The 72,089-nt window shown below is 34.9% G+C and overlaps 2 protein-coding genes across 2 annotated transcripts; one reads left to right on the top strand and one right to left on the bottom strand.

The window, feature by feature from the left end:
* Positions 1-13,487: 13,487 nt before the first annotated feature.
* LOC121423778 lies at positions 13,488-66,795 on the bottom strand. Its single transcript, XM_041619265.1, has 6 exons — positions 66,446-66,795; positions 36,499-36,565; positions 16,953-17,003; positions 15,918-15,950; positions 15,082-15,129; positions 13,488-14,701 (listed from the first exon to the last, which is right to left on the bottom strand). Exons 2-6 carry the CDS (start codon positions 36,563-36,565, stop codon positions 14,529-14,531), a joined length of 372 nt encoding a protein of 123 aa, XP_041475199.1. The 5' UTR covers positions 66,446-66,795; the 3' UTR covers positions 13,488-14,528.
* Positions 29,732-33,411, top strand: LOC121423777. The gene is made up of 2 exons (XM_041619264.1): positions 29,732-31,282; positions 31,679-33,411. Exons 1-2 carry the CDS (start codon positions 30,077-30,079, stop codon positions 33,044-33,046), a joined length of 2,574 nt encoding a protein of 857 aa, XP_041475198.1. The 5' UTR covers positions 29,732-30,076; the 3' UTR covers positions 33,047-33,411.
* Positions 66,796-72,089: the final 5,294 nt, after the last annotated feature.

The raw sequence follows: 72,089 nt of genomic DNA, 5'->3' as shown, positions 1-72,089 counted from the left end.
AACCCAACTTCACCCGACAAAGGAAATTATAATTGGTATGGTGTCGAAAATCTGTCTATCTGACGGTCAATTGGATCAGGGTCGCCTAGCCACTAACCCGTCTCTGTGGTCTAGTGGTTAAGGCACCGGCGTTCAAAGCTGGGGGCCCGGGTTCGATTCCCGGCAGAGACATTTTTTCGGCATCACCAATTTTTCCAAAGGGTAGATAGCTCTGGGAACCTTGATTTAAGCTACGCCTACCATTGTTCTCTTCATCCATTTCTTTACACAATATTTAAAATAAAAGAGTTGCCAAAGCTGTTGTACATGTATAGCTTCACACACACACACACACACATATATATATATATAAATCAAGACATACAGAGTGAGGGGGTGATATCATTGATTAGTTCATAAAAAATCGCCAAAGATAAAGCAAGATACAACATTTTCATAATAGTCCATTCGTCAATATTTCGGCAATAACTCGGATGCGCGTCGGCAGTCACTTTCCGAACCACCATACGCCTTCAAAGTATCGAAATATTGTTCAATTTAATTTTTAAAAATCCAACATTTGCTCTTTTTGGGCGTTCATATGAAGAAAGTGCTAAGGAGATCAAGAGATGGGAATCGCTAGGGAACCCATATCCTATCTCTCCCTATATCTCGCTCTTTTCAAATAACTAAAAGGTATTATTTGTGTTTTCATCTGTAAGAAACAACTAATTTTCCCTTAACTTTAATATCATGTTTTTTTTTTCATTACAAACCACAATGCATTAAATAATTCACCATTCAGGGGAAAACAATGTGATAAATTCCCAGGGTATAGTATGTCCCATTTCCATAAGAAAATCATTCCTTTTATGTCTTAAATATCACAATTTTATTAAAGGAAATAGTGTTTGTTTAAAGTTCAATGCCCGGTTCTAGAAAAGCGGAGAGACTTTAAATGAGTATCAGAGGCAATTAAAAATCTTACTAAGTTCATTCGAGGAGGTAAGGTTTCCGTCCCTAATAATTAAAATTAAAGTAACACTCCGACTTTGGTGACATATTAGATTTTAGATTTCAACAGGATCTCTAGAATATATTGCTCGTCGATTCATGTCATTGCTAAAATTATTTCTGCATTTTTTACAAGTCTGATCATGTTTATATAAAGTGTTACCTGCAATATAAACTTTTAACGAGATTTATTTATTGAAATTATTCAATTCAGTAGGAATACGTAGGAATGCACATGATCTATTTAACAACTATGTTATAAATTAGAATGAATAAAATGAACATAAGCCTATGCTCTTAAAAACATTGTTTGAAGTAACACATTTCGATTTTAAATAGTCTAGTATTTAATCCCACATATGCACATGCCCCCCAACCATTCTACTTGCCCAAATAGAGATGCAATACAAGTGCGAAAGAGTGATTTAAATTAGGCATTCTAACTCAGATCTGATTGCATCGCATTGACCAGGCACACGTCAAGTGAACAACGAGGTGTGCTACATCTATTAAACCCCTAAGGCTTCGTTTTACTTCATAATTGTTGCATACGAAATGACGAGAAAGCAGCTCGGTAAGGTGTTTGAAGAAAACAGTTTTACGTATTTAGAACTATAAAACGCTATATCATGAAAACAAAAACCAAACTAAGGGCACTGCCCCCCTCCCCCCTTCCCCAAAGAAGAGAAACATTGCAGGGAAATATTAGAAATATATTTCCTTCCATTTGCTTTCAGTATATTGTATATTTCATACCACAGTGTAACAATGTATATCCATTTTTCAATAACGTATACCAAGAACACCAAGTTCTTAGCGAGATGAATGGGTGCGATAGTTTATGATCACGTGGTCTCAAAAAGGGTGGGAAAAGTTGCCTTGAAAACGAAGCACGTATGACTTCTACAAAATTGTGTGACGTGCTTTGGAAACAAATGTAGCCTCGTACTGTAATAAATTTCGACATTGAATGATCGATGAGGTGACTGAGGTGCCAGATATTTCTAAAAATAAGTGGGGGTGTGAAAAAATGAGAGGTATATAAAGATGGAATTGATGAGAGGTAATTCAGTGATGCTGTTTGATATACCTAACGAGATAGGATATGGATTAAAAGATTGGAACATGTTCCGCTTAAAATATTTTATTTGCATAAATATCCATATGAATTGCGAAGAGTGGAAAGAGGTCAGATACTATACAAATTTTAATGTCTTTAACAAAGAGAGGTCATCCGTATAATGAAAAGCTTCTACATGCGCAAGGGATGGTCCGGGTTAAAAATATTTGTATCTAAATAAAAAGAGTAAAATTTACACAGCAAAATGCTCAAAATTCTTAAAAATCGGATAACAAATAACAGAGTTATCAAATTTAAAATTTTATCAATATTTTGTGAAAACGTGCACATCGTCATAAGTATTCGTTAGATGGGCTAATGATGTCACACCCCCCACTTTCCTTTTTCTTATGTTATTTATACATAAACTCATAATTTTGTCATACTATATGTAAATGATGTGTCTCCATTATTATGAGATAAGTTGCGGCACTAAATACCTAATGCACTTAATCAGTTGTCAATCCCATTGTTTAAGTTCTTGGGTCAACAAAAAATCATATAATGAAATACAAAAGAACAAGTGGGGATATGACATCATCAGCCCACCTAATGAATATTCATGAAGATATGCCTATAAATGTTTCCCGGGAATAATGCAAATCTTTGAAATTCAATAACTGTGTTATCTCTTATCCGACTTTGATCAAACGTTCAGCATTTTGCTTTGTGCATTTTGCTCTATTTATTTATGAACATCTCCAGCCAATACCATATATATATATATATAGATATATATATATATATATATAGATATATATATATATATATGCAGTTTTTGCAATGCCGACAATTAAGTTATTTTATTCACTCTCCAAATTTTCGGTAGACCTCTACATTCTATGTATGTATATTGTATGTATGTATGTATGTATGTATGTATGTATGTATGTATGTATGTATGTATGTATGTATGTATGTATGTATGTATGTATGTATGTATGTATGTATGTATGTATGTATGTATGTATGTATGTATGTATGTATGTGTGTATGTATGTATGTATGTATGTATGTTTGTATGTATGTATATTGGATATGACTGTAACAACCTTCAAAGCGATCGATGTCAATGTCTGCTGTAGAAGAGAGACCATATATAAATGAGAAGCCTTACAAATCAGTGGCGTCATGAGTCAAATATTTTGAGGGGGCATGAATGAAAACAATATTTGTGTCAGATTCTAACCAGAGTTTTTCCCCTTCATTGTATTTCTTTTTATCCTTCTTGTATTTCTTGTTGGTGAATATCTTAGCAGGCATCCCCTAGCACCCCCCCCCCCTCCATCTACGTGCAATTTTACGCAGGGAATGAAAAGTCTTTAATGAGCTACAATAGTACGACTAAATATTGAACTTAAAATATGGATATGAAAAGAAACCATTTCTGTTCTGTTGATCAGAGTAAGTAAAATAGAATTTGATTCTTTTTATAAGTAGTACAGTAAGTGTTATCCCAATTTTGTAGAATAATTGCATTTATGCATTTTTCTTAAGCTTTTGTTGACATTAAAATCAGGATACCTTTTCAAAGCAACAAAGAATTGCAAACAAATTGTGTTTAGTATGAATTATAAAAGGTTTCAAAAGCAATTAGGTATTGTATGCAAATTTTGTGTCCATAAATAGCTGGGAAATATAATGCCAAGGGGATTTGATACTCAGGAACCTAGATCATTTTATAAAAAGCAAAAAAAAAAAATATGACTCTCCGTAATCACACATCAAAAGTTGATTTGCATCATTGTTTGTTTCGTGAATTCTGGTTTGTTCCATTAATAAAATAATGCATATCCTAGTAATATTTTTTCCCCTTATTTCAGCTCCCATATAAGTTTAACCAATTTCACATAATTATCCCCATGTGTCAGAATTCCCCCTCCTCCCTCGTTCTCTCTCTCTCTTTGCCTCTTTTCTATCACTATATATTTCTTATCTTTACATTTTCTCTCTCTCCTTCTTTCTTTCCCATTTTTTCCTTTTCATTCCCCCCCCCTTCTGTTTTTTCTGAATATTTTATCTTTTCTAGTATATTTTTCTCTGTTTCTCTCCCTTACACCTGTTAACTTTCTCTTTTGTCTTCTTTGTTACTCTTTTCCTTAATATTTTCTTTGATTCTTTCTTTTTTATTGCATTATGATTCCTTCCATTCTGTCTTGTTTGAACTCCTACCCTGAATACTTATTTGAAACATGCTCACTACTTGCGATCAGGGATATGTAACTGTCGCATAATTGATACTCTTCGTGTTTGTTTCATGCATTTTCCCCCGAACAAGAAATATGAGGAGGGAATGAATTATAGTTGTGATGTTGCCATTTGTGAAAAAAAAGAACTTCTGCCTCTAAGATCCTCAACATATATCACCGCTAGATGGCGCTAGACCATATTATGAGCAAACTTCGTCTCATGTCCCCGATGCAATCTGATTTAAGATGATGGTTAGGGGAGGGGTTATTTTATTTATTTATTCCGAGAAAACAAAATTATAGTAAGTGACAAATTATGACATTTCAATAACTATCGTGATGATTAAAAGTGTGTAACCCAAGCTTTTATAGATAAAATCAACATTTCAAGAGCGATAACGATTTTATTATTTGTTTTTCCTGTTTTTTATGATGATATTTTTATCACTATCGTCACCATCATTATAATGATTGTACCATAGGATGAATCAACTTTAGTGAGACCAATGGAATTATTTCGTCAACAGAGGGCAGGTGACATAAAAAAATAAAATCTATGTTAATTTACGTGAATATAGATAATGAAAGAGGATATAACACCCCCCCCCCCCTAAAATTTGATATTATGATCTTCTAGTTATACATGATTGGATCATGGTTCTTTCGTTTTGACAGTAGAACAAATTGATAATTGTTAAATCAATTGCTACCTACTTAACAGACAACAATACGTGTTTGTTAAAGATCATAACTCCAATATGAAATATGTTAACTGTGTAGTCCCCCAGGGTAGCTTATTGGGCCCACTTCTTTTCACAATTTATATGAATGATTTCTGTAGATCATCCAAAATATTATCCCTTATCTTGTTTGCAGATGATTCGACCTTATTTTTTTCTCATCAGAATCCACAAACTTTAGTTGATGTTATTAATTCTGAACTTATTAATGTTACTGAGTGGATAAGAGCAAATCGATTATCTTTGAACCTTAACAAAACAAAATACAAGTTATTTAGTAATTCCATAGACAAGTTACCGATGAACATTATACATGTATTTGATAATACCCCATTAGAAATGGTACCTTACACCAAATTTCTTGGAATAACAGTTGACAGTAAACTTTCTTGGAAAAATCATATTGAAAATATATCCAAAATAATTTCACGAAATATTGGTATTATTAATAGGCTAAAATTTTGCATTCCCTCCACATCATTAATCATGCTCTACTCATCCTTAATCTTGCCTTATTTGAACTATGGGATTCTTATTTGGGGTGATACCCATCAATATTTATTAGATAAATTGTTGCTTTTGCAAAAGAAAGCACTTCGTATTATTCATAGTACATGTTTCCGTTCTCATACGGACCCACTTTTTCTAGAAAGTAAACTGTTGAAAGTCAAAGACCTGTATTTACTACAGTTAGGGCACTTCATGTATAGTTATAATAATAATGCACTTCCCCATATTTTTGATGCCATGTTCCCTAAAAATCAATTTTATCATAACTACCCCACGAGACACTCTGACGAACTTCACATCCCACTTTACAGAACTTTACTGGCCAAAAATACATTCCTATTCAACGGTCCTAAATTCTGGAACTCACTCGCTAATAATGTTAAAGACAGTGTCTCCTTGAATTCATTCAAACGTAAACTCAAACGTATCCTGCTTAATTCCTATAATTCTTCTCAACGGAACTAACACTTCATTATCTTGATTATAATCCTTACATTTTTCACTTTTATTTTATCTTTTTTCATCTATATTGTCCAGTCATATCCTTTGTTATTTCACCAGATCAAGCTGGTTCATGGTCAGCCCTTTCCCATTCTTAGATTTACTCCTTTTTAAAAACTAGTTGTCTTGTACTGTCCTGTCTCTTGTTTTGTCTTGTCTTCTATGTCTTGTCATCCCCTCTCTCTGTTTTTTTTTCCTGTCTTGCGCAACATATCCTTTACAACGAAGACCTCTTTGTGTGAAAAGCTTTGCATTTGTTCAGTTTTTATGTTTCCGTCAATATGATTTCTTTTTCTCTTTTTCTTTCCTGTAATACATGCATGTACGCATATAGTAAGTCGACTATAATTTCTTCTTTTCCAAGTGGGATCCACAATTTTACAAGCTTTGCTTTTTAGTGGATCCCCCTCATTTCCATATCCATTTATGCTCTATATTATACTGTTTTTTTACGAAGTAAGAATGCCCTTCTGTAAAATTGTATTTGATTTGTATTGTTTTATATTACTTTGTATTATGTTTTGAATGGAAATGAAATAAAAGAATTGAATTGAATTGAAATCATTTTTCAAAGACTGACTTTTTTGACTAATTTGAATTTGAGAGTTAATCATAAATCGCGCCCTTTGTCAATATGTTTTGTTTTTATCCCTTTTTCTGCGTTATCTGACATGCGTAATCGAATAGCCTTTTACAAAATATACATTTATCGTCTCATTCCGTCTATTGGGGCGTTGCAAGAAACTTGCGATCAATTGTAAGTGTATTTTCGTTCTCGAAATCAAGCATATACCGTGAAATCATTTGCAAATTTGCGATTGATTGCTAATCTGATCCATGAAACAAGGAGTGTAATCTGATTTTCTGAAGTTAAAAGTGATCAATCAATAAAATTGTAAAAGAATATTTGCAATTGATTGCAAATATTTTCTTGCAACACCCCCTATCTGACGTGGTTTATCAATGGAGAATAATGGAGACCCAAATTATAATCAGATCGCATGATGATTATTATTTAGATAATTGTAATACAATCTTAAACGTACAACGTGAGAGCGAGGGATGACGGATATCTCCCATATTGTTTGTATATAAAAAAGGGGAGGTTCTCTCGAAATCTACCCCATATCTGAAACTATATCATATCATTAGATGGTCTCTGCAGTTTAGTAGTATCAAATTTTAATTCTCTTGACAATACACTGACCGTATAAACAAAGAATAGGTAATTTTTTGTTGTGTGTGTGGCTTTTTATTACCCGACACAGAATCCCAGTTTACCATACCACCCCCCCCCTCCTCCTCCGAATCTCACGACATTTGAAACTCTTTCGCCACTCGTAGCTAGCTCCACATCTATCTATACCATGCCCCAGGCATTATATAATGATGGCTATTTTGACAGCGTGTGTCAATGTGTTGTCCCCGTATTCTTGCATAAGAACGAAGGAGGAGAGAGTCGCTGGAAAGCAGCGGAAATACAAAGGGCACCCTTCTGCATCATTGACATGCGCAGTGGATTACCCCGAGGCTATAGCCGTCACTGTACACGATAGAAAGAGACGTCAAATACCTTGTCTCACCGTCACCATGGCAACATAGCATCTTCTTTTTCTTCATCATCATGAGACTGTTTGGCGGGAAACGCTTGTCAAGCGTGTGTATTATGCGCGGAACGCCTGATTTTTATTCTAACGATGTTTTAACTCAATTTTCTTTAAGGACTCGTATTCATTTAAAGATCACGCAGATTTTGTGAAGTATAAACCAGTCACAGTGTTGCAAATTTGACTCACTTAAGCTATAGAAAAACAAAAATGTCAAAATGGTGTTTGTGCTTGAAATTACTGTCTTTATATGGCTTCCTAAGTACATGTATCTAATTTAATTCTTTTGTCTCGGGAAACCCTATGAATATTTATATATACATCTGTAATTATAATGCCATGTAACTGAATTTGTATAACTTCCAGTCAGAGTGTAAGACTATATAATGTAGAAATATCATGAAATGGAAATCATAAAAACTGATATCAAATACAGAAATTTTGGTAAATCGCTGATGTACTTCACAAAACTACTTTTATATAGATATATTTTTCGTCGTTTTTTCAAGTATTGATTTTTATCTCTATTAATTGTCTAATATTTAAAACTATTAAAATGGATTTTGAAAGAATCGATTTACTTTAACATTAGGGTGAGGACAAATTATAATGAAAATTGAACCTGGTGATTCTGACCTGATTTTTTTTGGGGGGGTGAGAAATGATTCGATAAAATGCTATCCATTAGTAATAACTGTCACATTCATGAAAAATAATTAGTCGTATTGATAAATCATTAATAAGAGATTGAGTTTATCTCTTGATGATATTTAATAGCATGTGGCCGTAGAGTATATAATAAAATACATGCGATTTATAAAAAGGGAGTTATTATTATTGTTATTAATATAATTATCATTATTATTAATGTTGTTGTTATTGTGTTGTAATTTTTCATTTTTCTAAATTTCTGGAGATGATCAAACATGCCTGTGAAAGAAACTCACGTGTATATTACGATTGGATACATTGAATTGGCACATACACACACACATACCCACACACACACACACACACACACATATTTACGGATTATATGTATGATGATTGTTCAAATGCTTTTCATCTTTAAACGTTTTTATTTCTTATTTCCCCCTCAAACAGGCTTCATCACTCTTTTTTGTCTTTTGTCGATTATCTTTTGAAAATTTAATACAAAATGTGTTTTTTATGTCAGTAGATATCGTTGGAAAATCTGATTTGCGACCAAAGAATTAAAGAACCACATGGGTTACTAACGTCTCATTAAAAGCTATATATTCATTTTATACTTTCAAATATTGTGAAAAGGCATAATCAAGCGTTATTCAAACTCGAGAGGGCGGTATTTGATTTCCGTTGAAGATCCACGATGACCCTCCTGTATATGTTTCATTTTTTACATTCAGAAATTAAAAAAAATCGTATTATTATTTTGTGTTGAAGGACAATCCTTGAAATTATTGATTAAAATAATTTTGTATTCCTTGTAATTTAAACTTTATCACTTTCGTTTCACCATGAAATCTTTGTTTATCTTTGCCGTTTCTGTTCCTAATTATGCAAATCGCAGACTTTTAGTTTTGTAAAAATCTGAATTTCGAAGATCAAGTCTCTCCTTTTGTGTCAAGTTGGCTTGGAAAGACCACCAAGGAAGTAGGTTTGATCATTTTCAAGATAATATATTTTTACAGGTTCTAAGATATAATTTATATTCTTCGAACAGTAATGAAAAAAAGTACATTTAAGATACTTTATATATTCTTGAACTTTAATAAACACCTGCGGCTTGTAATGAACGCTCAAGGTATGTGTAATGTACAGAAAGCGGATGCGAAATGAACATGAATAGCGATGCACACTCCATTAGGCAGTATGCACTTTATGAGTCGAAGTATGAGGTTTTAATAGAATATTTGAATGCGACAAAGACATGCGCTTGATATATTTATGATTATTTCAATAAAATTTTAGAGTCATATAATTGTGAATAATGGAATTTTAACAAAACTTGAATTTAGTAGATTAATGACGTCACAGCCGATAATCGCTTGGATATTGGCCTAACTTCATGATATTAGTGACGTTTGTTTAGAGTTTAAAAAATATATTTTTTATAAAGTACATAAAAGTTTTGTGATGGTACATTGAGTACTTTTGACCCGGTTCTAGAATGTTTTGATAAGTTCGGTAGTACTATGATGCAGGCGATGATTTAATTATGAAAGGTCAGCTCAGGTTCGTATGTTAGTTTGATGATATGGTGCAACCACTCTAGGCGACATTGGGATTCGCATAGGATTTTTTTTTTAGTATAGACCGTTCAGTATATTTGGGCGTAAAAGTACGTTGGTGACAACACCTACGTCCTCCCATACCCTGGTTGTGACGTGACGCGGCGATATCGTTAAGGAACTTGGTCTGTACTCAAGGCGTTCTTTTCGTTGTATTGAAGCTTGGGTCAGGTAGATTGTAATTAAAGAGTGTATGTAGGTTACATTGGTACTCGGAGTGGGTGCAACCGTTAACTAGGAAGATCTCTATTTAGTTTCAAATAAAGATTACAAGATTTGATAAGTCTTCCTTATTAATTAAGTGGGACTTGTTATGTTCCTATTGTAAGAGAAATTACATGTATAATCATTCATTTAGTTATTTGTTTCTCTTAGAAAATTCATTGCATAATAAAAATATTCCAGAATGTCTCATTTAAGGTTTGTTAGGCAGGCATGTTAAACGAGGCAATGCAATGTCCGGTATTTTTGGTAATTTGCAATGGACAATATACAGTAGAGACAGCTAGACAATAAATATTGCTAGCAGGGAAAAAGTACAATAGGATTAGCTATGGTGTTTAATTTGTTAATTTCACTAAGGTCATTCAAGTTTCTTCTATAATTAGGATTGTTCTAAAAAAAGAGTATTTTATTTTCAAAGACAATATTAGAAGCTTCTAGAATAGGGAAATTAATATATGCAGGCAGTTTATTCAAGGACACCACCATATCATATCAGAACATAGTTTTCCAACTAGAATGCAACATTTATCTTATGTGTAATTATTTGCACACCATCAATTAACGGGTTGCAGTTTTGAGAAAGGAATTCTCATTTATCATCGAGATAATTAACCTGTTCTAAAGAACATGTTTCAACCCATGGATTGCTGAAATCAACTGTTTATCATCATAAACTTCATCTTCACGGACATTTCATCTCATTACCGTGACTCTTATCGTGTTCGAACATCAATTTCATCATCGCCAGCATTGTTGACTTTAATTTCAGGAACAAATACCAGCCAACTTGGATATATCATTTGGAATAACTCAAAACTGAATCTTCAAGATATGCAAGATAATTCATTTATTTTGTTTTTAATACTTTGCTACCTGTTTTATGTAAATTAATAAGAAAGAAAAATATACATGTACTTTAATAAATGAAATTCTTTTGATCATTGATTTAATTATTTGTTTCAGTATCTTAACAGAATTAACTCTTAATCTACTTTATGAAGCTTTAGTTGACACGTACTTCTCTAGGACATAACATGCCTAATGCTTATACGTATTCAAAATGCGATTTATTTTTAGTTTCTCTTAAAGATGTGGATAAACCGTCCGATTTTTATAAATTAGGTCTTAAGTATTAATTTTGTTTACATAATCGACTCTTTACTGATAAAAAATTACATTTGTATTTCAAGAAGATTATTTCTGATGTTAACTATAGATAACTGATAAATTGTCTGGGTCAAACCATTGTACATAATTATGTTGCTTTTCTGGTTTCTATCTTTAAAGGTTGAATAAATAAGGAATTGGAGCTTTAAGCAACTTTTTGGCATCAGTCATGATGTCCCATTTTCAACGATCCAACGATTTGGTACCTAAGAATAGATTCATGTGTCCCATGAACTTCATTAAAAGGTTTTAATTTCACACTTTCAAATGTTATGAAAAGCTATAGTCATACGTTATTAAGATTGCAGTATCTATTTTTCATGGAAGATCCATAATGACCCCCCTGTATATTCATATATATATATATTATATCTGTTTAACGTCTGCAACCGGCGGTAGCACACTGATAAAAACCAGTAATGATAATAATAATAACTATGATTATAATACTATTATTATTTTTCCAAAAAAAGATAATATACAAGAGGGAGTAATATTTGAAATATATTAACATTGAAAGATGGAATAGAAATTATGATGCATGAATAAGATGTACGTCCTAACCACCCCCCCCCCCCCTCTCTCTCTCTCCCTTTACCTCTATCTCAAACCCTCTTCCTTTCGATTACTTCACAATAAACATAGTCATAGAACCACCGAAGTAAACTTCAATCTTTTAATCAACTATCATAATCTGCAAAAAACAATTTCCAAAGTAATATAAATATTTACCCCAAATTAGGAAAACTCCCGATATATCTCAAATGTATTGGTCGGATGCTATATCTTTATAAACATACATCCATATCATTATTACTAATGACAAAATGATTAAAGTTTGGAAATGCCGTTTCTTCTTTAATAGATATCCAGCACATTATTTCAATCACCACATCTGAAAACCAGAAACATTTTAAGTGACAGATATTGAAAATAATTATTCCTAAAGTAGTTGTGGTCATATATGCAAGTGAGACATTTGGCTTTTCCAAATCACCTTTTAGTACTGTGTAATGTTTTGGTTACATTTTTCATGTCCTTTTCCCCTCTTATCTCTCCTTTCCCAAATACCAAAACTGTACCCGAACATGAAGCAATCAATTATGGAAAATAGACAATCCTGATTCCTGAACAATTTCACAGTAAGTATGCTTTTAAAACAGAGACCTTGTCATTGTCGTAACCGTTACTATCGGAGTGGTTATTGTTATCATTTTATTACGCATTGATACAAACAATATCTATGTTGTTCCAATCGTGGTTGCAATAAAAAATGTCTTCCTGATCAAAGACTCTCGTTACTTCAACATTCAATTGCAGTAAACAAGAGGAAGGTAAATTAGTATTAACCACTTTTATACTATTATTCCACATTATGTTCCTGACATTAAGAAAAAGCACAGACAAGGGTAATCATTTAACACCTTTCGATTCTTGATATTGTAGTAATTTATTGCAAACAATTTTACTTTGTTCTCTCGTGGCAAATAAAACTTTGATTTCAACGTATTTACATAAATCAGCATTGCTATTTTAATACACAAGGATGTTCTCTTAGCTTAAGTGCAATAATGTACAGTACCAAACTTCAATTTCCCAAATGGAACAAGACAGACATCGTATTGTAATTGCATGGAACTTCAAGTATCATGCCAATACTATGCAGTTATGTTGGCCGATGTCAACATGGCTTCCTATCTATACCATCCATATCCCGGGATCCATATTTACTATTTTTTCGAACGCCCTACTCACGCTGACACGCCTACGTGCGTTACTCGTGCACGTCGTGCAGCTCTTCTCGTTCAGCCAAACAGTTTCCCGAAGAAGACGTAGATGGCGTTATAACTATAATAATCACCTTCCCTTTAAATGTTACCATCACCAGTAGATCTCAACTTATTATGAGAAAACTTTCGAATTGGATTACCAACATTTTTCGAATATATTACTTGTTAATGTAGAGCACTGCAGAGTCCTTACTTACAAAGACAGTGGTTTAAAAAAACAGTTGGGAAATCGTCGTTCAATGAAAGATTAAGAAGGGAAAATATAACATCCAAAATTTGTATATTTATATCTTTAAAAATATCGTGTTGGGAGTTCATTTATTATTCGAAATTTTGAATTGTCTTATGTATTTCCCGGTTTTCGATGCGACAGATATGATGGGAAGAAAAACATAAACGAATAATTAATATCAGAAAAAATAAGTTTTCAGGCCTTTCTCAAATCTATTTCAACGATAACTACAGCTCAAATAATCCAAATCTAAATATACAATCGTTCATGTATCTCATTGTAAAATTATCAATATAATATATTTACACATTTTACTTTGACGGATTAAAATAAAAAAATCGGATTAAAGCGTTTAATATTGCCAAAGTACTTTGAATTGGGGGATTGTACCATTCCTTATTTGAGATCTATTTTAACTGTTTTTTGTATTTCATCGGCAAGGATCTGGTACAATGTTTACTGATAACAAATGAATCAACTTTTTTCTGTAATCAAAACTTTCTTATAATTTTGCTTTACTAGGGATGTAAAAAATCGTACCCGTAGCTACGCAAATAATATGTCTTAAGAATTGAAATAAATTACCGGTTTGGACGGAGAATCTTTGAATTTTTATGATCGATGCTAAAATATTTCACACTTTTTGGAAACGTAATATTTTACCAGATAATTTTTGTTATTAAAACAGAGAATAAAATTCGGAATTCAACATGTTCAAAGATCATAATTTAATAAAATTTGCTGAAGAATCTAAAATTACATCTCCTATGTATCTTCTAGGTATATAGTAATTTTTGTTCAAATTTTTTTGTTCCCTCCAGGAACTTACAAATTGCAAAGAGAAACCGGCATACTGCTGTTTAAATAGGGGAATTGATTTACACAGAAGTAAAAGAAAGAAAAAAAACTTTTCTCCACATTCTTAGAAAGGAAGAATGGAGAAGTTACACTATTAATTAACGTGGATTTGATTTTAAAAAAAAAAACGTGTTTTTTTTTTTACTTTGAGTTATATCTTATATCATGGTTATTACTGTCGGGGTCAAGATACGTTCTCTTTATGGAAACTACGCATACTATCTTTCAAAACAAAATAAATCAACTTTTATTCGTTTCATTAAAGATGGGTCGGTTGCAAATTTTCATTTTATTTTTTCTCAAGGGATTGTTTTATTTTTTTCTCAGTGGACTGATGGGATATCACTGACTTCTACGTCATATCTCTTAAAGCATTGGACACTACAGATTGATCTGGTATGACGACATGATGGCAAGCATGAACTTCCGTTTTCATAGAACAAGCACTTCTTTGCACAGTTGATGAAATCCGCTATGCACACTTCCACAAAGCAATCTACAGTATAAAGAAGAAGAAGAAGAACATGAAATAAACAAATCAAAGAAACTTGTTTTACTTGTTTTCCTTATCCCATAGAATATAATTTCTTTATTTGGTTTGGATATAATCATTAGCGTTTTAAAAATAAAGTCTTATGCAGATAATAATCGGCAACATTTATAAATGAATAAGTAAATATTTATTGTTATACAAAATAATCTGTATCTCTTTCTCATATTTTTGACTTGGGTTCTTTTTGCTTTTCCTCTAGCGATGAAAGATTAAAAAAAATCACTGTTATGTGAAAACACAATTTCCTGAACTATTTATTTTGGCATCTGCTATAGGAATCGCACAAATGAAATTTATCATTACGTATTTTTTACAGTACCTACCAAGAATCTCTTCGGCATCGTTGGCCCTTACTGTGAAAAAGTCTGTATCTGTGAGGAAAAGGGAGAAAAAATACATTTTTCATAATTGTGTACAATCATTCAATCGTATTCACCCTTTTCGAAAAACACTGTATCCTTTAATTTGAATTTAGATTATGAACAATTGATCCATTATGTGTGCTAGAGGGAACCTCTTTCACAGGCTTTGCTTTCACTAGGTTGCCTCCACATTACAGCTTGTAAGTTACATGTTAATTAGTTGACTGGTTTCATTGTATTTACTTTGTTTTTATCGTCGAAATAAATGAAATTAAATCAAATCAAATTACATTACATTAAATGAAAATTAATGACCAAAATAATTGCAAATGCAAGTTCAAATGAATTTTTCCGAAGTCGAGGTGTATAAAGACCGTAAAGGCAAAATGGCTTGAAATGGTTGCACCATTTTACACAAAGATATTGTAAATTCAACTGAAAGAAGCACAAGTGCAATTGAGGAATGAGTGAAAGAAGGAAAGTAAATTGATTGAAATATGAAGGAGATTCAAAGAATGTTGCAAAGAAATTTGACAGGATGAGGATAGGGAATAGGCTGTGCGTTTGTAAGTATATGGTCTCACAGTAAGAAATTGTGTTTCGTTTTTCATGATTAGTTCATGAACATCATGTCTGTTACGATGTGAATTCAGTAATATCTAGTAAACCCACAAATCATTGAGATAATTGGGAACGAATATGATTTAATCTATTTCGCTCTTCAAAACATTGCACAATATAACATGAAGAAACACTCGCAGTACTCGGAGTATATTAAGTGAATATTTCTGACTTACCTACGGGATGGTCTTTCTTGTCTACCCAAAACACTGTATGATGAGTAATGATATAAAGTAATCACAATACAATGATGATGAACAAAGAATATGGGACATTACGATAAGGGAAGAGGATTAAAGAAGAAGGTAAATTGAATGAAAAGGACCAGCAATCAAAAGAAGATGTGAATGTATTAGATCATTTGAAATTCAAATTCACTTCCCTTTTAAGTTTTTAACGTGAGTGTTTAAATTAGTTAAACACCAATTCAGTTAGCCTCAGCAGGTAAAGGGTCTACAGTTTATACGATTTTTTTTCTTTTATGGAGTTAGTGTTTTGTTAAGCATCTAAGTCCGAAAAATGCAAGGATGATCTTTACAAAAAACATAGCAAAATATCAAAGTGATGTATATAGCAATTGAAGTCGCTAATTTGCCCATATTTTTCTCCATCCATTGTTTTGTGATTCAAACATAAAAAAAAACTCCTTTAAAATCGGTTGAATAGCAGGAATCGTTTTGATCTTAAACTTTTATTTTTTTCAGCATTATCTAAGCTAAACACAGGATCGATTAACTATCCAATCTATCAAAACTTAAATGGCGCCCTCATACAAATAACATGACCACGGTGATTTGTATACTATCACACCAATGAAACCGATCGAGACCGATCAAATTTATCACGTTATTTCGAATGTCATATTAACCTTTTTGGAGTCGGTCTTTTTAATATTACTATGGCATGGGGTATAATGTGAATTTCTTTCTTACCTCCTTTCATATTTCATTACATAAAGGCCCAATCAGCTTAACCTATTGGCATTTGTGACAAATATGTCACATTTCTAATGTCAAGTCCTCTATGTCAAATAACTTGTCATTTTTATGTTCCCCTTTAGCATACCTGTTTCAGTTCTAGGTTGTTAAATGAATAGCGACTGATGCGCCTTTGCCGGTGATTAATAATACATGGTTTATGATTAATAAACCAGAGCCAACTACTTAATGTTCTCTCTTAAAATGCATACATGATCTGGTCATTTTACTTACGTCTTTTTGCTGGCACTCTATCTTGTGTTGTTTCAAACTGTAGACTGCAAACTGTAAATCAATTTAAGAAAGACAGAAGACGATATTTTACAAAATATCCCCATATGCGTTTTCTTCTCATATCAATTGACTTCTTTTAACAGATTAAAGAATTAAAAATATATACGTATTATTTAAACATATTACTAAATATTTGGCAAAAACCCATTGAATTTACATCATGACGTTTTATGCAAGCGGTATTCCCATGTCATCTTAAGAATGCACAAAGAGAGTAATGTCCACTGAAAATTAAAAAGCTATATTTTGCCAGTGCTTTAACATTATGATCAGACGATTTATTTCTTACACGCTTTTAAATATTTTGGGGTCATCATAAAGCATTCAGAATTAGGTTTTTGTGGATTCTTGTGAATGGCATACATGACTTATCAGAGGGCTCTTCGCAAAATAATGACAATTTTAACATTCATTTTTATGGACGAATTTTCGCCTAAGATTCAATAGTCTCTTTCTCGCATTGTTCTGCTTTTATCATGTTTATTCAATCCAAATCTACATCAGGCTAATCCTATACAAGAGACCTCTTATGCCTGTTATGACTATAACATTTTCCAAGCGAATGCAAATGGGTAATTTTGAAATTGCTCAAATCAAACATGGTTAAAAGAAATAAGAGAATAATAGTTGTCACAACTGCATACACATATAATCAACAGGTGCCTGGTACCGGGGCAACTCTTCGGTAAGAACGACCTACTTTAAGATGGGTTGGGTTTTTTTAAATGATGAATACCTCTTTGTTCCATTTCCTTCGCAGAACTCATTGACAAACTGCACTGCGACTTCCGTAAAATCAGCCGTTATTCCAGATATCATTGCTTAATCATCATCCATATCATCACATCAAAACAACACAACTTTGACTCGAAGACTATATCAATAGACTAGATTCCCTTTCGGCCATAATCTCAACCGAATCTAGGACAACACGCTCTTGCATTTTTCACAATTCCATCTCGCTTCGTTGAACTGAGATGAAATTTTAGTTCGTTCTTTTCTGAAATTCTATCCCAAAGGTAAGAAATGGTATTGATCGTGCGTTGAAAACATTGAGGACATCTTTTCTTCTGACGGTTTTTCTCAGTTTATAGTTTTCAATTTGGACTTCTTTGTCCGCTGTTCGTTTTTAGGGAAGGAGGTTAGATTGAAGAGTGATTTTGTATGCTGGTAGGGCAGTTCGGATTAATTTGATTTATATCGTAATATTGTTAGACCAATCCCAGCCATGCCAGTATACAGCCAAACGACTGACAAATTCTTTATCACACATGAAATGCACGTCTCGTATCCCGTTACGCAAGGGTATTTCGAAAGTCGCATTGTGAATTCATGAATATAGAGTCAGATAGTGGTCTAAAGATAAAGAATCGCACATTATTAATAGGTAACCGGAGTCTTTATTACCATCAACACGTTACGCGCATCCTCAGTATGCTTCTCATTTAAAAGAGGAATATCCTGCAATAAACGGAGGAGGGTGTTGATGATCATGACCTAATGAAAACTTCAATTTTAATATCGCAATGGTGGTGAAAAGAAATTATTGTAAAGAGAAATAATATGATCTGATCGAGGGTTGCAAGAAACTTTCGTTCAAACCGAAATAAAGCACGATTCCCAAATTCAAACGCCCGTCTTTTGACGTGTAGCTGGTTTACGTGCAGTTACAAACCAAAGTTCTCGAAACGCACATAATTACGCTTAAATTATTTGTGATCGCATGTATGTATCTTGTAATGCCATACGATATATTCAAATAATGAACAATCGTGAACATCAAATTAAAGTATATATGACGTTGATAGCAAAAATGAGAACACATCCATAATCACAATTATCTTTTTTTGTATTGAGCCTGTCAATGTATGATTGGAAAACTACTGGCACGGTTCAATATCTTGTAGAATTTCCATAGAAAAAAAGGTTACGATATGGCGTATAATGATTTGGGAGGACATTAAAAAAAAAGGAAAATTGTGGGTTTTTTTTAGTAAGTATGTTGTATTACAGAAGTCGACCCAAAAGGGTTCAAAACAAAGTTTTCACAAAGATTTGAGCATGACTATAAAGCCAGCCTGACACTTGCACGATTTTGTGTCACGCATTGGCATGACTCAAGTCGTGCCAGTGCGCAAACTAGTCGTAAACTGGCGTGAAGTGTGCGTAAACACGTCGTGACTGCGTGCCATGTCGGGACGAGAATTTTGAAATGTTCAAAATTTTGGTCACGACAAAATTTAGCGACCGAGTCGTGAACTATTCTTCCAGAATCCTTTGGAAATCAAACAGACACTTTGGTGATCAAACAGACACTTTGGTGGTCATTTCATTGGATTCTGTACGAACTCATTTTGAAATCGTTACTAAAACTGGCATTTACCTTTAATTAATAACATTGCCCGTTGCATATAATACACTAGTACGCGTCGTTATCAAAGTGTGACTCTTATTCATATTTAAATATTTGTGAAACTTCCCCATGTCTACAGAAATTTACTAAAATCACAGTCACTATCAATACATTGTTAAGTTTGCGGCGACTACTTTTTGAGGGAAAGCGTTCTATTATCATGTTATGCCAAGATGTATAATACACATTTGAAATAAGAATGCACCGTTTATTGTCATTTCAAAGATCATTTCAAAATTTCAAGATTGAGCTTTCAAACTGTGCGTCATGCAACTAGATGAGATTAGATTAGCAAAATTATTAAAGTAAATATTAGAAATAAAACAAATAATATCTTTTTCGCCATTTATATTTCTAGTATACACAGGGTTCATATTTCGGTTCATTTACTCATTACTAAGAGATTGCGAACTTTACTTAACATGCAATGGTTGAGAGTAAACAGAAATTCAATCCCCAATTTACATATAGATCCAGTAAAGAATGAATTAATTCCCAATTTATCTTTTCCTGAGCAATAATAATGATAATGAAAGGCGTTTATGACTGCTCTGTTATTTCGCACGATCTGTCAAATCGTAATTTGCAAGTAAACTATGATTAAAAAGCAAAGCCATTGGTAATCGTTATCATTGCAACTTTTATCACAGCGCTTCCGGAATCTTTAGACTGATTCAGACAGGCTTGAATTACCAGCACATCACGTTTGAGTGTGTTTTTTTTCTTCTGTGTTTTGTTATCATGTAAAGCTGGACGAAATTATGTACAGTTCTTCTAATTCTGTAAATATTATCATGCTTTCATACATTTTTCGAGACTTTAAATACTCATAGCATCATCTTTTAAAAATATCCAATGTATTAAACGAGTACAAGAGTGTTGCAAAACTTATTATTACAATTTCTTGTGTTGGTTTTTTTTACCACCCCACCCAAATATGAAAGAAACAATCATTAAAATTATCAGCCAAGAATGAAATTCAATCTCTTTTTTTTCTTCAAGTGCATGAAGGAGAGGCTCTGGAGGTGTCAAACGAAATTCTAATAACACTTTAGCGTTTAAAAGTATATGAGTATTGCTCCTATTACTCTTTACACATAGGCTAGCACACCCGCACTCACTTCCAAAAAACCCCCACCCCGACACGGCCGACACACATCCCCATACACACCCTCAAACATGCTATACGCAAACACGCAAACATACTATTCCCAAACACGCAAAAAGTTACTTTTCTAGTAATAAGAGATGAGGTGTCTTTATTCATGATAAGATTTGATCAATATTAGAGGGCATTTACATAGAACATATTCTTGCTGAAGAGAAAAGATTATGAATGCTAAAAAAATTAATTTTTCTGATTTTCAGGACAAACATAGAAAAAAAACGGTTTTTCATCATAACATTCCTACTCCAATGAGATTTTGATCGATTACGTATTCAAAATTGAAAGTTTTCATATAATTGTGTGTCTGTCTTTCCCCCTTTTAAATGAAATTATATAATCTTTCACCATTCATCCATCTGTTTTGTATTCTTTATTGGCCATCTCTATTCTATTTATAGAAAACGATAGATGTTTATTGGTTTTGGAGGTGTTCAACATTTTCGTTTATTTTACTGTGATAAATGAGTTAGATGGAAAGATGGAAATTATCATATGCAATAATAACGAGGTATGAAGTCAATGTAGCTGTTTTGTTGTGGTTTGTTTTGTTTGCTTTGTTTTTTTTAGATTTTCCATAAGGAAACTAATGGTTTATAAAATAGTTGGCGAAACAAATGAATTGACGGTTAAGTGTAATCATAAGCTATTATAATTCATTTCATTGATCACAATACTGAAAATATTCTTAAACGGAATTGGATTAAACGTTCTCTGACCCTCTCCTACGGGTATTTTTTTTGTATTTGCTTTTATGAAAAGAAAAACAAATAATGAGGCTTAGTTTTCCTTTAAAACCAAATTCAAGAAAGCACGATAAATTATGTATCTTGTTTGTAACGATAAGTCGTGTAGTAAGTCGCGTGATTGGGACTAGATGGCACCTGTCGAATCGATTTTTGTTTTATAGTAACCGTCTAAATACCATCTAAAATTTGTACTCTTTATTTTATTCTCTACATCTGCTATCCATCTTTCAAAGATCATTGATTTTCCCTTTTTTTCTGAGTCACTAAGGCCCTGTACCCATGAGACGTGGTCGTGTATTTGACGTGTTACCGTACATATTTTAGGAAAGAATTGATTATTATGACGCCGGGGATAATTGCCATTCGTTTTGAATGCAATTATGGCAAGGAATTTCGGTCATTGGATTTTAGAAGGAGGGAGGGAGGACAAGAAATGAGGGTTAAGTCTGAAGGAGAGTGATGAGAGCTATCGAAAGATGAGTTGTCTTTTGAGAAGGCAATCCATCTCACCATAAGACCAAGAAGGATAACCTACTAACTTGAAGTATCCTCCCTCTTGCACCTTTATTTTATGACTGATCGGTGATACTGATTTCGACTTTTAATCAATATTTCCTCATTCCACCGAAACCTCCAGCACACATGATCTTGTCAAATATCCCCGCATTTCTTTGATCGATGGTTTTCATGTATTTGAAGTCTATGATTCTTTTTGCTGGTTTTCTAGAAGTGGTACGATAGTGTTCACGAGGATGATGAAGAACGATCAATGGTTTCCGTTAAAAGTCATTCGATACTCAGACACTTGTCACCATTGCCGTAACCTTGTATCTCGGAAAATACGACCTTGGAAGATGGCAAGGAATATCCTCTTATCCTATAACTCCTGATATCAATATTGATACTCATTTCCATTTTCAATATATGAAAAACTGTTACATGTAGGTCATTGTCATGAAAGAATTCTTCGGGCGTCTTCTTTCTTTTTTCAGGACAAAGCAATCTGTTAACTTTCCCGATAAATATTAGTAACTAAATGTTGATTCTTTTAATAGCTACTCTGAATTTGTTAACCCCGGATTTTGTACTAATGTATGAAAACGATATACTTCAAGCACTACGACAACGATAAAACTAAGTTATAAAAGCGTTAATTACAGAATGCAGGTAATCATTGTAATAGAAAAAATGTAAGGCCCTCATATTTTGTAACGTCTTGAGGTTATTAAAAAGAGACAGACGATTAAAACTGATTTTTAACGTGCATGCCTATGAAACCCATCCAATATTGAAAATATGGGACGAAATGAATATTTTGCCCCGCCCTATCATTGGTTAATAAATGATTGTGCGCATGAAGCTATTGTTACGTCACAATGAAATTGCAATGCGTTTTAGTTGCCAGGAGGTGTGGTAAAGGAGCGTCAATTTATTGAATTCAATTGCGCTTACACTATATGCTAGCGCATCTTTACAGAAATTCCCTTTTTTATGAAAATACTCAGGCGCCATGCCCATGATCCCACGCCATGTCCCACAGGACTGCCATAAATGATAGTTACTAAATACATTTTTCTTTTTTGCTTCTTCTCATTACATTATGTTTAGCTTTGTGGGAGTATCTAAATAATAATGATAATATTGGATGAACAATTTTCGTGGGATGCGTAGAAATATTGTTAGCCGCAAATCCTTATCCAATCCCTAGTATTGAATGTCGATACGATATGACATCCCAATCCTGCCAATGGAGACATAAACTGACATGTCGTTATAACATACTTAGTATGGACTCAAATTGGTCTACCTTGTGGTCTTTAATGAACATCCTTACTATAATTTGGCTAATCTTGTGTGTCCTTCCGTTTGTTTGAAGCAGCTTTTCTCCGTGGTTTTCCACTCAATAGAGCTGGAATTTTTTCTAAACATGGTTAAATTGTTCACAGATTGTCATGAGGGGGGTTGTTTGTGGTATTTTGGTCGCATTATTTAAAGTTTTTTTTACAATTCGTAACTTTTTGGCATTCCTTTTCGCAGCCCTGAGTATAGCTTCGAAGTTCCCAGTCCCTTTTACCTCTCTCGGGTCAGCGAAATACATCATGCCGACAGTCGACCGGGTATGGTACAGTCAAATTACTCATGCGCTGGCCTGGCTGCATCATATGCATGTGTGTGCGGCGCTGCTGAAACGTAAACAACATACCGTAATCGGCCGATGTCCTCAGTGGTTAGGGTTACCGTACCGGTGAGTACGACTTTCTGACACACCTATTTATTTATTTTATTAATGATAAATTTGTTACTTAAAAGGCTCAAGATCTAGAAATCTAGGCATTATCGTGATATTGGGAACCACCGTTCACTTCATTATTTCATACAGCAGTGCTTTATTCAGTCACACGCACGGTTCCCCATTTCCACCTCCATTCACTTCGTACACAAGTGCGCGTACACAAATCTACGAGTGGTTCCCAAAAAACACGATTTGGCCGAAATCTATAGCATAGCCCTAGCCTAGGCCTAGGCTACTATCAAATGCTGGTCATAAGTGGTAAGAAAGTTTTTATGTCATAGGCAGTGTATACAGCCACATACATTTGCCATACGCGTGTGGTTATATCCAATACTAGGCCGGTAAGCACTAAATAGGTACCAATCCTCCAGACGCAAGCTCATAAATATTCTTAAATATTCATAGGATTAGGATGACGATTAGGATTAGGGTTAGGATTAGGATATTAGGGTTTCAACTTTTAAAAGACACAATAATTCCATAAGATATACATTAACAGTGTACTTTCTAAGATTTGTATCAATTATTTCAATGCATAACTATTTGATCCACCAGTAAAAAAAAGATATCTAAAACATCAAAAAAAAACATTTAAAAAGCCCATGTAAGCCATACAAATCTTATCTTTTTATCACAATTAACATATAAAACCTTTTCTCTCTCCCCCTCTCTCTCTCGCTCTTTTGTATTCTCTAATTTCTCTATCTCTCTCTTCATCTCTCTGATTTTCCCACTGTCTCTCACATTCATTTTCCCAACTGTCTCTCTCATTTTCCCCACTCTCTGTCTCTCTCATTCATTTTTCCCACTGTCTGTCTATCTCTCTCTCATTCATTTTCCCCGTGTGGGTCTCTTTCATTTTCCCCTCTGTCTCTCTGTCATTCATTTTCCCCTCTGTCTCTCATTTTTCCCATTCTCTGTCTTTCATTTTCCTCACTGTCTGTCTGACTAATTTTTCCCACCGACTGTTTCTGTCTCACTCACTTTATCACCCCCCCCCCCTTTCTCTCACTCTCACTTCTTTTCGACATCCTGCCATACTTATATATGATTGAGCAACCTTTAATTTAAAAAGTACTAACAACCGCAGTCTAATGTACATTGTAAGGTACATGTGCAATGTACTTACATATTTATTTCTGACCCAATACATGTAATCATAACATTTCTATATCACAATAATTGCCTCTTGACTGCTTACTGAATACACCGTGTTCTAATAGATTTTCCATTTAATTGGATTTCACTCTGTAATGATTATTAAAGTTCTTCCTCCAGTTCAACCCAAGATGGTTAACTTAATTGAACCTCCTATCTATATTGAAAGACAAGTCTGCTATGAATCAGTTGTCTAAATATATTTCATCGATAAACTGATTGGCTTTCAGTGTGAATAGGCAGTCTAGCTGTACATACAAGAATGTCACCCCCTCCCCTCCCCCCCCCCCACACACACTTTGATAAGGAAAAATGACTACTACCCCCTGTGCTGCGACGGGTAATTGCTGCTAGTCTTTTATAATAAGTTCACAAGTATTTACTCTGTTAATGACGCGATCGGCCATCCCCGTTCGTAAATAGAAAAAATATGCCCTCTATAAGGGTAGCGTGTCACACCTCAACTTTTTTGGAAGGCGGGCAATGGGGGCTTAATACCGCCCATTTCTCCTTTGTCATAATCACTTACTGAGTCTACTATACAGTGACCGATTGAAATGATTGATTTTTTGCATGGTCGTGATAAATTACTTCTTATGCAAATAGATCGATATCTGTATATAATTCATCGGGGTACTCAACTTTTACGAATCGTGTGATAAGGGATAATTTGCCAAATTGTTGACTGCCAAACAAAAATTTAAAATCATCTTGGTCTATATCTTCATGTTTATGTCTAAAGCGATTCACCCCGTCCACGAATTAGTCATTTATAAATAGGCATTATAAACTAGTAACGATTTCATTACGGACAATAACGTTTTCGACACTCTAATATATCTTGGACTTTGATTATAATTCTTAATTCAATATCATCCCCCTTCTTTCATTAGAGTAGAAATGTTTTCATGCAGTGTTTGTGATGCAATGTTTATTCAATTGCATTTTTTGTCTGTTTTTACACACATTTCATCAATGAAGTTTGAACCAAAACATGAATCAAATAAACGTATTACAAATACGATACCAAATTATTTGTCGTTCTTTCGTTAAAACATATTTTTGTACTGCCCGAGTACAATTTTTACGAATTTGCTGGTACATTTTTCAAATCAGAGTAATTATTGTAGCAAACCTTCTGAAAAACTATATACCGTATAAAAGAACTACATCGATTAATAAATATTTCAATCTTGTTCATACTTCTTTCAATGGTAAATTGACGCTATGGCAGCGTTAAAATGGGCAGTGGTGACGTTTCTACTCACCGGTGATTTTCAAGAAGTGAAAAAAAAGATAAAGTCTCTAAAAATAAGTTATTATGGTGATGTAACTGTTACCCCTGTAAATATATTAAGAGCACCTATCACCTCCACGTGTTTAGTTTTTGAAAAAAAGAGTATAGACCTTTTTAATAAAGGAAGGCTATGTACAGCATCCTGTCGTCAGCATGAAAGCGTTGCCATGTCCTAGTTTCCAGCAGTTACATTTTTATTTGATAATATCCCATATTTATCTGTTGTTCATCTTCAAGCGTTCTGAACGTTATGATTAATAGGTTCTTGGGCGTAATTTGGAGTAGTCTCTTGGGTCATAATCATTAAAACAAACACTCATTATTTTCCCGAACGATTAGACCTTCGCTTCCATAACGAGCTAATGTCAAAGAGTGACAGGTCTAATAATGGCAAGATAGAGAAGCTGTGATTTGAAACTCTCATTAACAAAGGAATACTATTCTTAGAAATAGATGAAGAAAAGTAACGTCTGTTTGTAAACAGCCAATGGGTAAATACACAAAGTACTTAACGAGCAATCGTTATTTCCATAGGTCTATATGGTTGGTGTCATAAGTTATCTTCTGAAATCTTCGGAGTCTCTTTATTTGAAAGAGACTCTAAAAGTAACTAAAATCAATTTTAAAATCACTTTGCTGAGATCACTTTTTTATTTCTTGTGTTACTACTTTTCTATCTTTTTTTACATAGAATCAAAGGCAACCATCGTCAATGCCCCTCCCCCGGTACACACACCCAGACAATTTGTAGCACCTTTCCTATTTCCCGTTGGAAAAAAAAACAGAGACTATTTCTTGCTACCGAAGGTAAAATCAGAGATCATTCTCATAAATACGTATTGACAAACCGACTGTCGCGATGCATTCTGGGAAAATTCGAGAAGGAGTCAATCGACGGTATCAGATATCGTCTTTTAATTCAATTCTTGAGTCAGTTGCCTCAGTTTGTTTACGCCAGCTCTGTAAATGTAACAAGAATTACCGCGTCGTGTATGTCAAACAGACTGTGTACACATCTATCTTGTAGGAAGTATTTATGGCAGTGTTTCGCTGTTTTCAGACTTAATGGCCAAATTCTATCAGACCGCAAAAATATGGAAACTGAAAGCAAGTATAAGCCGATGATTTCCTTTTATGGAAGATTCCTATGTGAAGTTCATTAAATAGACCTTTCTACGATCCAGACAATCGTATATATATATTTACATAGCGCTTAGAATGTTGTTTTTAAGTGTTGCAAGACATTACTCCAACTTTTGGGAGGCCTCATTAAACAATGCTAATATTTGTCCCGAACTGTTTTTTTTTCCATTTTGCTGAAGTAATGACGATTTGAGTATCATTATTTTTCTTTTTTAATTAAAAATGTTATAGTTATGTTAATTCTTGCGACTGACTTTAGTATATTTTTTATTTCCTGCGGGGGTGTCTGCATCGCTTCTAGGGAACGCAATTAGTAAAGAAAAATCAATCGAGTGTACAAAGCTCCAGATATAATGTAAATATTTCCAAGATACAATCAATTTGAAGCATACACCATGAATACATAATCATAATAGAATGACTTATGTAGACAACTAAAAAACAGTGTTCATTCCGCTGAAGTAGATATTCGACTCTACTTCTTGTCCATGCTGTGTTTTATAAGCTGAACTTGACGTAAGAGGTTGAAGTTTTGCATCACAACCGAGTGACCATCGTGATAGACAAGAGATTGATCAGATCTTTTTATTAAACATGAAATCAATATCATGACTCATATTACATAGTGAAGATTTACTGGACACCCAGCTAGGGAATGGGGATTAGCATTGCGATGGTACAAGCGTCTGATATTCTATTTTCATCGATGATTATATTTACCTATGGGACATCAGCGCGTGGAAATCATATATGAGTGATGATTCACATATACTCCATTACATTTAGAGAAACAGAGCAAATAGATTACTGGTATTTCATGTAGTGTACGTACATTCTATATTCCTTTCTATTATTGCAATCGATTGCGTATAATATTTTTTTTCATTACGTCAATGAGATGAACCTTGTTACATAAGACTTCTCAGGACCAGCACGTAAAAGAAAACGTTCTACGCGAGAGACGTCGTTGGTATTTTCTTCTCGCAGTGCAAAGTTCTTTTTTCCGTCTATTACCTTTTACTTAATTCCATTTTGTTTTTATCGCTCTGTGACCCCCCCCCCCTCTTTGTGGGTTATTAACGGATTAAAGTAACTTAAACATCGGGAACTCGTTTTGATTCTTGCTTGCAAAAGAGAGGGTTGTTGATTCCAATCCTAGCATGGTCGAAATTTCTTTCAGTAAAAATAGTCTCGACAACGCCAAGGGAATAATATATCGTTTTCCATGCCACATTTCTTTAAGGATCGGGGAATAGCACGGAATAGCATCCCTTTAAATAAGTCATGGTTAAAGTGGGGGCTTATATGTTTAATTATTATCTAAAACAATGATTTTTCACTAACCCATCCATTTTTGCATTTATATATATATTTTCATCTGACTTATTATATAGGCCTATATGTACATTTCATCCATCATTGCATGGCATATTGGTGTCTAGAAATAGTTTAACCATCACCTTTTTTTTCTTTTCGAGTGGCTAGCTATATGAGTAATCATTGAAATGATTTGGAAAAAATCCATTTTGGTCATATTTTGTCATAACAATCTCACACCAAGAGGCCGATTCAAACTGAACAAGAGTTTCATATCACAACTTTACAAAGAATTTAGTTTGAAGAAAAAAACAATCTTCTACCCGAAACAAAATATTGTATTAGAATAAATGGTTCCACGAGGAAATGTTTGTAACTAGAGTTTTCTTATTTTCCCTTCGTCTCATTTTTAGTTTATATGGCTTTGGTAGTTTCGTGTTCATTTGATCACGGTAGAACAGTTGCTCACGGCAACCCCAAAGGTTGTGATATCAACATAACTAGAGATTTGTTGTTGCCGTTATCGTCACTGTTATGTTTTTGGTATTTAATTGCTTCTTACAGTGTATGTATCGAATTTGTCCTGCATCCGTTCTTCCGCATTAGTTTATTGTAAGGAATAGGTGAATGAAAATTGTGCCGACATTATACACCGATGATTTCAATATATTTGTTGTTTGTTGTTTGTCAAAAAATGAGAAAAAAACCAGCAGTGAGATTATGCATTGTCCATACTGATTGGCGCTCAAATTTGTACCTACATTAACACGGATGAAGAAGATTCGTAATTCATTTCAGAACGGGGCTATTTTTCTCAAAGGTCAAAGAAATCAATTTCTAGATGGTCATCGTCCATTTTCTATGAATACTTTCAAAAATGAATTATTAAGAAATGCGTGATCTTGCCCACTTTAACATCAAATTTCTGTGGATTATTAGTATGCGCAAACACTTCTTTTTAACTAAGAAACAGTAAAAGAAAACCCGGGAAAGGTACGACATCCTCATGGTCCCTTCCTTTCAAGCAAGCAGGTAATAAAAAGCATTAACATACCATACCGACAAAAATATCTTAGTATCTAGTGGTAAAATTTATGTCTACAGTAGGTATTTCCCAGCATTATATCTGTTTTAACTAGGATTTTCTTCTTATTATTTAAACGAGTCACGGCAACTTCCAGTCGGTTACATAAAAGCCACTGCAAAAATTTGCTCTAAATCTGGATTTTAGCCACACTCACATCTCCTTTTCTATGTGTTTACATCTATATGTTCACTGTGACTATTGTGATTACTATGTGTGACTTCTACAACGAACTCCATTTAGAGAAATTTAAATGGAACTCCAGCGTCAAGTCGTCTGCCAATACGAAGTAAAGGTAACGTGAACTATCCGTTACACCACCCGGCTAGTTACCCGTGTTTTGTTCTTGGTGAAACATATATGTACTACGGGGTTTCGAAGTATACTCTTCTTTTGTAACCGTGAAACCATTGTTCTGTTCGTATTGTGCTACCTGTTACGTAACATGTCGTTGAACTTGTTCTACCTTCTCGTGCATATCCTTGCCGTACTTGTATGTTCACGTGAAAACTATGCTTTACGTTTTGATGTCCCATCTCTTCCAAGCCACGTATGGACAAATTACAACGATGAACTTTCAGATATACTCGAGCCCTTACATTTTGAATTAGGTTCTGAAAGTGTTTCTCCAAAAGTAGCTGGAGAGCAATTTTCACATCTGCTAACAACCTTCCTGTCTAGCAAAAGTGAATTCACACGTGAAGAAAGGGAAAGTCGGTTCCAAAGTCATGTACCAAAAACACTCTCGGAGGCTAAGAAAAAGAAGAATGAATTGCGGAAAAAAGCATTTGGTAGACATGGTACGGAAGAAGATAGGAAAGCCTTTCAAGAAGCAGTCAAAACAGTTAGCTTCTTAAACAAAATAAAGCGAAGAAATGACGAGCGTAAGCTCACATCACATCAGGAAAAAATGTTCAGGAGTAATTTTTTTGACTTCGCGAAAAAATGTTCAGAAGGAAAGCTACTTTCCTCCCAACAGAAACCTCAGTTCTCTAAGGAGGAAGCTGATAAGTACTTTCTATCCAAATACTCTGAGCAATCCCCATTAGACTTTTCACAATTGAACTGGTTCCCCTGGTTACCCGATAGATTTGATACCAGTTTTGACATGAATGCTATTAAACCTAAAGATATTAAAAACATCCTTCGAGCAAAGAAATCTAAATCAGCCCCTGGAGATGATGGTATTATGTATGGAATACTGAGAAATCTCCCGACTACGCACAGATTTATGGCCACTCTGTTCACCAAAATACTCACTGAGGGGGACCCACCCGAATGTTGGAAAAACAGCAGAATAACTCTCTTACACAAAGGTGGCGACACGAAAGACCCTTCAAATTTTCGTATGATAGCTCTTACCTCCTGCGTAGGAAAGTTATATCACCAGATCCTAGCCAGCAGAACGATAAGTTACCTCCAAGCTAATAACCTAATCGATACCACAACCCAAAAGGCATTTCTTCCTGACGTTAGTGGATGTATAGAACACTCGAGATGCCTTACGGAGATCATCGCTGATGCCCGTCATAGGAAGAGAACAGTTCATGTAACATTTTTCGATCTCGCGGATGCGTTTGGATCTGTGAATCACGATTTGATAGCTCATACCCTTGAACGAAATGGGATCCCACCTTCGATTATTAGATATGTTAAAACTCTGTATAATGGACTTAATGGTTATGTTCAAGGACCGGGATGGAAATCATCTAGGTTTCCTTTCAAAAAGGGAACCTTTCAGGGAGACCCATTTTCTCCAGTACTATTTATCATGGTGTTTGACCCTATAATAAGTTTCCTTAAAACGTTTGAAGATTCTCATGGATATGAATTGAACGGGTATAAGATTATAACACTACCATATGCTGACGATTTTATTCTTGTTACAAATCACAAAACAAAACATCAGAAGCTAATGAACGAAATCTCAAGAATTGCTAGATCAATGAATTTCTCTCTAAAACTACCTAAATGTAAATCGTTGTCAATAAGTAGTGGTTCAATGAAAGAGGTAATCTTTCGAATTGATGGCACCCCCCTTACTAAGGTTAAAGATTCTCCTGAGAAATTTCTTGGTACATGGGTCACAGGTTCGTCTCATGGTTGCATGAATATGATAAGAGATAAAATAGAAACAACCTTAAACAACATAGATTCTGTATGTATCCGTCCAGAGTATAAACTGAAAATATACACGAAATATTTTCTTTATGCAATTAAATTCCTGCTTTCTGTGCATGACCTCACTAAGACGCAAAGATCTAGTCTTGACAAGTGCAGCTCAAGGTTCTTAAAGAAGTGGCTGAATATGCCACAAGGGGCAACACTTGCAATTGTTCACTGCCAACAAGGTATGGATATTCCTACCATCTCCCAAGTCTATAGCGAATGTCATGCACAGACAGTAGCACATTGCCTTATTCGTGCTGATGAAAGAGTCAATGCCGCTATGACGGCATGTATAGTAAGAGAAGAATCTTACTCTAGGAAGTCGTATGGTAATACTGATGCTAGAGATATGGTAAACATTGCAATGAACACCACGCCTGATAGAAAATGGTCGAAAGTGAAATCAAATATCACATGTGCTGTTAAAAACAAATATCAAGATATATGGACCGATAAGGTTGAGGGATTGCTGCTCCAAGGTAAATTCTTGGAGCTCATGAGGCTTGAGCAGGAAGATCTCACCTGGAAAAGTATTATATACGACCTACCATCCAAAGTTCTTAGTTTTGCAGTCAGGTCATCTATTGACTGTCTCCCTACTTTCAGGAACCTTCAGAGATGGGGTAAAAAACTCTCGGCAAATTGTAAACTGTGTGGAAATAAACAGACCCTCCTGCATGTTCTAAATGGATGCAAAATCATGTTAGAACAAGGTCGATACACATGGAGACACAACAACATTTTGAATGCGATATACGAGTGTCTTCAGTCATCAATATCTGGAGATTACACTCTCCGAGTAGATCTTCCTGACAAAGCCAATCATCCCACAATTCCTATGAATATTCTACCGACTCCACTAAGACCCGATCTTGTTCTTTCATCTGTCCAAAATAAAGAAGTCATTGTTGTTGAGCTCACAGTTCCCTTCGAACAGAACATTGATTCACGTCATGTGAGCAAATGCAATAAGTATGCACCTCTAACTAATGACATTATTGACCAGGGATATTCATGCAAACTTTTCTGTATAGAAGTAGGTTCAAGAGGTTATGTGTCTAAGCAAAATAAAGTTAGAATCAAATCATTACTCAAAACGATGAAACTAGGGAAGAAAAACAAAGCGATGTTGAATAGAATAAGCAAGATGAGCATCATGACTAGCTATTCTTTGTTCCTTGCAAAAGACCAACCAACTTGGACCGAGCCCCCATTGCTCAGTGTCCCGGAAAACAACCAAAGCTAGCCTTCTTTATCTGCTTGATAATTTTGACCATTATAAAGATGAGTAACTCCACTTTTTTTTCCTCTCAAGATATAGGTATTGTGATCTCTAAATTATAATTTATATTCAGTGACGTTTATGAAACAATTACATGTATACTTACTGTCTAATAATAACATACATAGAATGTGAATCATTCAAACAATATATTTCATTAAATCAATGGATTATTAGTAATATCTATAACTTCCAAATGTCAATCAGAATAAACAATTTGAACTTTTTTTTACATTTATTAGTCTATCTATTTTAAAACATCATAATTACAATAGTTCACATAATGGAAATATTTATCATAACAAGATTCTATGAACTTTAATAAGTACGTAACACTGTTTTCGTTGTGGCGATGCATACCTATATGTATATATATCTTTATCACAAAGTGATGGTTCCAATTTTGTATTTTCTTATTACTGTCTGGTCCCTCTCTTCATCTCTCTTTCATTTCATTGAGACAGTCACCTTTCTTTTTCATTTAACATGCTTGTAGCTTTCATCTTTCTTATGCAATGTAAATTATGTGTTAAATCTTACTATATGTATTGTACCTTATGAATTGTTCAATTAATATTATGTATTATCACCCTGCCTATTGCCAGTGAAGGGGAATTTGTCCCATAATCACTGGCAGAGGACCTGGGTTTATTGTAACTTCTCTATTTGACTATGAAATAAAGATGATTTATATATTTATATATATTTATTACGTTCACGAGAATGTATTCCATTTAAGCTCTAAATATCATTATTTCAACTGTTCGATATAAAATAACAATCATTATGTCCATGATTGTATTAAAAAATCATAATTATCTTTTTTTATTTCTTTAAGCAATATGGTATAATTTTAAATGGATTACCAAACATTTTCTTACGTTCAGTGAATTAACACATTACCTCAATTGTTACTTGGTAAGTGAGGTTACCAGAACACTTAATCAATTGTGATATGCGCTATACAAGAACTGTATATTATTAGTAGTATCATTTAGATCATAATTGCCTTGTAATACCGAACATGTTGAAATTCACTCGACATTTTAGTGAAAACCTGCTTACACACACCCCCTTAAACAAACAACAATCATTTTCGAACCAATGCGAGTTCTTAATATATTTTTACATGAGCGTGTAGATAATTTTATAAGCTACCCTATGATTAAATGTTATTGACATATTTTACGTCATGCTTCGGTGAGCACCGTCAGAAGGCAAAAATGTCATTTTTCAAAAGTCACAAGCCAAATATAATGACTTTGATTACATTTTATTGGAACTAATTCCACATTCTCATTAAAAATAGTCAGAAGGCTTGTAAAAGGTACTTAAAAAAACGATACAACTTTTTGGCTAAATTTCACAGTTGAATAAAGACAAGTCCAAATTTGCTATAATTGGATTTTTTACACATTTCTATCAATAAAAATGATAGAATATGATGACATTTTTTTGGGGAAGACTATCTTCAACAATATTCATCGTTTCAGGGTTCAATGAACATTCATTGAAAACAAAAAATACGATTTTCAAATATCATGGGCAAGTATTGTTTCATTTTGGTAACTGAAGATGATCTTTTCTTAACTTTTTCGTTATGTTCATGACCAATTTACATGCTTTAATGATTCAAAGGCGTTTAATTAAACTTTCACGCTTGAATGAACATAATGTAATTTGCTCTTTTTTACGTTATTGGAAAAATGAAATTTGTAACTATGGATATCTGTCACAAACCTCCTTGCATAGTTCATTTGATTGGATTTTTATGAAAATCCCGATGTTTAATGCATCAGTGAGCACACAATATTCGAAAATTATGCAAATGAGAAGATAGTTCAAGGCCTTGGCCCCACTCTGTGCCGTATCGAATAGTTATTTTGGTGTGCACGCCTTTTGGATAATGTTACTCTGAAGCCATGTGCGAAGTTTCGTGAAATAACTGTTGGCAAAAGTAACAAAAACCGTCCATGAAACAAACCCTCAATTCATATTAAAAAAGTTTGACTTCTTCTCTCATAGACTTGTGTACATTATAGGTGCATAATATGTTTAAGAATAAGTAACCCCTTATTCAATATGGTGGAACTTTTTTTCAGGGCTGTCTTTAGTAATGTCATTTGGCAGTAATGCCTATCAACCTATGGGCAGAATTCTGTGAAAAAAATAAGTCGATTTGTTTATTCATGATTGAGTGAGCACGCATCAAAGTGGAAAAATTGGTATTTCAATGTCACAGACTAATTTTAAAGGGTAATAAAGTGAATATTGGGGGCAAAGTCGGTTTCAAATGTGACTTCTATTGCTGTTGTTTTTATCATCCATCATTTCTATCACCACACACTTTCCGAACTTTAAACATTTTCATGGTTGAGCGAGCACATTCGAAAACTTAGGAATGAATATCCTTTATACTGCATAAATGTATTCTTATCCTAACAATTTCTCATGATCAGTTGAATTTATGGACAAATCAGTGGTGGATCCAGAATTTTGAAATCGGGGAGGGGCCTATAATCGGGGGAGCCACCAACATTATCAAATTTTAACATGATCTAACAAGGTGAAGAGGGTACCACCATAAACCCCTATGTTGATACGGCACAATTCAGGGGCCGCGGAACGGTTTTCAAAGTGGATGGGGGGGGCCTGAGCCAAAAGTGGGGGGCTGACCATGCGAAACATCACAATCGTATGATCATTTTTACATTTTTATACATGCTTTTAGAAAAAATGGGGGGCTGAACCCCCCAGCTCAACCCCCCCCCCCCCTTCCGCGGCCCCTGCAATACATTGTGCTCACTCAACCATGAACATACGATATCAAAATTTTGTGTGGAATGGCTAAATGATGGATAGTAAAACAGCAGTAACACCATAAAATTCACCTAAAACAACTTTGTATTTGCACAAATTGAAAAACGACTCTTGTGACTTTCAAAAATGGTCAGTTTTAATTCAATCTTTAATTACTCATGCATGATCGATCCCATTTTATCCAAGAGTTGCTGAATGATGTAGAAAACCACCCACGAAATATCATATCTCAAAATATTTATGTTCAAAGGTTACATCAATTTGATTTAGGTGGGACTTACATTTTTGTTGTGTATATATTAATATATTTAAAAATACAATTGACTTGTATCATAGTCATTTAACTAATAGTTCTTTGTTTGGCAGCAATTCATGTAGCACTGACAAATTAACCCATATATGAAAACATTGACATGCAGACATGGAGATAAATAATACTTTTTAATATTGAAATAAACAAAATACATAATTGATAGAATGAAAAAGTGAATAAAAAACATACAAATAAATAATCTGAGAAATGAATGATTTACCAGATGAATTAATGAACAAATTATATATTGACGGAAAATATATAAATAGAATGTAATACTGACCTGCTTGTGTGAGTAATGTTGCTAATGTCATCACAACTGCTACTGAAATTATGCTGTTGGGCTGCATCTATAATACAAAGGAAATAAGAACATTAGAAATGATAATTAAAATATAAATAATTTTGAAACGTATTTTTATGCTTGTTCTACAACCATTAAAAGGAAATAATAGGGCAATTCGTTGTGCTTTTTTCACATTCAGCTGCTTAAAATGTCTGATTTGTATGCTATGATCTATCAATCATTTCTTATCTTTTTTTGCGTTCTGTACACAGTTGGATAATTTAATCAATTCTTTTAAGTTATTATAATACGGGAATAAAAATAGATGAAAAAATATACAGTTAAAGAATAAAGTGTGATATTGTTGAAATTATAATAATAGTTATATTAATGCAATGGTTGATTAGTTTATCAGTGATATAGCACTGGCAGCCATTATTTCATATTCTTTTTTTTTCTTTGTCATACTTCCACAAAATTAACTTAGGATTTTAGACTTTAGCTTTCTCATTCTATATCCCTCCACTATATATTTTAAAAGCTAGAATGCTCTTTTACTAGCACATTCCGATACAGAGTCACACCAAACTAATTAAATTAGTTGGCGAAATTTTCAAGACGCCCGTCGATATTTCTTTTTTCGGTTGGGAATCTCCAAGTTTTAGTCTGCCATGGAATGGGTGTCGGTGAGTTGGTTTGAGATAATTGAAGTGATTTTGTGGGAAATCTGAGGAAATCATGAGGTGAGACGTCTGGGACCGTTCCAATAAAGAGTTTTAATAAGAAAATATATTCCCAAAGAGCTCAATTCCAACTGCCAGAAATAAACCATATTAGCATGAGAGTGACGTGGAGAGGAAAAGGTGCATAAATGCTGAACGGAGCACTCTTATTATGTTGACGCGTATATTTCAGTCAATACTAAGGGCATTATTTGAAAAATATGAAGCTCTAGTTCACGTATCTCTACAAATCATTTTCTTTCTCTTGTATTGATTCTCATTTTTTCCCATTTTAAATTTCGATTGAGGGTCATTTTGTTTCCGATCTACTACACTTTTCTATAACATTCCTTATCTCCATGAAACATAATAAGACGTTTTGACTACATGTTGAATCCAAAAGGATTGCAAATGTAAACAGGATTCATTCTAAGTCATCAGCATTCGGCGTGCAAATATTTCATGCAAAAAATATAATTCAGAAAGAACAAAAATACGTGCATGTTTTGTTCTTAATATTTGAATTTTCATAACTATTCTTCATGTTTTGATTATGTTAAGAGATTGGTTCTATATGCGGTTTATATCTCACTATATTTTTATTATTAATGTTAGCTTAATTAAACATTCTTCGTAAGAGAATTGACGTCGCATTTCCCCCAATTTGATCCTTCGAGAAACGTATCTCAGTGTGTACAGGAAATAACGTATTTCCCTTCTCCCCTCTCCATCTATACCAGTCTCTCCATAATTCAGTCTGCATTATTATTCCTCTCTACTATCTGTAAATATCTATAATTACTCTCCTCATATACATTGGTTAAAATTTAACTCCCTTGCAGTGTCTCTTAGAAAGAGAAACGATTGGGGAGATATTACTATCTGCATCCGTTTTATGTCTATTCGAGTCCGTATCATGCATGTCTAGTGGAAACAATATGACGAGCGACGATAAGGATAAAACAAAGAAATGCTACTCTTAGCATGGACTCCGTAGGACTTTAATTAGAGCCAACCCAGTTCGCCTATGATAAATTAGGCATTTTTGGTCATATCATTCCTGACATGGAAACCCCGGTGTTTTCTCGAATATCTAAAATCAGGGGAAATGTCAAAATTGCAGAACAAATAGGGTACAAAGTAATATGATTGAGAATGAGTTGTATGTCCAGGGTGGGAACTCATTTGTATGTTACATAAATGGACTTACATTATTTCATAAAACCCTAAACACGGACCATTCTCTTTCCTCTACCTCCTTTCCGTCCTCATCCATATCTCTTTCTTTTTGCTATTTTTATCATTAGTTCTTCCTTGTTTACTTTTTCTTCCTTTTTCCTTCATCATCTCCTACTTTTTTTAAATTCCTTTCCTCCTCCTCTTCTTCAAATATGATTTCTCTTTTTATATTTTCTTTCTCTCATCTTGCACATCTTCTTCTACTAATATAATAACTAATAATAGTACTACTGCTATTATTATGACTACCAACAATTCATAGTTTCAATAGAGCATTAAAAAAAATCTCATTAATAATCATAACATTCCTATTATTCAGCCTATTTAGGAATTTTTGATGATCTTCTTTTCTTCCATATTCTCATCCACCACCCCCGCCCCTCCACCCTCTCTCTTCCTCCCTTCATTTTGCTCAATCCCCCGTCAATAATGAAGGGAATATTCATTATCTAGCTTTTTTCCTGCAGGTTTCCATTTTATTTCATTATGTTATATTATAATTTGCCTTGTAATTTTGTTGATTTTTTTTAATAAACTAAATCAACCTCTCTTATTCTCATTCTACGCATATAGGCGGCGGAAGCGGGAGGGGAAGGGGGGGGGGGGTCCTGCCCTCTCCCTATTTTTTGTTGTTGATAGCCTATATATATGTATTTTTGTTGCTTGTCAATTTTTTTAACTGTTTTCATCCCAAATTTTCAGGTGGACCCCCCCCCCCTCCTAATTGTTTTGGCTTTCGGCAATATACATATGAATATACCAGTACTTCTTATTCCATTGTTTAAGGAATTTATTTTTATTCAACAAAATTGAGAGTGTATTTACCGTTACTATACCATATTTGTACGATAATAGATCAAGCATGATGATGATGGGCGATTCACTATTTCATTCATCCATATAATTACCTAATTCTTATGTAACATGATTTTTTTTTCTTTCCTTCATAAATGTTTGGTGTGGAGCTTTTCTAAAATAATTATATGCGAACAACCTGACGAAATTAGTAGTGTGTTTCTTTGCTATTCATTATCATAGATTATTGATAATTGTGGCTTTTGGAAGGGTAATTTTTTTCTGTTCTGTTTTAACTTACGTCTTTATCATTAGTGCCCATTCATAGACACTAGAAATTAAAATTTCAAAAATATATGCAGGCTTGTTATTCATTATTCGGCTTTGTAATTTGTATTTTGCAATAATTACCTTGGTGATTTGTTGTTTCATCGGCCCTTGAAATTGTATCACTATGTTTTACCACCACCCCCCCCCCCCCATTTTATCTTTCTCTTTTAATCACTCTCTGTCTTTCTACCTCTCTCTCTTTCTTCTTCTTCTTCTTCTTCTTTCTTTCTTCTTCTTCTACTTCCTCTTTCTTTCGTCTTCTTCTACTTCCTCTTTCTTTCTTTCTTTCTTTCTTCTTTTTCTTCTTCTTATTATTATTATTCCTATTCTTCTTCTTTTCTTCTTCTTTTTCTTCTTCTCTGTTCTTCTTCTTCTCCTTCTTCTTCTTCTTATTATTCTTCCTTCTTCTTCTTCTTCTTCTCCTCCTTACTTCGGTAAAGCAAAAGACCCTCCCAGTACTCACTGACGTAGATATGTCGCCAACAGTGTTGATGTTACATATTTGTTATTCTTTGTCAAAACAAGTCATCATCAAGTGTTATCTGTATTACTTGGAGCAATAGAATAAGGGGCCAAAATAATGAAAGAGGAGTGCATAAGAAATAAAACTGATGTAGAAGTACTCATTTTCGCGCAGCAATATATAGAAATTCCAGACTTGTATTTTAAAAAGGGTGTTATAGTGCCTCACGCAAATAAGTGGAAATAAGATTCGAGCGGTGATGTATAGAAATTCCGCACTATATATATTATAAAGAGAATAATTGCGCCTCACTCAAAAATGAAAAATTATTATAGTTCATTGCTATGATTCTGACATGAACATTTAAATATATATCTTTCGTCGGCATACCAAAGTTGCAGACATATTGCAGACAAAGGTTCGTATGAGGCGCAATTTACCCTTCCGATATTGGGCTTCATTGAATGAATTATAACGGCACCGGGCCTTTGCTATAATAATAAATGAATATATACAGACATTTTGGAATAAATATGACCTTTTAGTCAGCACATTAGTCATCTAAAGTTGAATTTGAATGTAATGAAATTGTTGTTTCCGGCCGAAAGGAAAAATAGACAAATCGAATACAAAACAAGGGTAAATCCCTCATGCTTGAGATAACGATGTCTTAATCCATATATGGTGTACTTACTGTGCTAACTTGTGATCAGAAATGTGTTCACATTTATATTTCTCTGACTAATGCTTAAAACGAATAAACAATTCAAAGTTTGAAAGTTCATATCTCTTTTCTTCTTATATCTATATCATATTTTTTCCTTCATGTATTATCCCCCATTCTTCCATTCTATTTAGGTTAATCCCCCATTTCCCCATTTTAGTCAAGTCAGTCAAATATTTCTCCATTTTATTTAAATCTTATTGTATGAATGTTTGCAGTTTTGCACTAAATCTTGATTCCCCCCGAATCTTTCAAGAATGATGCTGGTTCTGTTTCTGCACTTCATTCTAAAATTACATCATATTGAGACTGTATGACTTAAAACCGCTCAACGAAATAAAAGGAGAGATTTTTTTAGTTGGTAAGAAAAAGAAATTGAGGTAAATGGCTGGAATGGGACAAGAATTTGGGAGAAGCATCCAAGGGCTCTCCTGGCTCCTGTGGGACTCCTTGTTCCTCACTCACAGTTAAACAATAAAACCAAGGACCGATTCACATCCGGCAAAATAGAAGCACCACTCGGATGAGGTCATAAAACGTACAGTTACAAGATGAATCTCAAGACTGGACTAGATCTTAAAACGTGACATCTTATCTAGTCATGTCTTATATATTCCACGTTACTTTTGACAGAGATTGGACTTCTATGAGATATAATTTTTCATGAAAATGGAAGTTAGGTTAAAGCTGAATGAGAACAAGAAGTACATGTAGTGATTCTTCACTGCGTGTTAGTTTTGAATTGCCATCATGTTGCATAATTCATGGCAATCATTTATTTCATATTCATAACACCCCCCCCAAAAAAAAATATTTTTGGGGAAACGATTATTTGAACATGTCTCCCTTGGAAATTAAATGAATTTGTTGTCAAAGTGCTTTGAAGAAGTCGAATGTTCCCCAAACTTATTTTATGGTTTAAGATCGATATAGCTGTCTGCTAATTTATAAATATATTTTATGTTGGAAGACAAAGTTATGTTTGCATGAAACGTTAGATAACATATGCCACATCCCTTTTATGTGGGTGAAGGTAAGAGAGTGTGTGTTTGTGTTTTGGGGTGCATATTTGTGCGTGTTATGTGTTAGATGATATCATAGACGGTCAATGATATGTGGGTGCTATGTGAGGGTGCGTGTGTTCCGTGTTAGGGTGTGCGTGTGTGTGTATTGAGGGTGCATATCGAAATAATTCATATTGATCAAATAGGGTATGTTGAAAATAGGAACATTGGAGATGGTGTGAGATTAATCGATGATATTTTATTTCAGTCCTCTTTTGGAAATATTGGATATTTGATCACGGTGGACTTTGAAAAGGCTTTTGATTCTATTTCCCACGATTTTCTTTTTCAGACTCTTAAATTATTTGGATTTGGCCAGTCTTTCTGTTCTTTGGTTCGTGTTTTATATACAGATATAACTAGTTGTATTATGAATGGAGGTTATTCCACTGGTTATTTTGATATAAAACGAGGGGTAAGACAGGGGGACCCCCTTTCTCCTTATCTGTTTTTGCTGTGCATAGAAACACTAGCTTTGGCAATAAGAAGAGACGCTCTAGTTGAAGGAATTCAGTTTGGATCTCATGAAATTAAGCAAATATTGTATGCTGATGATATCACTCTGTTTGTTAAAAATAGCAATTCTGTTAAACGGCTTAAATATCTTTTGGAAGAATTCGAAAAAGTGAGTGGTGTGAAGATAAACAAAGGGAAAACAATTTTTTTTTGGATGGGAAAAGATCAAGACAGACCTCAAACTCCACTATTTGGAAATTTGGTTCAGGAAATTCAAATCTTAGGCGTTTATTTCTCTCTAAATGTAATAATAAAAGAAGATCTAAACTTCAAAGAGATACTTAGCAAAATAAAAAGACTTTTGGGATGGTGGAAACAAAGGGATCTTACCCTAATGGGTAAAATACATTTGTTGAAAAGTTATGCATTATCAAAATTAAATTACTTCTCGTCACTTTTAGTTGTTCCTAACTGGTTGTTCGTTGAGGTGGAACGTATCACTTTTGAGTTTTTATGGTCGGGTAAAGACCGTATAAAGAGAAACATTATGTATCAGGATTACTCACATGGTGGGTTAAGAATGATGAATTTTAAGTTGTTCATAAAGGCCCAACGTCTAATGTGGCTGAAACGTCTATTATACGGGGAACGCAATGCTGGGTGGAAATTGTATTTTGATTTCTGTTTTAGATCACTTGGTGGGAGATTGTTATTTCTATGCGATTTTGATTTTTGCAAATTAACACAGACAATGCCACAATTTTATTCTGAAATGCTGAAGGCTTGGCAAGATATGAGAAAATATAGATATACAAAAGAGGAAGTAAATCCGATTATATTTAATAATAAGAATATATGTGTAAGAGGTAAAATGATTTTTGACATTGATCTTTATAATAAGGGAATTTACACTGTAGATCATATTTTTGATAACGGGGTTGTGAGACCTGTGGCTTATTTTCAAAATCTTGGGGTAACTGCAGATGAACTGCTCCACATTATTGATATAGTACATGCTATTCCAACTACTTGGAAAAATGCCTATAGCTCTATTAAATTTATAAAGATTGACGATGAGAACTTCAATGTTAATTTGAATATCAGTAAGCTGGAAACTACTTTTGAGGTGATAAAATCAAAAACGATATATAACAGTTTTGTTGAAAATTTACGGGAAACGTATAATTTAACATTGAAAGATAAAAACATTAATTTGAATTTTACAGATGTTGAAATGTGTAATAGGTTTTCCCAAACCAGGAGCACAACGTTGATTAGGAAACAAAGAGAATTCCAGTTCTTACTTTTACACGGGGCGATTTATACCAAAGAACATTTATTGAGATTCGGGTATGTTAAAGACAGTTTATGCTCTTTTTGTGGCAAGGAAACCGAATCATACATGCATATTTTTCTAAATTGTTCTAAGGTAAAACCTTTATGGGAATTTTTTATTAAATATTTTTGTATATCTGAATTAAGAGATTTAGAATGGAGAGATATACATTTGGGATTATCTGAAAGTACGAATAGAAATAATTGTGTAAACAGTATAATCTTTTTCATCAAACATGCCATTTTCCAATCCAGAACCAATAGTCAGGTTCCTTCCTGCCATAAAATACAAAAATATATTGCGGAACGAAGGGAGGAAGAAAAATGCTTAGCTATAAAATCGGGCAAATTGAGTTTGCATGTAAAGAAATGAGAAGAACTGAAGGTGAATGAGACATTGAATGCAAACAGGTGTGACGTGTCTGCTGGTGTTGTGAGTGTGTAATGGTATGTCCGCGTGTGAATGCGAGTGTGCAATGGTATGTTGCTGCCTGGGAGGGGGGGTCTTCTGTGTGTGTGAGGGCGTGTGTGTTTTTTTTGGGGGGGGTATATTGTGTGGTAGGGAGTGTGGGGTGCGTGGGTGAGTGAAACATATATATGTAATCTTCCTCTTGAAGGCTTGTAGAGTTTCTTATTTGATTTGACATAATTTTGATAATAACATGATATTGAGGTCATTTTTTTTCTCTTACAAAAAAAGTTTCATATTGTTAGAGAAGAGAAATTTGGCGGTTTGATTTCATTTGTAATCATTTTTAAAATATTTGTAATCTAATTGATATAGATATATTTATTTGTTTGATTGTTAATTGATTATATACATGCAAAGAATCTTTATTTATATGAATTATGATTGTCAACTTATTGTTTTGAAAGAGGAAGAAAATAAAATATTATTAAAAAAAAATATATATATATCCATGTGTGATTATTTTGTGGGAGAGTGTGCGTGTGTGTGGGGGGTGTGGTGTGTGTGCAGAGGAGCCGAGGCTAAGTGGTCGGAATGTGCCTGAATGGTTCGATTTCTCACTCGGCAATGATGCCCAAGATCAGGGAATTTGATTTTCTCGGCTCATATTTATCTCAAATGAAAATGCTTTAAGCATTATTGTTACAGATATGTCAGAAGTGTTTTTTAAGGGAAAATCAAAAGCGTAATTCATTTAGAAATGTTATCATGTTCCTCAAAGTGGCGCAATTTCCGTATTGCTTTTAAAATTACCTTGATAACTACTTAAGGAAAGTTGGCACTGGTTAGAATTTGAATGAGTGATCCAACTTTTTCCCAATTCGAGTTAAAACCAAATTGGGAAAGGGCAATGTCCGAAGCACGGTGGTCTAGCATGTGATGGTCAGTTTGATAAAAGATGGTCATCACTGGTCATCAGGTTGAAGATACAATTATACAATTATTCAATGAAAGTGTTCTATAATCACGCGAGTGCAAACCTCTTTTAATATGAAGCTGGTTATCTAGGTTTTGATCTGAGGAAGATTAAGAAAGAGTGGTGCGACTGAAGAAGTTCAATTGCATACGTAACGCCAACCAATTCCGAGTGAGGGAGTTTTTACTACAGCCAATTGGCTTATAAGGTTTGTTAAGGACTTTAGATCATACTTGTTTTCGATGAAAATGTAAGTATTTTTGTGTTTTGCATTTAACCAGATAAAAATGATTCCCAATAATGTATTGAATCATCTCCAATCAATTCAGTATTTACTAGGTAATCTATTTTCAATAGTCTGGTTGAATATAGTTATTTTGATCAATGTTGTTGTTCTCCCACATTATGGTCTACTTATATAAAAATAGAGATATCCTACAAAAATAATCAAATAAATATTCATTTTTATGTTTTTTAAACTCACAGAGTGGTAAACAGTTTTGCATGTGCCTATGCGCTCTATTGCCCCCCCCCCAACAATATACCCCCCCCCTTCTCTCTCTCTTCCTCATCTTCTTCTCCGTCTTCTTCTTCTTCTTCTTCTTCTCCTACTCCTTCCTCTTCTTTGTTTTCTTTAAGCATTTTTACAATTTACTTTTCCTTTTATTCCTCATTCGAAATAATACAGTACTAATCGAGGTAAAGGCTTTATCCAGGGGCTTGATTTAACCATCACACAACCACTTCCTCCTTGTAACAATCACATCATGATGAAGATGAGTAAACTAGTGAATTGAAAAAAAAAAACAATTCAATGATAGATGAGGTAAATGTTACTGAGGCATGTAAATGTGACAGATTTAGCTCAAGGATTCGTTTAGTAATTGTCAAACCGAAAGGTGTACTTTTTTCTGCTGTGACCACTGAATTAATAAAGACGTTTTAAGATTATAAGCCATAATCAATTACACTTGGATTTGTCGGAGGTTGGCATATTAAAAAAAAAAGATTCGTATTCCTTCTCAGTTTTGTCTTATTTGGTTATAAAAATAAATAGATTTAAAAGAAAAAGAGAGTAAAAATGCACTGAGACAGGGCCATGGAAACGGCTGTTTGACTTGGGGTGTTGAAAAGAAAAAAGGGGGTTTCAGTTCAACATGGAAATCAAATTGATCCTGAGACATTTAAAAAGCCAAAAAATAAACAAGATAAGATTTTCACTACAAAAAGATGGGGATCGAATTGGTACAGAAAGATTTGAAAAGCGAAAAAGAGAGGTAGGTTCACAACAAAATTAAGGTCATTTCGCATTTTTTACATATCTTCCAGAATACGTAGGGGCTGCTGCCTATGGAGAATGATGTACACAGCACCACCAAGGAAATTTGGGGGATACTAAAAATAAAAACGCAGTTCTTTTATAGCGCTTGTCACATTATGTCATAACGTCCCTCTGCCCTTCCAAAGGACTTGGATATTATTACCCCGGACTTCAGCCCCGCAGCCTTTTTACAGCGCGGTGGCATTTCAAGGAATAAATTCCTGCCAGGTACACATTCACCTTAATTGGGTTGAGTGCAGCACAATGTGGAAGAATTTCTTGCTGAAGGAAATTACGCCATTGCTGGGATTCGAACCCACGACCCTCTGTTTCAAAGTCAGTAGACTAATCCACTAGGCCACAACGCTCGCTCGCTTCACCCCCAACACCCCCCGCGTTCCAGGGCCGTGCGCTGAGATTGAATTATCAGGGATTTGTACTATATACTTTTCTAATTTTGTGTGAGCTAGTTAGAAAAGTCTATATATATATTTGGTATAATCTTTTAATGTTGTGATTTTCCAAGTTGATACATTCATTTCATTACTATTCGTTCGTGAGTGCTTCCTGAAAATTGCGCCTCCGCGGGAAGAACAAATTGAGAAAACGCATACTTTCAGAAGTCTCTTTAAAAAAAAGGAATTGTTCCTCTTTATAAATCTAATGCAAAGCCATGATGTTAAGACAGAGGGTGGTATCGACTTATATTTCCATGTAAAATGCATAAGATAATGTTCAACTTTGACTGATTTTACTTCCCCCAAATTTAGATCGTGTTACATGGGGGAAAATCCCACGTTATTGAAGATCCAATGAGAGTATGAAATAGGTGAGTGCCATTTTCTGTCTGTCTGTCTCTTTCTCTGCCCTTTCGTTCTTATTTGAATTATCTATCGCATAACTCTTTTACAGTTTCGTCGAAATGTGAACTTCCCTTTTCATTTCCACCCAAAACCATGATTCTATGTTTGAAAATAAAAAATATTTTTGATGTCACATTTTATCATATCATGAAACTCAACCAATAACTGAAGATTAGTTTAAAACTTAAATATAAATAAATGAGTGATTTGATGGTGTAAAAGGGGTCGAAACCAAGTTCACTTCTTTCAGTGGGTTCCATATTTTTTGTGCAAATAAACAGATGAAAAAACTAATATTTTAGTTGTGTGACTTTAGCGGTATTCGACTTCTAAAGATATTGTTAATTGCAATGAGATGACTTGATGGTACAAAGGGCTTAGATTCTGAAATCAGTTGAATTTTAGTAATAACCCGGCTTTGAATTCCCGTACTCTTCCCCGTGATCGTACTATTTCCTCCACATATACCTATGTCCGCCTTAATTTAAAGCGATTTCTTTTTATCACTGTATAATTTGTTAATAACAAACTTGATAGGCCTCATTGCATGAACCTGTTATCAATATGAAGTTTCTAAATTTATACGATAATCATTAAAAAACATTCTTAGGCCAATCATGACTGTAGTAAAGTGAGAGCTTGTAAATAAGTGACATGTGGATTCAGTTGATTCTAATTGATGTCAAAAGTGAATTTTGAAAAATCCGGGTATTTTGCAAGCAAGAAGTTACCAAATACATACTTCAGAAATTAAATGAAACTATAATTAATTTAAAATACTTTGCCTAATTTTAAGTTGGTGTGGATTGTTATAGTCATTTTTTTAAATCGCATATTTTGCTTATTTTGGATAGGGAAGTCAGTGAGAATGAACACGAATCTTGTTAAATCCCTCCTGTTTTCGTCGGAAATCCAGTTTGTTGATGTTTACCTCACAAACTTTCCTCGAAAATTCCAGATTCTTATTTTTTCGGACCTTTTATGTACGCCCTTGAATCTTGAAAAAGTCGCGTATAATTCCCCCGTTTCCATGACAACTTTGTCACAAGATACTTCATTCTCTTTCCCTTGGCAAAGAATCAGAGCTCATGTTTCTCAAAAAAAATTATGAGGATAATTTTTTGGTTGTCAGTTCTGATTTCGTATCACCTACTTTACAGTCGCATTCCTAACTAACTCTCTTTCATGGCATGTTCACATAAAACTGTATAAAGACGTATCTAGTCAGATTGGCTCTTTAGGCAGTGATACTGCAAAAACTAGATTACTTTGAGAAATGGAAAAAGGGACTCCTAAGTAGTAAATGTCTGCAAAATTATAACTCCTCTGGTAGTTATACACGAGGCAATCCCATCCCCTTTTTTGTGTGAAGCTATATTTTAGCTCCAGTGTTCTTCCGAGTTATTGGATTATACATTGTTTCCATTCATTCTGCCAATACATGTATTGTAATAATTTGCATCAAGCTCCCTTACAGAACTTACAGAGGGTGAACAAAATTTATTTGATGGATATTAAGATCAATGAGCCAATGCAACTGTTCTGCTATGTATGATATAACACAGGGGCAACCCCCCCCCCCCCTATGATTTTTCAAGTGAGAATGGGAAAAAGCGGAGTGGCAAGAAAAGAGAGGGAGCTATAGGAAGAAAATGTGAGGGAGAAGGAAGAATTGGAAATTCAATTTAAAAAAATAATACTATCATGTTATGACGTCACCTTTAAGTCATCTTGTCCACCCCCTGCCATGATACTCTGGAGTCGCCCCGTATATACATATGCAGATTATTTTTGTCATAGTATGATTAATGACTCTGTTTTTATCTTTGATTGGATTCATGTTTTTGAGCAAACTGAATTAAATGGGAACATGGTGAACTGGTTCTACGCACATTAATCTCCTTCATTCAAAAGAGACTAAATTCATTGTCCAAGACCGACAAGTCACTAAATTGTATTACCCTTAAATGGGTAATATTTGCGAGTCTAGCGGGTATGGCATATATGTCAGATATATGATTGACGAAATGTCGGTAACAAAGTAGAACACCGTTCATGAATCAGAAATTTGTTTGATTTTCATATCGAAACCTTTTTTTTTTAAGTTAACCTATTCTCTCGTTAACTGAACCACAAATGAATAGAGCAATCGTTGCAAAATTCTAATTCATGACTCCGTTGTATTTTCAGAGGGGTTTTCATTTACTAAGCTTATTGTATGTTTGGGATTGTTTTTATCAACGACACTTAAAGGAATGTTACGATTTTTCCCCCATTCATCTCGGTCTATGATTTTTTGACCTTTTTGTTCCTTATTCTTGTTTTTCCTGTATTATACGCATTTTTGAATAAGTCGATGATATTTTCTTCGTTTCCAAGGGGGGGGGTCCACACTCTACAAGCTTTGCCTTTTAGTGGACCCCTAATTTCCATTTATGCTCAATATTATACAGTTTTTGTTTTACGATTCTCGTTTTTGTTTTAATTTCGACAATTAATATTATGGCTGTGACAAAAAAATTGACAGTAAAAACCCGTTAAACTGATATTTCTTTGTAAATATTAAATCAAGATCTATAATATTTTGACATCAGTGGTTTAGTTAAACCTGATTGAATAGCAATACTATTTACTTACTTTTTCTCTAAGAACAGCGGTGTCGATCCTACGGGGGCAGGGGCTATCCCCTTCATTGCAATGTTCGGAAACAATTCGATTTGCCCCCAACCCCTTATAGTTTTGGAAAATTTAAAAATTATATATAATTTGCAATGCAAATAATTGTTTTTAAAAAGTATTGGAAAGCCCTGTGAATCATCAAACTTTTAATGGCAATACTATTAAACTTTTTCAAATAATTGTCCAAGATTGTGGACCCCTTTTTTCCCTTCCCCAAATGCGCGAAAAATAGACGGACGCCTTATTCTAATACAGTTTCATTTCTGGTATTTGATCTTCTTCCTATTTGTATACATCACAATCTGTACTAAATCTCCATCTTTATCCCTCTCCCACGTACACAAATCCATAAACTCTCACGCACATAACAAACCAACATAAATGACCTACATTTTATTTCTCTATATATACCATTATCTCTATATTTCTTTTTGTTTGCGTACCTTGGCGTCACCATGTTTTATTTTTTTAAAAATGTATAAGCATGATTAAGCATGAATTAGATAATAAGCTAAATGAGTAAGGCATCTTACTAGTAGAAGCTGTAGATTGTCAGCTGAGATTCGACTTTTATTTCAGACAATCCAGTATTAATGAAGCGAGGTAGTAAACCTTATTTGTAGTTAATTTGTATTTTGTTTAGTTGGAGTTATGTACTCATACGTCTGACCTTAACACCCAGCCCTATTCCTTCAGAATTATCTTTATTTCTTCTGGGTTTCTGTTGCTTGCTTTCTCTCCCCCCCCCCCCTCCCTAATACAATGGAATAATTACTGTATACTGTAATCAACGGAACTTAGGGCAGTCCGGATGTTGGACGTACGGTTGCCCTAATGTCCCCAATTAATCATTTGTTATTTTCAATAACACCAAATACAACACTCCACCATCAATAAGTTAAGTAAACAGTGTTTTTACGGGTTTTTTTATTGATACAATCAATCATCAGTATATGTGCATGGATGTGGTACTGGTTGATGAATTACTTTAATCAAATCTTGAACTTGTTCGAATTCCTCGTTGCCTCTTCAGGCGCTTTGGCTGTTAATGATATGAGAATGTTTCCTGAACAGATTAACTTTTTTTAGTTTATAAAAGCACATTTGTACATTACTCAAACGAACGTTCCGATGTGGGGGAGGATGAGGGTGTGTGGGGTGTATTTCTCTCTCTCTCTCTCTCTCTCTCTCTTATTCCCCCGTTCTCATATTCTTCTTTCTTTTTATGTCTCCATCGCACGCGCACACTTTTTTTTTTAAGTATACACTTAATTACCAATAATGCATATAGCATTTCCATTTATTTAAAAACAGGATAAAAGAGCATTGTAGATTAAATGTCTCGCTCACGGGCATAGGTGCCGCGGCCGGGGCTCGAACCCCGGACTTTCCATGTATAGCCAGGCGCCTTAGACCACTCGGCCACGGCACCTCTACACACACACGCACACACATCTACGCACACCCACGAGTCAAGATTGTCACCCACTCACGTACTCTGTTCCTTCCACTATGCCATTGTTTGTCTTCTGTTTGTTTTCTCACCTATACACTTCATGAAATGTGTAGTTTACTCTTTTGGTTTCCACAACCACACACCCATTAAAAAGGTTACACACTAGTAAGAAATATCTCACATTGCTTGACATTAAAGCATCCTTGTAATTTTGGTTTCTTTGTAATTTCTACTTCTCTGACATGATATAATACCCGGGAATGAAAAAGTAATCCGATTAGAATACCAACAAATGCACAAGATGACATGTGTATCGAAAAAATTATTGTTTATTTCTGCTCTACATGTAGAAAAAGTCAGAATGCTCCCAATTCATTTTCTTTCTCGTTCTCTTTTTCAATACGTATATATGTAAACTGGGTAGGAAAGTCGTTACTATTTCAGCTTTCGTCGAAGTATCTTCATAGACTCTGTTCATTCCCCTCACCTTCAATCACCCCCCCCCCCCCTTCTCTCCTCTCCCTCTCTCCCCCTCCGCTCTCTCACTGCAGCTAATTTCAAGGTGTTTCTTCGCAGTCCATACCGAATTAATCAGCTTTCCAACGAAATATAACATGACAATTTGAAGGAAATCGAAGGAAAAATCATAAACGATTGATATGATAAACAAACTGTCACTTCAGAGAGAAGTACAGGAATGTAGAGGAAGATAATGCTATCATTGCAGAAACGGTATTGACGAGGATGTCTGATTCCTAATATGATTTGTGGACATTGCAATAAAGAAGACGGTGGATTGAAGTTTTCTGTTGTATTGTGTTATTTCTGTGCGTTTCATAATTATATACCCTTCGATGATCGGAATTTTCCAGAAAGACCGCGCTTTTGCTGAAGCACATCAGTAAAACTTCATTTCAAACTTTAAAGAAATGTTCTATTATATTTATTGGAAATATGTCACCACTACCATGACTACGTTTGAAACATTTAAAACATAAAACGCTGTAACTCTCATTAAGTGGAATTAATTCCTTCCCACGAAATATCTTGATAAAAAGAGAGCTTTGAAAAAATATTCGCTTAGTATTTGTGTTTTAAATGGGGGGAGGGGTGTGATCTGTGTGTGGTCTCTTATTGACTGTGTGTTATACGCACATAGTCTTAAAATATACGTTTTTAGATATCTGCTAATACTACAGAGAATAAATTGACCTATAATTGTATTTGGATAGAGAAACAACTTAGATGTTTTTTGAGAGGAAAATGAATCGCTTGGCTACTTGGTAACTTAATTATTGTGGTATAAAGTATTGAGTAATTAATTGACATGTTATCATTCAAGTGTGTCTATATTACTAGACTACACTAGCACTATGGGTCAGGAAACTGGCCAGGTATGAGTAGTTGAGGACTCGAGACGGCGCTCGTATCTGCTATTCCTAATTCCTAATATTCCTAATATTCTTGTGTAAGCTCTGACTGAGGCAGTTTGATATATTTGCAACACGATAAATACGCATTGTGGGACCAAAGTGAGGGGTTTACCTTTTGAATAACTTCTGAAAATATTTGTATTTACCAATAAAAGTGTGATATTTGATCCCATCTTTGTTTGTTTTTGTTTTATTTCGATCAAGTCAGTACAATCAGGTAAAGTTTAGTTCATTGTTCACGGGCTGACACTCCTTCTTTCTAGATAAAAGATTACAACTCTTAACCCTTTACATCACAGGCAACCTTGTCTTCTTGAAACATTTCATCCAAAGACGAACAGCCCTCTACATAATTCAGCAAATACACTTGTTAAAGGAGTCGTTAATTTATTGGACACAAAAAAGCCCAAGGGAGGAAGTCGGTGAGCTTTCAGCTTGCAATGTAAGAGCCTTGTCAATTTTCAATCTTTATTTATCTTTCGCGTCAATTGTAATTTTTTTTTTTACCATTTACCTTATTAATTGCTAATGGACAGTTGGTGCCATATTCCTATTGAAAAAAATGCAACCATATTCCAGAAGCTGGTAAATTAAACGATCATTATTGTTTACCATTACTAGACCTTGAGAACATTTTGTTAAGGCATGAACATGCATGAATATGAAAACAAATTACATTTGTTTTCTAAAAAAACTCCATTTCAATGCTAATAACTCCCTTTCCCCCAACATGACTTTACCTACCTTCACTTCTTTTATTCATATCGCCATGTATTTTATTATAGTCTTCGTCCATAGAAACCATCATAATATTCTTTCTTCGAATCAATACGTGATACTCTTGTAATCAACGACAGTATGGCATTAACATCGATTGTTAGGTGTTCAAGCCTTTTCACACCAAAGTTAGGGAAAGTTCTAAAGCTACTATGCTAGCCTTCCGGTACCGTTTGGGATAGAGTTACTCAGCCCTACCCCCCCCCCCCCCTCCTCCTCCTCCCCCACTGGTCCTCCCTGTCATCGGTTATTTAGCATATAGCTGTGCTTGTAGTGTATTCACATTATTTAACATACTAACGTATTCTGAAACACCATCTGAAGAGAGTCACAGTGAATCAGGAAAATGAGAACAATTTAAGCACAAATATGCTCGTTTCTGGTCAAGGTTATTCCCCAGGAGTTTGTAGTTCTGTGTTTACTAAGATGTCCTGATCTGTAATTTAAATTGGTAAAGTATCATATAATAGTGATGATAGGGCCGATGGCATATGAGCAGCATAATGAATGAGGTACATCATTCATTGTCAATATTGTTATCTCTGATAACACAATGTATGTCAGAATGCCGATGTTGGAACATGAATCTTCCTCCTTGACTTCCCTCTAAAATTACCCTACAAGATGTAATTACGAAATGGACGATTTCTTTGAGGGGAAATAAAACAAAGCACCGGAGGTATTATGCAAACAAGTATAGTCTGTTGAATGGGTAATGATGAAAAAATACATTTCATGATTGATTATGATTCTCATTTATAAACAAATTAAAAGAAAAATATATATACAGTATTGGGAAGCGTGAGTAGGAGTGTTCTTTTGTGTGTTGTTGTAGGAGTGTGGGCGTACGTTGTGGGTATCCGTGAGTACGCACGCTATTGTTAATTTAATATTTTTCTGGGTCTTTTCAAATATTATTAAGATGGAGGCACACTTTCGGACCGTCTCAAAAGATATTCCTCGGCTTGGGTTACAATGTTTACCAGTACAGAGCTAAATAGCCCGTAGCATGAAGATAAACACTCGTTGCTATTATAGGTCACTGTATAACAAACGTCTTGGAGATGAACATTGAAATGATAATGGCCACGTTAGGGGATCAAACGAACCGCCGATCATACCAAAGGAACTGAAGAAGCAAACATGTCAAAATGTGGACTGAATTTGCTGGATATTCTCAGATGATCTTCGCGCTTCTTTTTCATTGACGAAGTTGGAACATATACGGGTGGCAATCCTGAAGCTCGATTAAAAGGAAATTTGCGTTACCAATAATCTAAATACATTGCCCGTTCAGATATACAATTTTCACCAAAAAATTATTCATTTATTTAATAATTTTGCATTTCGAGGTTTTAACAATTAACATGATTAAAGAACAAATATCTATCGAAGGAATTGCGCCATTCATACCACAAAAAAATTGGGAAAAGTCAATAGGTCCATAGGAGAGCTTGTGCGTCGCATCTTAGAGTAGGCTAGACCATAGCATGATCCTTCTAATGTGCAAAGAGCCATCACTGCATTTAGCTGAGCGGAAAAAAAAACTGGTTATGGTTTTTCGCAGCTGCTGGGATGACCTACATTAGGGAGAGATTTCTGTGGATGTCTGTCAACAGAAGTCCAAAGCATAGAGCAAAAGGTGTAGTGCGGATAGTTAAAGCATCTGTTCCCGATCTTGGGTTCGCTAGTTTCCTCACAATGTTGTTCTTTCTTCAACTTTTCTTCTGTCTTTACAATATGTTCTTTGTACGTAAAAGAACAACCTAGTGTGGCACCATGGTAGATCGGTGGTGTGTTGCACCATGTTCCATACCATCTGATTTTGAATTGGGTTTTCTCCTAATAACCCAAAGATGATTGCAGCATAGAAAGGATTCAAACTTGCTTGGAGAAAACTGAATGTTTTTCCACTTCTCTGAATGACTGCATCTCTGAGGCGATCCCTGAGTCGATGCAGAATCCATCAGCAAACATCTAACTCATAGTACTTGGATAAACTGGTTGGTCATTCTTGAAGATATCAAAAGGAATGGGCGAAGACGCTTCCTTGTTGATGACCATCTACTGCGAGTATCGAGTGCCATTCAGATTCAAATTAGACCGCCAGTTTAAGAACAGGTCCTTGTACCATAGACATGATAGAAGGAACGTTCACGTCACGGTTTCAGTCGGGAATTCATCCTGCGAATGCTTCTTCCGCACTACCTAACCTAAACTACCAGTGATTTCAAACATAGACAGTCACTGTAAAAAAAATCGCACCCTTCAAATGTAATGTATATTTGCAGTTTCAATGCTTGTTGCACCTTTCAGGGCGTATTTAGCTAACACTTTGTACCCTTAGAGGTGCAGGATTCTTACCTTTAGAACAGGTGTAAATGTGAACCTTTTGAACGCAAATGGGTGCACATAGGTTCAATGTTGCACGTATTAGGGTACGAACAACAACGAAGAGGTGCAAATATGCATCGTTCATCTCACTTAGGGTGCAAAGTTGCATCCGAAATCGTGCTGCCATTCGCCTGTTTAGGGCGCCAGCTCGAACCACTTTTTTCTTTGTGTGTGTTTATTGCCATATTGTGCCTTGTTTGTCTCTAATTTAAGTGATAACTTATAGTGTAGACATTAGAATCGCTTGAGGGTATTACTCAGATCAATTAACCTTCAGGATCTTATAACCCTCCTCTTCAGTGGTTATACACCTATAAAGAGAACTATTATTTTATTGTGCCATTCATTTCCGAACCGATCGTGAACGAATGTGCGGTTGGGAATACCATGATGAGGATCCAAACACATTAAAAGCCATCACAACCAACATCGGATGAGAGTAAAAACAACCCTCATTATTCCACTATCATTGACTTAAGCAGCGTCAAAGAAAACATTGGTCTATTAACGCTTTCTAAGCTTTGAGAGTCACGCTCGGCGTATCGAACCCGATTGTGATTGACTTTCCGATGTTACTGAAATAGTCACCACGGTTGTGAATCCAGCTTTCCACAAATGCAAGAGTAATTGCTTAAGACGCTTACACATGCTTTCACGTTATTATGTTTTATTACAGATTTTCAGTTTGTAACTTCAGACGATATTCCGTGATGATTAAAGTTTTAATGACAAATAGATTTGTTATTCATCTACCAATCTTAAACTTGTTTTACGTAGTGACTAACAATCGAAAATGACTTATTTTCACAAAAGTGATATAGACTAACTGCCCTCTCAATTGCTTGAGAGAAAACGGTACCACATAGGGAGTTCAGTGTTGTTCACAAACTCGAATCTCCTAAGACATGTAAGATTCATAATGTAAACTCAGAGTGTTTTCAACCACAGTATACACAAAGTGTCCCACATGGGGAGTTCACAGTGTGTTCACAAATCCAAATGTTTGCAGATGTGATTGAGTGATGGTGTGTGATAGTACGTGTATCATTCAGAAGAAAAGTCAAGAGTTTTTAGGATTGCGTCACTCTGTTCAAATTATTACAGTCAATGATATATGTATCAATCAATCGTAAGAAACTTACAGTCACGTTTGTTTCAGTCAACATCTCAATCGTCTATGAATTGATCATAGAAAAAATTGGCTGAAAATGAGTTTGTTACAAATTAACATTTATTAAGTAATCACATTTTGTCCTTAGGTGTCTATATAGGAATAAAAAAAATCTGAGTTAAAAAAAATGAAAATGTAACCGCATAAAAAGCATGTGTGGGCATAAAGGATTTTCGTTAAAACCAGAAAGTTAGGTCACTGAATTTATAAGTTTTATTGAACAATGTTAAACAATGAACGATACAATCTGGAATTAATATTTAGGAGGATGGGGATATGTTCCAAGACAATGTCTCATAAATTATTTCTCAACTAGTGTCAGAAATGCCACCTTTTTGCTCCATTCAAAGAAAATGTACGAGCGTGATTAAATTACCTATAAGTATGAAGATTTGAATTAAATTGTAACTCGTAATCCTAATGAATAATTGAAGTTAAATATCGAGGAGGAATCTTATCAATCTATCCTATGAAGATCTCTCATTCTATGTAACCTCATGTAAAATTGTGTGAATATTTTATTGATTATTCGGAGTAGACAACTAGGGGACTACAGCACAATGCTTAAGAGTTTTTTATTTGATCGTATAGTCGTTCACCAGGAATACTAAATGATGCTTTATATTCTATGCATTCTAAGACACCCCCTCCCCCCAACAAAAAAAATGTACGCTGGGGAATAAGTGCCACGAGTCTACACATACTTTGATAAATGGTTAAAGACGACAAGAATCGATATCAATATGCCGACAACAAAGTTCCCTTTTTTGAAATTTGAATTTCAGGACACCATAATGCATTCTTTGTTGAGGATAACGTATAACATTATCACACTAACTACGATACAATGATTGTACTGAAGAATAGCTAGATCATATAAAAAAAATATTTAATTTAAGGGTGCGTAGTTATTAAAAGTTAATCTTTTAATATGGGCTTAAGGCCTGTGATGAAAATGAAACAGAACTGAAAACCATTCCCTTGTTTCTCATGACTGGGAACATTAGTAAAACAAAAAATTTTTACATCGTTTATGCAAATCATCTTTGACCTGAATCTTGCGCACGTGCTTTCCAATAGTTTAAGTCGAATAAGGGACACTACAAACAAATGATGCGGTCCTACTCCACCTTTATTGCGTCTGATTCCGAATTGCAGAATACAGTATAGTTGCTTATCTAGGTCAAGAGAATCTACCTGTATTCTCTGCTGGGCTTTGTAGAAAATGGGGATGGGAAGGTCTCCTATCCACCTTTGCATTACCCCTCGCTTAATACTTTCAAGTCAATCATGTTTGCAGGGATTTATGTGGGTTGGAAGTTAATGACGATGGACATGCTTGCCGAGAAGTGTTGGTGCTGTTCCTCGGTTATTCTGGCGGTGGACGTGTTGATTCTCATGAATGAGTTAAGTGGATAATGGTAGCTTGCATGACCGAGAATGCCATCTAAACATGAAAAGTGAGAAGACCTCCGAGGCTTAAACGTCTCCACTGAGGGGTCTTTTCAGTCTCCAGACGCGGATAGGGTAAAGGGGGTCGGTACAAAATAGCGCTAATTCTCCTACGAAAACTAGACGGAAGCGGATGAGATTATGCCTACATGTTAACCATCTTTTAAATAATAGAGTATCTCTTATCCAACTTTGTTTCCATATATGGCGAATAAACCAAATTTACCTCATAGTTGCTTGTTCACTTTTGAAGTGCATTTTGTGACGGCATTCTGACAGCGTGTCGGGGCAGTTTGTACCTCAGAGAAATGTTATTCTGTTACTCCAAAAAAATTTAGGATGTCGACGGAAGTGGGTACTTCTGCTCAGCTCAGTGAAAGTATTTTATATGGGATTATTTTTCACTAGACCTTTTTTAATCATATGATACGATATAAAATATATTTCAAATTGTCTCTATTTTTTGCCAGTGCCATATCTTAAGTCGATATGGTAACATAGAAGAAGCATGTTTATAGATTTAAGACATTTATACATTTCAACGTTTATTGTAGCCTAATTAATCATATATATATATATATATATATATATACATATATCCACTTGGTATGGGATTGGCTGAGGTTTCCAAAAAGTACTCAATGCCGGGGCAGGGCAATAATTATTATACATGCATATTCATATCTTGGTCAATTCCGTCCACTGGTTCAGTTCCAGTGGACGGAACTGACCGAGGTATGATTACGTATGTATAGTAGCTATGCTGATTAGCGACATATCCCTGTCAGAAAGGACAGTGTTTCAGAAAATGTTCACAGTGTAGAATAAGTGCGAAATCATTGTTTCAATGTTGAATTTTAGCGTTTTAATGGTGAACAATGATTTTACAGCTCATTGCGCGGTCTGTGGTCACTCATGCTTTAAAAGGTGTTTACGGTGGTAATCATCTTCACAATGTCACATTCGACCGTTTGAACGCTGTGAATTGCAACTTCACAAAGTCCACTATGTTAACACACTGTAGAGTTCTTTGAATACGTTGTGAGCGCAATGTAAACACACTGTAAACGCACTGTGAACACACAATGAACACACTGTGAGATATACTGTGAACACATTGTGAGCGCACTGTAAAGACACTGTAAACGCACTGTGAACACACTATGAGCGCACTGTAAACACACTGTAAACGCACTGTGAACACACTATGAGCGCACTGTAAAGACACTGTAAACGCACTGTGAACACACTATGAGCGAACTGTAAACACACTGTAAACGCACTGTGAACACACTATGAGCGCACGGTAAACACACTGTAAACGCACTGTGAACACACTATGAGCGCACTGTAAACACACTGTAAACGCACTGTGAACACACAGTGAGCGCACTGTGCACGGTACTGTGATACACTGTGATCATACTGTGAACACACTGTGAAGTTCTGTGAACACTTTGTGAGCGCACTGTGAGCAGACTCTCCTTTTTAGATTTTTTCCTTAGCGAAATGCATAATTTCTCAGCAAGTTTCATTTCAGTATTATTATTCTAAAGAATAAATGTTTAGGGGGTCGTTTCATCCTTATCATCATCTACCAAAAAGTGGTATAAATGTGTTTAATCGATAGCTGTGCTAACAAAGCCCAACAGATGGATGTCGTGTTCTTTTAAGAACCCCATGAAATAACCTTGAAACTTTTAGTGATCCTAACTGTGATTGATATTCATCAAGTGTTTCTCGAGTGTCTCTTCTTCATGGTAGTTATACCCCTCCAAACTAGACATTTATCTGACCATGAAAAACAGAGAAGGGAATTTAACATTACATGTATTACAGTTGGAGTCTTGTCGACTTTTCTAACTAAATTTTAGACATTACTTCTAAAGGGTTTTTTTTGCCTTAAGACTAAGTAATTTTCTTATGGCATTATATAAAAAGTATACATTTATTTGAAGAACATCTTGATAACGAAATGATGTCTATTATTTCTATCACTCTTTACCTAAGGGGGTCAAAATTGCATCTCCTTCTTAATCAAAATTTAATCGGATCCCCGATACCAGACTTGTTAACATTGTTAACATTAAACTTTGATCAAATTATTATTTTATAACTGCTTAAGAATTGATATACTATATTTTTAAAACCAATAAGCATTGTATTGCTTCTTTACTTTTAAATATAAATACCCTGAGAATTTTGTTTGCAAGATTGAAGGAGGAAAGTAATTTATTTTTCTATTCACAAGGGTTTGTTTGAATTTTCTACTGATTATATTTTAATAACACTAGTCCAACCTTTATCCAGTAGGCCTACAAGTTCATTCCTTGCCTTAAAATCTCGATAGAGACATTTTCATTTTTTCTGAGAGACATTAATTGGTCGAAGTAGGAGTATCATGGTCGGAGGAACTCTCTTCAGACGGGCACTACTTCGACCTTTCTTTCAACTGGACTCTCTCCGACCAAAACAGCCTACGTCTGGGTCGTGGTAAGATCTTTCAATTTTATTCCATGCGTAATAGAATTTTACTCCGAATCCGAACCCACGTCTGCACGAGGCTAATGTAGGTTTTCCTCTAGATCCTTATGATTGAGAACTTGTAGTGTTAACATGCTTTAGGTGACGATTTCGTTCTGCAATTTAACCCTGAATTGGGAAATGTGTTAAACATAATACACCACTGCATTAGGCGTACTAATATGCGCTTGTGATCCAGCTGCATACTGATCTAGGGTCCGCGGTTCAAGCGCCGCCGTGGTTGATGACTTAAGGCTGGTGACGTTAAGGATCAGTCATTAAATCATGTCCAAACACATAAAGATTACTGTATACCTGGGACCCGTGGCAGACAGAGTTGCGATCAAACGCAACTCAAAAGATCTTGGGCAACTTGATTTTCAGCCAATGAAGCACCCGTATTCTGCACTAGCGCTTGATATTTTAATTCTCTTGCGTTAAAATGCAACTATTTCTGACCCCCTGTCCATGTAAATTACAGAGTGGCATTACCATTTTTAATTCATTCAGAGAAAATAAAATTCACAAGATGCATCTGCGTCACATTTTACGATTTTTGTACATTTTATCATCGTTATTTTGATTGGCTCCTGAGCCTTGTCTCCATGTCAGGTTCTATGGTAATGTAACCACGATCTTAAGTCTTTTATAAAATGAGCCTTGCCCCTTGAGTGCTTATGAACACTGTCACAGGTCATTAATAGTCAAATGGACACCCCATTCATGTCCACCGTGGTCTACCGCGGAACTAATTAGCCTATAGTTTCTGTCTTCAAATGAGAGAAGACAGTACTCTTTCCTCTGCGCTAGAACTCTATTAAAGAATTTCCTTTCTGTCGGCATCCCATATGTTTTAGGATCATGCATACTGCAGTAGTGGTCAGTAGCATTCATCAAAAACCCTTCACTGCATTTTTTTTTCTCTCAATTCTTCCCTTGAAACTTCCAGACTATTTTCGGACTTCGTACCAGTTCGTCGAGTTGCGGTTTGGTATAAATGCATATTAAACACGATGTTAACATTTTACAGGTCACCAAAAGAGCCATGCTGAAAATTTTAAGGGGAATTCGGTGCTTAAAACGGCATGGAGAAGAAATTGCTCAACAGTTATTAAGATCAAGACTCCAGTGCATGCTATCATGATTTTCAATAATCTAGTGTAGTGGAAATTATATTTGTTCCATCCTAATAATAATGTTGAAGTGGGATTGTATAATCTATAAAGAGTAGCTTTTTGTAGCCCTGAATAAACATGATAAAATTATTACGTTTTCTAATACATTGCCCCCCCCCGATCCCTCCACCCCTTCTTTTTATTTCTCTCTCGCTGTCTATATGGGTCTTTTCACACGTGAATTGTAATTATGACTGTGATTAGCGTTCATGATTCTAATCATGTTCTAGTTTGGTTTCACACGGGCTGAATATTCGTTATTAGCCTTATTTTTCACTGGAATCAACATTCAAATTATGAATATTTTTTACCGTGTGAAACGGCGGTATCTCTCCTCTCTCTAAACGACGTTTCTCTATTTCTGTTCTCTCCGGCTTAATCTTTAAATCAATTGGTTCATATACCTCCTTAGTTCTGTTTTTTTTTTCCATTTCGTCCTGTTCCCAAACATTACCACTACGCAAAAACTTTTCTTCCCTCGTTAACACCATACACTGTAAAGCGTAACACCCTTTCAATATACCTGGGGTCACGCATTAACAAGTCCTCAAAATGGAAGAAAACTGCCTAAAGTCAAACTGGTGTTGAGTAACCCATCGCAAAAGGACACGGTAACTGTAGAATGAAGGGTCTCCTTAAAAACAGAGGGTACATTGACATGTGTAATCACACGCTTGGGGGCTTCCTGGAAACTGACTCCGATTTCAGTTTTTTCTTCTTTCTATTTTCTCCAAAAGCTGTTTACCTCATTTTCAAAAACAAAAGAATATGCCATCTACTTTTAAAAGATATTAGGAAGAAGTGGTAGGGGAAACTATAATAGGAAAACAAGGGAAAAGGGGAAGAATAATGAGAGGAAAGGATTAATATCCTTATCTGATCGGGCAGTCACAAGTTCTTTTTTGAAGGGCTCCCCTTGTTTCGTTCTCATCGACAAATTAAAACAAAGTTGTTCATGGAGGAAGAATGCCTCAGCAAAAACGTGACAAGCAATAAAGGAGATTATCAAAAAACGGTCGACATTTGCAAATTTTGACAAGGACATTATAAGACGGTCCGATTTTCCTACTTTTGTATTTGCTTGTCCAACATGTCACAATGAGGAATCGCGCGAAGCCAGCTAGTTTTGTACGACACTATGTGCACGTTGCGATGGGTATACTTTTAAAGATTAAATGTTCTCGAGATTTGACATTAATGTGATTGGATCTATGCATCAATCTGTCATTGGCAAATTAAATTGGAGTCTTGTTATTGAAGTTTACCATCATGGGAAGGTTGTCTGTTACCCAGCGGGAATGTAATGAAAAGAATAGGAACTTACCTATCGCTGTGACGTATTATGATCAATAAAAGTTATGAACAATTAGCACCGAGGTTCGAAACTCAGTCATGTCTCTCAGTGATAGTCTAAAGGTCGGTCTTCGGGACAAGGAGAGCGAAAGCGAGAGATAGACACCCCCACACACAAACACACACACCCACACGCACCCACGCACACACACACACACAACACACACACAGAGAAGGTGTAACATAAGTTATATAATTGTATTATCATGATTATGAAAGTGACATTTTTTTTTAACTTTTCTCTCGTTCAAATATAAACATCATTTTGTATCACATTTATGGTTTGTCCTGAGATCCTTTGATTAGGTTTCATTTGAAATGATTTATATATTATATACATAAACAAACTTTCACGGGATTGCATTCATAATTACAGACAACAATAATACTTTCTTAAAATTAATTACGAAACTCGCGAATTATTTGTGATATCTGTTACCGGCCAGCACTTATTTGGATTTAATTTTCAACATGAACATTTAGAATACATACGTAAGGGAAATTTTTCTTAAAAGTGCATAATTTTAGTTGTATCATTGATATTTTATCACACACTCCAATCATCGGTATGGTTACAAAACACTGGGTATAACGGCCCTTTTATGTATTTTATTTAATTAATTTTATAATAAATGCTGTCGTCCATCGGATTAAACAGATTTAAAAAGTATATAATTCATTACACTATAAAAAAAGGACACCGAATGCAACGTAATCTTTCATGTTAGATTTGACTACGGATACTATTTGGCAGGTACACTTATGGTGGAAAACACTTTTAGCGAGACATCTTATTTCGATTTATTAATCTCCCTTGACAATAGACTAGGGTTTCCCAAGCTAGCAATGAACTATATATCATTGAAAAGATGTTTAGGTGGAATCCATAAATGCGAGGTTAAGGATGAGGATGTAGAAAATGAAAAATATTTTAATAATTGATTATATACTTAGGGGTTACAAGCATAATATACATTTCATTGTCTGAATTACATTAAGGAAATTAAATAGTCTAAAATCATACATGTACACACCACGGGTCTTCGCCTCTATCACCTATAATTCATAAATTTGTGATACCGTAGATACGATTATCGAGGTAAGATATGATGAAATCTGACAAATTTGAAAGTAACGGTTTATGCTCGTTTTTTTTCATCATGATATGGGATGGTATTCTCCAACAACATAAGATTGATGATAATATTTGAATTGTATATTGATAGCTTCTTTTTAGGTACATATTGGAATCAATTAGATGCAGACTCCTCATCCCTATATCATTTTTATTCTGTATAGATATATCCCTCTAAAACATAGATAATTGATCCCTAAAAGAGCTTTAAATTGCTTTCCCGCCCTTCTAATATTCAAAACACCCTTTTAAGGGGCATTAGCGAGGTAACAGTCACCTGGAATGCTTTATAACATCCCCCTTGAGTCAAACAAAGAAACATGTTTCCCTAAAATAATTAAAGATTCATAAAGACATTCCCGGTTGCTTTGAAATAGATTCATAAGGGGTAAACACTATTCACAGAACAAGTACTTGACCACTTTATGGGAGCTATTACTTAACGCTGCCACTCATTAAAAATACAAACATGCTCCTTCTACTTGTACTTCACAGCGCTCAAGTATAACCTCCTTTTTTCAACCTGCACAGGGGTCGAAGTTTGTTTGCCAGTGAGAGTAACACATGAATAAACTTTCAATGAAATACTCAAAAGGCATTTATTGACAACAATGATAAAGTAACGAGTGAAGTTCAACTCATTTAAAACCTTTATAACTGTCCAAATTTGTAACGCATTCAAACTAAATGTCAATTAAGTATTGTTGTACACTTGTTGATAGAAAAGTCAATTATTCTCCGGAGGCAAAATCAATTACATTTTCTAGTTTTGGAAAATATATTTTAAAAGTAGATAAAAATATATATATTATGTTCATTTTAATCAGATTTTAAATAATAATTGGAACGGTTTGTAGGAAATATCGAATATGTTTAAATGTCGTATTCAATGTAAAACCGAATAAGATGACATGATTGTCGTTTAAAAACAATCAGTTTGCTGAAATCGATCTACCGTAGATGTGAAACAACTCATTTCTATTTTTGACGCGTTTTTTCACATTTTTTTTTTTAGATATTCTCGATTTCTTTAGAGAGAGCTGGGGGCGTTTCATCAATATTTTCGTCCGACAAGTTGTCAGATCTTACATCTTTCCTGGATTCTGATTGGTTAAGAAGCACTGTTACTATAGTAACTGTCGGATAAAACAGGACTTGTTGGATAAAACGTCCGACAAGTCCTTTCATGAAACGCTCCCCTGGTATATATAAGAATTCTTTGCTTTCTTCAATATTAAGATCAGGTAGCGCTTATGGCATCGAAGTGCTGGGTCAGTTATCAATCATCCATCACAAACCTCAAATCTTATTGAAGTTAATTTACACTGAACACTCCAAACCCTAAGTTATAAGCTATCACCCAATCTGGTTGTCCTAGTTATCAAACTTCGGGTATATGTAAGTTTTGACAGTTTACATTCGGAATGTTCACGATGTAGAGCAAGTAGGGTTAGCTAAGTACGACAGACTGGCATATAAGTTTAAACCGGTTGAAACCTATTATCTAGAAGATTAGCTTATCACAAGTCATTATTATAAAGAAATTATTTCAACCAAAAGAGTGTAATTGTTTAGAATAATTTTGATCACACTGTATTTGCCGCACCAAGTTGTACGTTATAATTACAATTCATATTTTATAGTTTAATTTTAAACATTTAATCACGTAATCTCATTTTCAATTAAAAAAATTACTTACCTTAATTAAGTTGGGTATGGTCTAGGTATGGAGAAAATAAATAAAAGAAGCTCCGTTCTCTCCAACGGTTGTCGGTCTGCAAGTTTTCCCCTTCTGTCCCCACCAGACTTGGTTTTGTTTGTCCGTCTACTGCTTAACTACTAGAATTATCTTTTGAGCTTTCCTTCTTGGTAATTTCGGACCCCGAATGCTCGAAACCTGACTGCTTTTCCTATCTGCTGCTTTTTTCTTCGGCTTCTTTCTTTATTGAGTATTTAAACACAAAATATGAAGCAGGATTTTAAACAACTCTTACAGGGAGGGCAAATCTGCGTTTGTAAGTGACTTTACGGTCGCACAGCGCCGATGGTTTATATGAAATCTGGGCATGCGCTATTTTTCACTTCTTTTTGGCCTCCGTTGATTGGTGGAAAGATCTGGCAACCCTTGGTGGCGTTACGTGCCTCTCGCAGAGAAGGGGAAAGAAAGTAAAAAAATAAAAGGTTCATCTCCCTCCCACATATGACGTAAGCTGACGTCACACTGGAAAATTGTTTCGACTGATTTTTGGAGGAAAGCATGATGTTGAACTGCTTGTTAAGACTATATTGTATCTTTACAACTGTTTGACTTCGCCCTACGTCTCTGTTTTTGCTACTGTGGTTTGGTAAACAATAGAAAGACGGGTAACGAGATTAAAAATGGGAATGGTTATAGGAACAAGAATGATCAAATATATTACTGGGGTGCCGTAGACCTTAAAAGAATCTTCATAATGATGAGCAGACAAAATGTCTTTTTTATGATAAGACCTCGATTCTGGAAAAAAAATGCTTCTTGTTGAATTCCTGCAAAGTTAACCCTAGAGCACTGCCGGTTGAGATTTTTGATACATTCATCACTCATCACCCGACGGAACTAATTGTGTTCAATAACAATATTCAATTTGATGGCGCCTATAATTTTCGATACATGATTTGATACTTCCGTAATGATATTACTTCAAGCTAAAAGGATGAGAAACATGGCTTAGTTTCATTTTTTTCTTCTTGTCTCATGATCGTTTCTTTCAAACGAATCCGATAATTTGGCTTCTTATATGATATTTCGTCATTTTTGGTGCTTAAATAGTATTATTTGTAAGTGTTCGAAAGCTCGAAATAATTGTTGATTCGGAATTCTGGTGCCTGATATTGTTTTTTTATAGCATTTACCGGTTTTTGTTGGGAGGTTTAAGTTTAGCGTTGAATGAAGAAAAAATTAATATATTCAATTCTATATATCGACTACGAGAGAGTGTTTTTGAAGAAATATTAAGTAACATTCATAGTTGGATTAAAACAATTTTAACGCCCATTACATCAGTTGTAGACGCATTTCGTAATGTGCAGTAGACGTAGGGGGCTTTTTTTGATGTGGCAAAAAAGTAATTTTCACACTTGTCATACATTTATAAATCTGTTTCTGATATAATGACTTTCAAACTTACTTCCTAGCTCCTAAGAAATTTTGAAAAAAAAATATTATTCGTAATATATTTGCCCTTCAGCGTTGTTTTTTTTAAAGTTACGAATAGCCAATAAAATGATGCATAATTAATGCTCAAATGTTTCACCTGGCTTTGCATAGATGGTTTATTACCCACAGTAATTTGCGAATTTTGAAAATGACTTGATATAAGGCGATAGATAAATGCCATTATTTATGGAAAGAATAACTGTGAGTAAATTTCAGTTGGCGTTACTTTAACTGTTTCCGCCCCCATCCCTCTCGTTGAACTTATTAAACGTACAAAGGAGGCAGCGCCAATTCCATATAGTAAATGGGAAGAAGAGCGAAAGATAACGTCACTTATTTTTCGACAAAGTAACAGCCGTAATTACGCGACATGGAACTCTATTTTAAGTTCTCTCCGTTCTTCTTTACACTTTTTCCTTTCTATTATTCTTCTCCCCCATCTTACATTTTTTCTTTACTTGAGAAATCACAGAAGAAAGAAATTATTGGCATAATTTCTGAGTCTCTTGAATCTACTTACATGTATTTTATAAATTTAATGATTTTCAAACGTGTAATTTTCTGATAATTTCCTGGCCCCTAAGACCAGGGGCGGATCCAGGATTTTCCAAAAGAGGGGCACATTTTATTTTTTGTGACAAGCAAGAAAAAGACATTCCGTCCACAAGAAAATTAAAAGGCCCCTCACAAGGGTCCTCACTTTCAAAAAGGGAGGGCACACTTGTGTTTTAACGACATTTTTAAATTAGTTTGGCTGTGCCCCCCCCCCCTCTCCCCCTGGATCCACCAGTGCCTAAGACATATTGGAATGAAGAAAATATGTATATATGATTCGCAAAATAACTTGCCCTAATCGCTCTGTGGCTGAAGGAACAGTCTTTGATGCTTTAATATTGAAAAATCTACTCCGAATAAAATAATGCCAATAATGTACAGTTCATTGGCAAATTTAAATATACAATGTTAAACGGGCAAGATCCACAAACCTGAAAAAAGCTCTTTCATATTTACTGCAAGTGTTAACATGTATCAGCTTTAATTGATTATATCAACACTCTCAATTACACTTTTGTCGAACTGATATCATCAGAAGCCAAGATGTCAGTGACTTTCACATCAAGTGAATAAGATTATTTACTAACCAACATTATCAGCATACCCTTTTAAATTTCCATTACTGACAGTCGAAAATACGATGAGCAAATATAACTCTCCTATCTAATTGCAAAAGGGGGTGTATAGATAAGACTAGAAATTAGCCTATATGATTACGTAACTCAGGTAAATATTAACTTCCCTTTTTAAACAATGTATTCTTATTATCCTATCTAATATTTAGTTATTGTTCTTAAACGGGATCGCATCGACGACAGAGACAGTATTATGACAACGTATTGAAACACGACAACCTACTCCAATCCTTGTCAAATAGTGCACACATTCTCAAAAGAAATTAACACTGCTATATGATTTCCAAATGGCACGTTTCAAAATTATCTATACCGATTCCAAAAATACACTAAAGGCGACGCCTCTTACGTTTTGGTAAATGGCCCCCAAGCGATATGGTGTGGATGTTATTGTAGATGTATATGTATTTTTCGATTTACAATGAAATTTATTTTAGTCCAGGTCCACATTAAAATATGAACAATATCGTACGGCTTCTTATTTTTCTTTCTTTATTTTGAAGTTTGTATAAAGAACATTTTTCAAGCTGGAATTGGGGAAGATCTTTATACGATACAATACTATCGTATTTTTGTGATATATACAATGTAATAAAAATCTGTAAGATAAATTTTCAGAAAATGTTCATTCGCGTATATGTCTGTATGTTTTTTTCTTAGATTCCCCTTTATTTTATAACGATTCATGTCAACGTGATAACCGAACTAATAAGTCACCTCCAGCATTCAGATATGAATGGCTTGATGACAATTGTATTTTTGTATGTTTAGCAAAGGAAGATAATTACACGTATTACACAACAACTTTCTTTAGATATAGTATTCTCTTGTCTCCGTGGGATTGTTCTCGGTCGCCATGTTTAAGGAAGCTCGTTATTTCTTACAATGATCTTAGCAACCAGACAAAAGGGATTTGATTAATCCGCCTCCCGCTATCTTATATATAGCTAGTTATACCAATTCATCGAAAGTGAACTGAGCCAGAGTCGGTGGCGTCTCGATATATTTTAACACCTCCTTTTAAAAAGCCGGACTGACATCCGCTCAGACTGAGTCCACCTTTGGTCGTGGTTTGAAGCCGGCTCCAGTCCTGCAATTGTGATGTTTCACCCCCCCCCCCTGGACGAAGGCTACTTTACCACTAAACTAAATATCGAGCAATAGTTATAAGCCAGCGAACAGAAATATATTTGCATGAAAATTCAGGTGACTGGTGCCACGTGAGTAGGCGACGCGACGCCAGCTTTTGTATAAAAACGCAATTGCCGGCATCAGACCATGTGTATCAGGAGGTATAATGATTTTCGAGGCGGCGTTATTTATTGTAGGCGTGAAGGTGGCTACGGCGTCATTTATCGTAGGCGTGTAGGTGGCTACGGCGTCATTTATTGTAGGCGTGAAGGTGGCTACGGCGTCATTTATTGTAGGCGTGAAGGTGGCTACGGCGTCATTTATTGTAGGCGTGAAGGTGGCTAAGACGTCATTTATTGTAGGCGTGAAGGTGGCTAAGACGTCATTTATTGTAGGCGTGAAAGTGGCTACGGCGTCATTTATTGTAGGCGTGTAGGTGGCTACGGCGTCATCTATTGTAGGCGTGAAGGTGGCTACGGCGTCATTTATTGTAGGCGTGAAGGTGGCTACGGCGTCATTTATTGTAGGCGTGAAGGTGGCTACGGCGTCATTCATTGTAGGCGTGAAGCTGGCTACGGCGTCATTTATTGTAGGCGTGAAGGTGGCTACGGCGTCATTTATTGTAGGCGTGAAGGTGGCTACGGCGTCATTTATTGTAGGCGTGAAGGTGGCTACGGCGTCATTTATTGTAGGCGTGAAGGTGGCTACGGCGTCATTAATTGTAGGCGTGTAGGTGGCTACGGTGTCATTTATTGTAGGCGTGAAGGTGGCTACGGCGTCATTTATTGTAGGCGTGAAGGTGGCTACGGCGTCATTTATCGTAGGCGTGTATGTGGCTACGGTGTAATTTATTGTAGGCGTGAAGGTGGCTACGGCGTCATTAATTGTAGGCGTGTAGGTGGCTACGGCGTCATTAATTGTAGGCGTGTAGGTGGCTACGGTGTCATTTATTGTAGGCGTGAAGGTGGCTACAAAGACAGCGTCGGAGCCGGCTTGAAACCCGACGCGTCATCTAATCCGAATCCAAACCTATCCGATGATGTGTCATGTTGGTATGAAGACGATTTTGCTTATGTAATACACATCATATCACCCCCTTCTAGCCGGTCACTAATTGCGCCGTTATATAGCATAGAATGGGGTATTCTTTTTGGGGGGATATGAAATAAAATACATATTGCACAACAAAAACTGTGGTGTTATCCGGTGTACATAGACGACCACACCAGTGTTAACTTGGTGGTGTAAGTTTTACACCTATAGGTGTTATTACAACACCTATGGTTGTTACATTTACACTCTTTGGTGTTATGTTCAATCTCTAGGGTGTTATTTTAACACCTCAGAGTGTGGTCCTCTATTAACACTAATTGGTGTCAGTTTTAACACCACAGTTTTTACAGTGTGCCCTGTATGGCACATCAATTTAGGAATGTAAATATAATTTTCTCAAAGCAATTTCTTTGAAAATGAATATCAGTTAATTTTATTTGCACTTTGGGTCAATTAATGCTTCATTAACGAAACGCAAATTGATGTAATTTGAAGGTCTATAAGATTAATTAGAATATTCGATGCTTATTCTGCCGCATAGGTTGCTCATTTCTAATTTATGTAAAATATTGATGTACTCTAAACACTGATAGTAAGTCGTAACTGAAACAGAGAAATATGATTATGTGTGTTTTTTTATAATTTGCTGGAAAGTTAGTGATCATATAACGACTGTTATTGTTTCCCCTCTATAATATTATAATCATTTTCGACGTAGAAGCTGGGCGAGAGACGGCTTATATCTTTATGATGATAAAATCAAAACATTTTAC

This window comes from Lytechinus variegatus, chromosome 11 (assembly GCF_018143015.1).
Source record: "Lytechinus variegatus isolate NC3 chromosome 11, Lvar_3.0, whole genome shotgun sequence".
Classification (NCBI taxonomy): domain Eukaryota; kingdom Metazoa; phylum Echinodermata; class Echinoidea; order Temnopleuroida; family Toxopneustidae; genus Lytechinus; species Lytechinus variegatus.
The sequence above is the reverse complement of the archived record's forward strand: the minus strand, read 5'-3'. Positions and strand labels throughout refer to the sequence as shown.

What these genes read in the sequence shown, in the direction of transcription:
- LOC121423777 (XM_041619264.1), top strand. Translation starts at nt 30,077, where the DNA reads ATGTCGTTGAACTTGTTCTACCTTCTCGTGCATATCCTTGCCGTACTT. An exon ending in CACCTTCGATTATTAGATAT is followed by an intron (nt 31,283 to 31,678) that starts GTTAAAACTCTG and finishes CCCCTTACTAAG; the next exon opens with GTTAAAGATTCTCCTGAGAA.
- LOC121423778 (XM_041619265.1), bottom strand. Translation starts at nt 36,565, where the DNA reads ATGCAGCCCAACAGCATAATTTCAGTAGCAGTTGTGATGACATTAGCA. An exon ending in AACATTACTCACACAAGCAG is followed by an intron (nt 17,004 to 36,498) that starts GTCAGTATTACA and finishes ATTGATTTACAG; the next exon opens with TTTGCAGTCTACAGTTTGAA. An exon ending in CAAGAAAGACCATCCCGTAG is followed by an intron (nt 15,130 to 15,917) that starts GTAAGTCAGAAA and finishes TTTTCCTCACAG; the next exon opens with ATACAGACTTTTTCACAGTA.